Below are 69,587 nucleotides of genomic sequence, written 5' to 3' on the forward strand. Positions count from 1 at the left end.
AAGAGACAAGGATGCGGATGGCCTAATAACAAGGAACTCCTCTCTCGGCTAGGACTCCCGCCACATCATCATTATCCGCTATTTTTGTTCCAGACCACAATTCCTATAATATACGCCCTCTATCCAAGCCAGAACATTTAATTTACACTATTAATTATTTTACTTCTAAAATTGAAATACTAGACAATATACTCTTAAGCACTTAAACTTATGGGGCTTCCTATGTGTGTCTACCTATTTTTATTCATATAAGGGCATCCGCAATGGAGTCTTTCACCAAGTCCGACAGAAGTGGTCGGAGGCGAGACGTGTTACGGGGTGTACGAGAAGAAAAAGTGGCGGGCCCAGCCTAGGGCATGGCCGACCAATGACGAGGCAGCGATGATAGACCTTAGGGCTGTGATAGGTCAAGAAGCCATTTTGTGGGCCAGAGTAAGTGCAATGAGGCGCCAAGGATGAGGAGAGGAGGGTCGACGCCCACGCAGAGGAGGAGGCCCAAGCTGCTGCTATCATCACGGAGTGAGCAATGTGGGAAGAGGCTACGGCTAGGGCATGAGAGAAAGAACGTGGAACCATTAGATTTTTGTTGCTGCAACATAAATATTCCCATAGGTCTGGTGTTATTTAAATTTTGATATTCAAGCTATATTTCATCCCACTCAATTTATAAAACATCAATGAAGCTTTATCATAGACCAAATTTGTATGTTATGGCCGTGTACGTGAAACACTCAAGAATTGTTTAAGAGAGAGAATAACTAAACATTTGAAGTAAATTAACTACACTTATATATTTCTACCACAACACACTTGTCTACACGCGCCAGCTTCAAAATAGACTTGATATATGCCATGAAATTTACAGTTTGGATTGGGAAGATGGAGCTGGTTCCCTGGCCCTCCTCAATAACCCCTCTTGCGTCAACGAAACAACTAACTGATAATAACAATTAAATTTATCAGATATAACTACTTTTAAACTCAATACCTGTCTGTTATATAATGGTGTGGATAATGAGTTATACCTCTCCTGTTCGGGTAAACATTCGTCCGGTAACAAATCCACGACCGCTGTGAGCATTTGGACTATCGATCTGAGAACAAACAAAGCATCATCGGATGAGAGAATTAGAACTTGTTTAACTGCTGATAGGAATAGGAATGGCAGAAGTGAGCTTGCTACTTACCACATATAGCAGCCAATCGTCAGCTCTCAAAGGCTTGTGAAACCACATCCTGAGAGAATAATATACCGACAGATGTATTATGCGGTTAAATATACTGAGAACTCTCTTTGTGGAGAATCTGTAATTCGAAGAAAAAGGGAAAAAAGATGACGGTGTGAGAAATATGGACTCACGAATGGTCTAGGCTGACAGAAGATGACTTCAAACCCTTTTCGCGGTGTGGGTTTAAACTCACTTGGAGAAAAATCAGATCAGAAGCATAAGCCACCACGCATCTGCACAACAGTCGAGTGAACTTCCCACCATCAATCCAAGTCGAGAACAGTTCTTATTTGATTTCCCAAAAGTTCAACTTTCATAAGCGAATAAGTGAGCATAAAGGGCCTGCTAAAAGAGAGTAACCTGTGCAAAGCTTGATCATCGGAAAGTGTTCCTTTAGCTCTAAACCAGTACCTTAAACTGCAGAGTATAAAACAGAAATGAAAGTGAGAATGCCTTCACAAAGTATTACTCCTAGTACATCACAAATGAATTTGATGGACAAGAAAAGAATCCAGAGACCTTGGAGGAGATTTTGTGTAATTGGTGGAAGTATTAGGCTCACAGAACCTAATCTCGATGGGCCATGGCAAAAAATCAGTAGTGGCAACCTTGTTCCGGTATGTCCTGCAGCACACGTTAATAGCAAACCAAAGTAAATGACCTATAAGGTTTTAATAAATTTATGCGTTTGAGAGGACACATTTGATAAGAATGAGTAAGAAAGGGAACAAATCGATACATATTGAAGATAGAGAACAATCCACATGGAAGGGTGATATAATAGAATCTAGTGATGTGGGAATAGAATTGTGGGTGCGGCAAGCCAATACCATTGTCTTTCGTCAAATGAAGAGGAGAAAGTAGGGCATCTTCTGTACGTATTATTTAGCTCAACTCGAGAACTTATTGAATTATATATAGCTCTATTTGGTAAAATTTCTTTAACATTCCTTTATTTTTGGAATTGGGTCAATTGTGTTCATGGTACTGTTAAAAACACATAATGCTCAAGATAAGAAGTCAGACCTCGGAAGCCGAGGATCAACAAGACGTTGGTCACGTAACTCTTCCATGGATAAAAGCTGAAGCAAAGCAATAATTTGAAATTTTACAGAATATAAAAGACACTAATAAGAACTGATAAAAGTGTATTTCGAAACCTTTTCTGGATCTGACACGGAAGGCATCGTTGCCACCTGGTGAACAAACTGATGCTCCTCTTTCTGTATATTGTTCGCAATGTTTAGAAAAAGTTGCAATAACAGAACAAGGATAATCATTCCAAATGTAAGCTATCAATGACATATTTAGTTTCAGCACTCTCCAATTTTCGCAGGCAATCATCCTTTACTTTTTTTAAAAAACGGCCTAATCCCGCATTATCAATCCATACAAAAGAAACCCCAGACACCAAATAAAGGAAGAGCCCATAATGAATCTCTTCTAGCTTTAAGACGCCACGTACAATGAAATACAACCCATACCATAGCTTTATAGCCACGTTAAAAAAATCAACAATCTAAGGTCTACTCTAAGAAGGGGCTATAATTTTATTTTTGGCAATAAAGGAAAAATTTACTTCTCATCATATGTTATTTAGTTCTGATTCAGTTTCTCTTTGTCGTACTTTTGACAGCCTGATAGAGAGCGACGTGATACGACAGGATGGTGACCAAAAATAAATCACTGTGCCATCACCTGAACTTTTATAGGATTGCCGATTACCTACAATTGGCAGTGTGAGCATGTATGTATATATGGCAGATCAAAGAAGAGCATCACACTCATGATGGAATTACCTGAAAAGAAGCTATCAATGTAAACACGACATTCCCCCTTTGTATAGCATCCACCCTTCGGGTCGCAAAGCTTTTCCCATCACGTACCCGATGCACTTCATATATAATTGGTTCTGAAACCATTATGAAACATCAATTATAATGACATGTTACTTTTGGATCAGCTTTTATACTATATGGTGTAATTAGAAAAATGGTGAATGAGAACACCCATCAAATTTGAGCACAATGATTGTTTATTAGCCATCATAATCATCTCCAGTTCTTAATGAATGTAGACATACTTATTTGGCTAACTCCAAACTTTAAAACCCCCTGAACATTGTATATACTTGGTTTCAGATTCAAGAGCTCTGTGTGTCGATCATGTTTTCGTAGCATATATTGCATGTTGCACTTTTAACCTTATTACCAATTTAATACTCCTAAGAGGCCTAGAAAGGGTTCATCTTAGAATCAATGTTATCAATCTCGTATGGCAGCTTATGGCGGTTCGCCTAAAAACCGCCACAAGGATATGGCGGCGTATTAGTATGGACTATGGCGGATATGGCAGTCAATAATTAAACAAATAAAATAACACTTAAATATTTATATATAATTCAAAAATTAGAAAATAATAAAAATATAACATCTAAAACTCTTAAAACAATTAATAAAGCATAAAATACAACCCTAACCTCCATGTTTCTTGCACAATGCCCCATTCTTAAATGCAGTACGCGCGCAATGTTGTCAAATGGCGGATATGGCGGTGCTATGGCAGCGCCATGGTGCTATGGCGTTTCCACTGCCGAACGCCATGCCATAGCGCCATGGAGCCGCCATATCCGCTATTTGATAACATGTTAGAATAAAAACCTTCAAATGAAGTTAGAATCCTAAATCAAACTTTCAAATTTTGAAGAACCATAGCATAGCTACAGCCTGAGCACTAATACTTGCTGAATCTCATACTGATTGTTATGGGATGTAATCATTTACAGATCAGGATAAAAAAAAGGCATTTTTCAGTAACAAGTACTACTACAATTTCTGGGGGAATAACCAACTTCTTGTAAATTCCTAAGAATTGTGTACGTACAACTTCAGGGACAATAACTAACTCCTTGTCAAATCCCTTAATATTTATGTAAGTAACAATGTTTAATGGAGTACTAACAAATTTAGTAACATAATGATAACACTAATTCAATCCAAATGTTACATAAATTCCAATAATAAATCTCCACCTGAATATTCTCTTTACTCAACCACCAGAAGACATTACGCAATTAGTTTTGGAAAAGATCAAGACTAACTAGAGACGTATTTTGAAGGAAATCACTGAACAAACATAAGCATGGCAGAATTCAGAATTAGCGATAAAAGTAGAGATATTGAGGATATTGAGGATATTGAATAGACATGGATACGTACTATTAAAATCTCCAAGAAGAAGGAAGTATGCATGCAAACTGTGAATAATCTTTAAACAATCAACGGTTTTACATGCTGCAGCCAGTGCCTGCATTCATCGTCCAATGCAGACAATCAGTGGAAGAGATCCATCAATAGCAAATTAGCAACATTAAAGGAAAAAAAGAAAAGGAAAATATGTAAAAGGCCCATGGTAGGCCATATGGAGGCAAACGAGATTTAAATAGTAAGCTGGCAACAAATTTGAAATATATCCAATGGTACTTAACCAATCACATCAACAATTGTATTTGGCCTCTGAAATGAATTGGAAACCACGTGATTCTATATTTATTTTTGAAGGAAAGGCATACCTGTCCGAGAAATTGCCCGCCAAACACTTTTCCAAATTTTGGTGCATCAGGCAAAGTAATACCTTGGAAAATGTTAACCTGTGATGGAGAAGGACAGGTACTTTTTAGATTAAACTTTTTGATAACACAACACAGCCAAACAAATACTATAAAAATGAGGCTAACTCAGGGAAATCGAACGAAAGAAAAGCAATTCCAGAAGGAGAAGAATCCCTTTAGGACACTACTTTCAAACGAATACTATCAGTTGCCTACTTTCCCCTTGTCAAAACTTTAAAGCAAGTAAAGCACCACTTTCCAAAAAAAAAACTAACTCTTTTGCTATATACCTCTATAGGATCCAGTTGTAGAATTCTCTCAATGAGTGGACGCTTCTCCTGTGCGTCATCCTCACTCCAAATTGATTTCGATTTTAACATATGCATTTTATCATTAGGAAGGACTAGGCAAGTCAGCTGCATAAAGATAGACATGTAATATAAGCACTCCTGCACAATCAGTGGAATATACTTGATATATAAGATAGCAATGCAACCTTAGACAAGGCAAGCACATCCGCTGTCTGAGTAGATGATGACATCCCTGCAATTGAACTTCAGCCTTCAGTATATTCTCATACACTCTATATAGAGATGCATACAAATAATCCTCCTAGAGCCCTAACAAATCCCAAAGCATATGCAAGAGGCAATGGGTAATAAATTATGTTGGGGATATAGAGTAATAAGTATACAATTTTGTTTTAACAAAATGGATGCACAGAGGAAGTAAAAGGGAAGTTACACTTCAAGTCTAAGCACTGGTTCAAAGAACCCTTTGAGTATATGAATCAGATGTAGAACAGGAAATTGAATGCATATGATGAAAAATTAAGCATTGGCATCTAACCATGGCCAAAAAAGTCGTATTTCTTCAAATGATATTCAGCGTGATTTTGATCATCGGAATGAAAAGACCCACAGACCTCAGCCTGAGAAGATTTACAAGTACAGTTAAAGAGAGATCACACAATCATAGAGTATACCTCTATAGTCTACAACGAAAATCACTGTCACGGTGTTACCTCTCCTTCCCATATAAAATAAATGCCATCCGCCTCTTCTCCTTCACGAACTATATAATCACCTTGGTCTTCAATATTGTAGGCAAAAAAAGAGATTAGTTGATAGAAGTAAAAAACTGCGAATGTGCAAACAAGCAACACTCGAAGTCACTTTTAAAAATGGAGATTGATAATACAGAACCACAAATTAAACAAGTCTTGCAAAGCTAGTTATGCGCTCTTTCGAAGGCATGTGGTTCAGCTCAACGCTAAATGTCGAAGCCAATACCAAGCTTGCTAAAACTTTTCTACAGTAACTGCTTTTAGCTCAATTCACCAAACTCAGAAATGAACATATGAGAGACATTTAAAGATCGAGCTAGCATCTGAATTCCATTGGTGTTCGAGTTAATCAAATCTAGTTCCTAACAATCAATCACATCCAACAATCATCCCGATCAAATCCATCAAATGATCAAATTTGATAAAGCAATCACAAATTACCGTAGCGCTTAACAGAAACCACTTCGGCGATCTTCCTCAGAGACGAACTCGGCAGCGTCTGGAGCAGCGGCACACCCCCCAAAAACTCGATCACTGCCACTTTAAACAATTGATGTGAAAAATCCACAAAATTACTCGAAAATAAAACAAAATAAATAGTTGAGGTAACAGAAATAGGTCGTAGATCTGAGAGAAGCAAACCTAATTCGGGGTTCATGGCTACAAAATTTAGGCAGTTAGCGAGGATCACTCTATTGTGATGTTGATGAAGCGCCGCGGAAATTGAAAGTGAATTTATCAAGTGTGGAGAGTGTAATCTGGTGCGGGTGGAGATAAGGCAATAATTGTGCTCCGACACCCTCGTGAAGCGTGAGCCAATGGATCAGGTTTGAGTCAAACAGCACGTGTGTCTCGTTTTTAAATGCGGCCTCGGCCTCGCCGCAGTCCTGATAGTGTGGGTCAACTTCGAAGTTTAGTGGGAATACTGAATACAGTATATATTTTCACATTTCAGAGTGGAAAATGCAAACCCAAATGATGGAGTTTACAATTCGAAATTGTATATTACTCACACAGTCACCTTGTCATATTACAATGCTTAGCATTCTAATCTAAAATCAAAATCAAGATCAAATCTCTGTTTTTAGATTTTAAAATAAATGGATGAGATTAAGTCTTAGAATTTCAATAAATAGTAGACAAAATATCAACATAAGGATAATATCGTCATTATGTTATCATATGATAATTTTCGTGAATGTTTTTTATATCAACATAGTGTATTACAAATATCAACAATATGACATAAGAATATCAACACTAGTACAAGAAAATATAAACACATATTTATTGAGATTTTTACATGGTTTTATTGAGATTTTTTTGATGTATTTGTTGATAAAAATCTGGCTATCAACATTTACAAAAATTAAAATAAAAAATATCAAATTTCATCATCCGAACGTCGTCAGAACATATGCAATTGAGATCTCGTTGGAATTCTTATAAAATTATCTTTAATTTGATATATTTTTTGTGAAAAAATCATTTAAATCGAGAGAGTTACGTAAATTTAAAGTTTTAAGATGATTTTAATGATAGAGAATTGACATTAATACCCTCTAATGTTATTTATTAATTTTTTTAATTAAATATATAATCATGTGACATTATTTCAACCACCAGATCTTCTTAATCTAATGGCTAAGATTTAGTCTTAGTTTGGAATTGCTAATTAGTTAGCAATTGATCACTCCCCTTACTCTCACATATCATAGACGGAGCTGATATTTATTTTGAAAAAGATTTATTATCATGGTTTTCTAAACCAATTATTTGGAGTGTTATCATGCAAATCAAATCCACCACATTAATATTCCCTTCACTTTCCATTTGCCCATTATAAGTGTGATTAATTTCTCTTTTTAACAAAAAAATAAAATTTTAATCCTCTCTTATTTTATTCACTCTCTTTTTACATCTCTCTTTATCTCTTTTACTTTTTCTCTCTCGTACTTTATTTTCTCCACTTTTAACTCAATGTATATTTTTTTAATCTCATGTCCAAAAGAAATCCATCACTTAGAAATCCATCATCCTATGTCGCATTCTCTCGGCCGCCACAATAGGGCGCCGCGCCCATGGGTGAGCCACGACAGCGGCTCAGCCGCGGCGCCCTGTTGTGGCGGCCAAGAGCTGCAGCATCCGCCCAGGTTCAAATTTTTTTTTTCTTTTTCAGTTTTTGTGCTAATTTTGGAGAAGATGAAGTGCGGAGAGAAATATGGAGAAGATGAAGTGCAGAGAGAGAAATATGGAGAGAGAGTGTGTGTGAGTAATTAAAAAGGGGGCGTCGATTTTCAAAAAATTAAATTACCATTAATTTAGGAAACAAATCATCTCTAAAACTAAATCCCAATTAAGATTGGTCAACTTTTTAATTAAGGATTGTGATTTCAATTCACACCTTAATTATGAAAATAATTAAAAATTCAAATTTTCAATAAAGATATTTACTTGTAATTATCATTTTTTAAATTAATTTATGTTTTTTTCTAATTATTATAGTCCGATAATTTTTATTCTAGTTAAATAAAATATATAAAAAATAAAAAAATTAATTAATTTAGTGGCTTTGGCTTGTCCACTATTAGGATGGACAAGTATTTTTGTGGCCTAGCCAAATTTTTTTGGCTTAGGCAGGGCCACGAGCTGAATTATTGTTCATAGTGGCCGAGCTGAATTATTGCGAACACCCGAGTAATTCACTTGAATATAGAGAGTAGTTCATAGTGGGGTATTGTTCAAAAAAGAGAGAGAAAGTGAATAATACATGAATTACATTAAAATTTTAGTTTTTACCTAATTCTACTTTATATTATCCTAATTTACATCAACGTTTGCAATTCACATAAATTTTTGTTTAGAATTTAACATGAGCCTAGCTTGTCCGAAGTCCAATGTGACATCTAAAAGTACAAAGCTCTTGATAATACCCTATAATTATAATGGCTAGATTTTGGTTACAGGTAGGACAAGAAAATGATTTGAAGTTATAGTCATGAAACTCTCTTCTGTTTTTTCCATATGGAATTCTCTTACATTGTCTCACAATGGATTCCGAAGAACCAAGTGAACAACGAAATTTTAATATAAACATAAAAATAAAATTAACAGTTCATGTATTTATACATAAAGCAATTAATTAAAAGCAAAATTTTAGATATAATTCACATTTTTATAGACAAATTAACCCACAAACGAATCACGTAAATATATTTAAAAAAGTTAGTAAAGCACTAAAGCCGTCGTGATAATTTATTAATTTTACAAAACCATGTTAGTAAATCGATGGGCACTGAAAAACGAACAGAGAACAAATAACTTAGCATCAAAATCCATGCAATGACTGGTACACAATACTAAATCTCTTTCCCTGTTCTATCGAATCACTGATACCTATTTTTCATGTATCAGATAACACAGTAAACTGTCCACAAACTTCAACCAAACCTCATTTTTCAGCTTCCTGCAATAGTTCCATTCTCAACATTTGCCTCCAAATTCCATCCCCTGAGTATGACCGTGTAAGAAACTTGTGAGTGTGGGAAACAAAAGGGAAAACTGACTTATCGGAGATTAATTACCTCTTGGCAGCTTCGATTTTTACTGCTTCAGCATGGGCTTCAATTTCAGCACATGCACTTTCTATTTCAATGTTTTTTAGACAGAGCTCCTTCCATTGTGCAGATAAAGCAGTGAGCTCGTAGGCGGTGTTTTGCTGAATATTTACAGAACAATAATGACATTAGGCATATCATGTCCTGGTGATTTTTCCTTGCTAAGGGGAAAGGTAAAGAAAAATAAAACAAGCTCTTTTGAAGTACCTGATGATACTTCCTCTCTCGATTGACAGATTCAATATGTCCATTGAGCTCCAGAACTTGAGATTGCATTCTGAAGGAAGCAAAAACATTAGCGTTGCAAAAGTAGAGCTACAGAAGTGTCTGAAATTAAGAGAGAGTTTCGAAGCAGGGATTAAAAAGGATAAGCACAAATGAAGCATGTAAAGTAACATCAGAGCTCTGATTATGAGATTATAATTATAGGCTGCTGAGGCAGAGAACTTTGAAAGGCCTTAAAAGAAACCGAAGATAGATGTATTACATGTGATGGATTTGCATGGACATTAGCAAATTTTTAGTTAGCAAGCTTCATAGACCTAGTAACCAAATTGGTAGATCAACTCACATCTCTGGAAAAGGATTTCAAGGTTCACAAATGATAGGATACAGGTAAAGAATGGAAAGCTACCTGAACCAGTAAAATGCCCAGTCAAGCAGTAAAGCCTGGTTTTCAACAGCTAAAGCTAAAGGTTTTATAACATTAACTTGTAACACATTCGTTCAGTTAATTAAAAAATAAGAATAGCGGAGCACGGAAAAACTGAAAAATGAATGACAAGCGGGACGTTTAAAGACTTTCCTATTTCACATTAAGCAGAGAGATATGCACCTTGACAGAAATGCCTCCAACTGTTGATTATACAACTTCCAAACATCAGGACCATGCTTCAGCATCAAATCCAGATTTTCAAGCCTACAGAAAAAAAAATATGACATATGTTCAATAGTTCAAGATAATGGTTGGTACTTGGTAGTATTGTGCATATGAAGGAAACCTTCACTCAAGATGAAATTACGTTTGGTATTAAGATCATATTAGTTTCATTGCAATAACCACATTACCTGATCACTTGATGCTGCAACAGGCGCTGGGCTTTCTGAACTGCTTGCCTCCATGCAGTCTCATCGTTTCGCTTATTCACCGGTGGCACATCAAGTCCATATCTGGATGTATCCATTTGGACCGGGGGTCTCCCAGCTCTAACTCTCTCATATTCCTTTGCAAGCATAGGATGATCCTGAAACAAAGACATGAATAAGAGGCACGAAAGCATCACAGCGTCTCTCTCTCTCTCTCAAACACACATACAGTAGAGAGATGTAGTCTGCTAATGGTAAAAGTATTAAAGGGGAGCAAATATGATAATCTTCAGAAAAGAAGGAAGATCCTCAAAATAAGATTATGCTTTAGAGCCAAAAGTCTGCTAACAAATGTTTAAGTTTAACACAGACAAGAAACAGAGGGGAAAGGGGTATGTCATTAGCATCTAACTAGGAGAGGAGAGGGTGGAGTTAATAACAGAAACACTTCTCTCAGAATTCTAGCAATATGCATAAAAAGTTCTCAGAAGAAAAAAATTACCCAATTTCCAATTATATATTCCCCAAATATCAACAGTATTGAGATAATCAATAATCAGATAGACATACATTAAACAACTGTCAAGCTAATACCATGCTTAAATTAAAGAGGATGGGAGGTCAATCTTAAAACATCTAATTGTCGATTTCCTCTAAAGCTATCTAACACACAGTATTAATGCAAAACTAAAACAAAAATCAAAATAACTATTAACTAGATTAAAATCCCAAATTGAAGCCCTATGTGTACCTGAAAGTTGAATGTGGGGAGAGGGGGGAGCTCTTTGAGGAAATCGGAAGGCTTCTTAGAGCTTAACCGCATCTCCTCTTCCACCAATCGGTCGACCTCTTCTTTAACCTTCGGATTGCTATAGTCGTCATCAATGTACGGCAAAGCATCAATTATTGGAGCTGCCGGCGCTGGAGCCGGCTCCGGCTGCGGTGGCGCCTCTAGCATCAGTATGTCGCCATTATCAGTCGCCATTACGTACAAAAACCCCTGCCGTTAACAATTTGTCAGCTGAGAATTCGCCTCACAATGGACGCATACGATAAATCGGAAGCGTAGGTTACGCAATAAATAATCAATTACAACGATTTTCTCACCTTCGAATAAAAATTAAGGGTTGTGACTTGTGCGCTGCGCTCACCGAGATGGAGGAAGGGCGCGGCGGTTAACGTAGGCCAGCGGTGGATTACAGTTGCCGGGATTTGCTGTGGCAGTCTGAATTTAGGTTTCCCTTTCGTTTTTGAATGTAAACTAATGAATCGTCTATTTAAAAAATTACTTATGCTACATTAGAAAGCGCATTAGTTTGGCTTTTATAATTTCATTGGATTGGATGTGTGGGGATATAAAAGGTAAGTCTAATTTTGATAATAACTTTTTTTGGTAATGTTTTTTTTTGGTAATAAATTTTGATAATAATTTTTATACTACTCTTTTTCTCTTCGTCTCTTGTTAATGATGCACTTTTCATGATTTAATAAAATGACATTTAATTAGTTACATATCTAATAAAATAAGAAAATTAACGGAATTAAAAGGTAGTAATTAGTATTGATTTTTGTGAAATTTTATTTATTTTAATTTTAATTGCGCGCTTTATTTGTGATTCTTAATTTTTAAAAAATAGGACAAATAGTAGTAAGTCATGAACTTTCACAATAGTTTGATTTTTCCCATGAATTTTAACTGTTGCATGAAAAGTCATGAACTTTACCCGACTGTATAAATTTCCCTTCTGGCGCCAAGTCACGCCTCCGGTGCTCCACGTAGGATAAGTTTGTGTCGGAAATCTATCGGGTCGGATGAGAAATTTACACAGTCCGGTAAAATTCATGACTTTTCATGCAACATTTAAAGTTCACGGGAAAAACCAAACTATTCTGAAAGTTCAGACTTTACAGACAATTTGCCCCCCAAAAAAATACTAAAATAACTTTAGCCCAGGCAAAATAATTAAAAGGCTGAGATATTGCAGTAAATCAAAGTGCATTTTTTTTATTAAACTGTAAATAATTATCAATTTTGTCTTCTTAAAACTTAAACACACGTTTCAATTTAGTGTCGTTACAAAATAGGCATCACCTAAAAACCATAAAATTTGATAATAGACTAAGAGCACTCCCAATGGTTAGGCGATACACTCGGCGATTTTTTGCTGAAAATCGCCGATTTTTCGCCGGGCGTTGGGATGGTTTCGGCAATAATTCGGCGTTAATTCGGTAGAATTAACGTCAACTCCTGATTTATCGCCGAATCATCGGCGCCCACTGTAGGCGCGATTCGGCGATTTTTTTTTTTTGAGTTAGGGAAAAATAAGGGAGAAATAAGAGAGAAACCATTGGAGCAGTTGGCTAAAAATTGGCTAAAAACTGGGGATAAATTTTGGTGCTGATGTGGCGCTGATGTAGCAAGAGTTAGGGAGAAATAAGGGAGTTGTTAGGGAGAGCATTGGGAATGCTCTAAAGCTCTTCATCAATTTTTAATACAGTAATATTTTTTTTATGCTTTGATAATATCTACTCCATTCCTTTATGCTCTCTCTTTTTTTTAGTTACAATATACAATTTCAATAAAATGGTCGAGCCGTATAAGTCTGCTTGGATAAATATCCAACTGAAATCGAAAAAATAGTATTTTCTATTCAGAAAAAAAAATGAGCTACCAAAAATTACAGAATTTTTTCAATCTTTTGTCTTTCTTGTGCAAATAAAGCAAAACTGATAGTCTAAAAAAGTTGAGATTTATTTATCTGATCTAGTAATTTGGCTCTGATCGGAAAATCGTAAACAAATCGAATATTTTTTTAAAAATAATTTCTTCATGCTATTAACTAAATTTTTTAAATTATAAATACAATAATTAGGATAGCACACAACGTAAATCAATTACTCAAATCATGCTACACAGCTACAGTGATAATACTAGTACAACAGAGTTTGGTGACTATTGGAATCCCAGCCTACAAAAATTAGGCAACGTGAGTTCTCCTATTATCCAAAACGCTATAAAACCAACAGAGCGTGGACTCAGTGATACAAATTAATAAGAATAGCCCCTCCAATTTAACTACTTTGAGCACTCCCAATGGTCCGGCTAAAAACTCCCTTATTTCTCCCTAACTCCTGTCAAATCAGCGCTACATCAGCACCAACATTTATCCCTAGTTTTTAGCCAATTTTTAGCCAACTGCTCCAATTCTCTAACTCAACATTTCATTTTTACATCATCATTTTTAATATTGTTTAATTTTCCCTACACATGTGTTTAATAAATAGATTTATAATGAACAATTCATCGTTGTATTAATCATTGGAAAATATAATACAACGAGAGAAAAAAACTACAAATAAAAAACCATAAAAAACAAAGATTTAAAAAACTAAGAGGGAGGGGCGTCCAGCGGGAGGAGAACCCATCGACAACAACGAGTTCATCCACTGCTGATTTGCTTCATCAGTGGGAAATTGCATACTCGGCTCTTTGCCTTTACCTTTTCGGGAATTTTTCCTACTTGAACTCATAATTTTGAAGATTGAAGATTGAGATAATGAGATTGAAAAATTGAGAGAATGAAGATTGTGTGTGATGAATGGAGGAGGAGGAATTATATATAGTGTAGGAATTATAGCCGTTTATAGCCGTTGGTTGCAAAAAAAAAAAAAAATCGCCGAATCGCGCCTACAGTGGGCGCCGATGATTCGGCGATAAATTGGCGATGAATCGGGAGTTGGCGATGAATCGGTAGAATTAACGCCGAATTATCGCCGAAATCACCCCAACGCCCGGCGAAAATCCGGCGATTTTCGGCGATTTTTCGCCGACGGTAACGCCTAACCATTGGGAGTGCTCTTATGTTAATCAAGGAGAACAAAACATAAAAACTGAACGAAGTTGCTAGTTCTCAAAATGTTCCTCATCACGACTTGACAAATAGGGCAATTGTGAATCGAAAAACAAAAGAACGTAAATAGACACATAATTTACGTGGTTCACCAACGTTGTGTTGGCTATGTCCACGGGCAAGAACGGAGAACAAATTGTATTATAACTGCGGTTTTTCAGATACAATTATTTCGTACCCTACTTCTATTTAAATAGGTACAAACGACGAACTGGGCCTAATACAACAATTAAGGCCCAAACAGAAAACATATTATACCGTCGGGCCGGGGGCCACTCCGCGAGACCCCCGTTTGGCTAGCGGCAAACAGTAATGATTCAAGGCATTCTAACACGACTATTTACCCCCCTGGGTAGAGATAGGTGCCGACGGTTACGGTTTGGAACCGCCAATTCCGGTTTTGAAAATTGTTGAACTGGAACCGAACCGCGAGGGTGTTTCGCGATTACGGTTCCGGTTCCAAAACCGCCGGTTTCGGTTTCGGTTCCGAACCGGCGGTTTTTCAGCGTTTTTTTTTACGGTTTTTCACGGTTCCAAACCGACGGTTTTTTGCGATTCCGGCTTGATTTCACGGTTTTCCGGCGGTTTTTCACGGTTCTGGTTTGAAACTGCGCGGAACCGGCGGTTCTGATATGGTTTCGGTTCGAAAATTTTTGAACCTGAACGGAACCACGGTTCAAAAATCAACGATTTTGGTTCGGGTAAATTCTCACGGTTCCGGTTTTAACCGCCGGTTCGATAAACCTTGGGCAGGTCTACCCCTGGGTCAAGCAACGGAAGAACTGAAAATCACTGATTCTCTAAATGCTCATTGTGTCTTTTTCTTCCTCTAAGTTGGCCAAAGGTAGAAAGCACAGATACACTTGCATTTCCTGTAAGACAATGAATTTGTAAAAGAGAGGCTTCCAGAAAATGCAAAAAACCTCATGCACCTTAGATTTTGATAGAGATGCACCAGGATAACAGGGTTATGTGAGGCACAAGGGTTTCGGCTATTTTTTGTTATTATTCCTTAGACAGGAGTAGGTTATTATTAAGCATCTAAGCTAGATTAGGTTGTGTTTTCTGTATAAACTTTTGCAGTGTGGCTGTGGTATGATATCTCGCTTTATAGCCATCATTTGGGGTGTTTTCTTTCCATAATTCAAATACATCCGCTTTCTCCTTTTCTAGTGTCTTTCTATGCTTGCCTCTTATCAGATTTTCTCTTTTATATCCATGACCTTTGAATTTCCTGGTTAGCTGAGTCTAGCTACATTAGGAACTAGCGTTTTTTACCTTAATTATATCAAACACCCATATTATGATAGTGTTATATTGATAACTCATAACTTAATTGTTAACTGCAACTAAATAATAACTATTAGATATTCAAATTAAGGGCTTAGATCATTAATCCCTAAATGTCAATACGATCAAAGAAAAACGTCAATAAAATCATAAAATTAATTCCAAAAAAATATCAATAGTGGTATTAATGTCAATTATCTACATGTTTAGTTATAACTAACTCTTAAAAGAAATCCCAAAACTTTAAATTCATATAACATATATCAAATTAAAGATAATTTCATAAGGATTCCAACGATATCCTACATACATATATTCCGACGTCAAAATTTTTGAAATTTTTGAAATTTTTTAATTTTTTCGTGGTAAAGCATAAATGTCAACATACTATATAAAATATGTCAATATAATACATGTAGAATGTCAATTTAAGCAATGAGTTAACATTCTTAAAGAGATTGTGTTGACATTTTCAAAGCATTGTGTTGATATTTTCGAAACACTATATTGGCATTTTCATCCAAAACCCTAATTTGGACTTTTTTTTAATCTTTTTTTGATTTTATTAACAAAAACGAAAATTACACGTGGCAAATTGTAGACCACACGTTTTCTAAAATCCTATGGCCTTAAATTAGTTGTAGTTAGCAATTAAATGATGAGTTAGCAATTGATCACTCCCCAATTATATGTATCATATCAATTGGATAAAAAAAAAGGTTGCCGTATACAAAAATTCCAACTGTTTTGACATCTGAATATATGCAAAATGCAGTAGAGTTTTACGTTCCATGCATAGGAAACTAACCTGTGTTATTAAATACTGAGTATGAGCCATGGAGTTTGATACCGTCGATGAAAATTTTCGAGCTGTTAAGAAGACGAGCAATGAGTAAACAGATAGTCCAACAGAATTAGTGAAACAAATTAAAGGAAGCCTCATTTAGATTTGTTGGTAATAATAGATGAAACATTTTATTCTTGCTGAAAATTTGTATCACTTCATATTTTGATCAAAATCCAAAAAATTGAAAGAGAAAAGATTACATCATAAGAGAAGTATGGCACCAGTGTGCGGCTTAATAAAAGCCGCACATACTACTAGGTCTCATTTGATCATATAAAGTTAAACATTCAGTCAATGATGAATCTCATATTTGATCAGTAAACCTTTATATCCTGCCGGAGCCGGACACAATATCACTCAAGATTATAAGTTTATTGATCTTAAGCAAACTGCAATCCTGAACTACCTTTTCCCTACCTAAACTGGATGTGGTCAAAACTCAAAACAATAGTGTTCAATGAAGCATCTTGCATAGAGAGCTAAACAAAGAAATATAAGAGCTAGCACTAAATAGACATACTATAAGATCATTGCCTCGAATCTCCGGAAACTGAATAGAAGTCTCCAATGGCAGAAGGCGTTGCCGCCGCATGTACCGATGAATTATGAGGTCCGGTGCTCAACAGGGCAGACAACGATGTTGGTCTACTGCACATGAAACGCAGGACGAAAATATTTTTCGTTGTGACTACCCATTTTTATATGCTTACACGGAAATAAGATGGCATAAAAATGTACTCCTACTTTAATTTATTAATAATGCAAACATGGGCATTTTTAGTGTGATCATTTTGGAATTGAGTCAAATAATGGTTTTTCTTTCTTTTTTTTTTTCTAACCTTCCACACATTTTTCAATATATATTGTGTAATTGAATAAACAATATTTTTAACTCCTAGGTGAACAAACTATTATCTGGCTCAATTATTTTGGTTTTAAGAACTACTAACAGTTAGCAATATTAACTTTTGAATTCTAGATATCCTTTCTCCAACATATCTTCTTCATAGAGTTCTCACAAAAATAAATTTATTTTTTGGCAGAGCTGCTTTTCCAATATTGGCACTTTTACAATCACATAATCTCTATTTCATACAATAAGAGTTAATGTATGAGGGAAAAATGGAATCGTCATTCAAGCGAGTTGGAAAAGGTTGACGATGATGAGCACTAATCAAGTCTGACGCCACGCATCTTACACACAAGGTTAGCAGTGGGAAGATCTAGCTGATTTCCAGAATCCGATTTGACAATATCCTTGAGCTGATCCCTTGGCGCTGAGAAGCATGTCTGAAATGTGGCAAGAACTGGGGGAGTTGGCATTGACAGAGCCGACAGCACGTTACTCAAGTACTCAATATCCACTGATAGCTGCTGTGCTCCGCGATCTGTGATCTTCTGGATCCCGCGCAGCTGCTCTATATAAAGAGCAGCAGCTCCCTCACCAACCTACAGATTCATACCCTGATGAGACACTTGGGTTTAACATTTGAGTACAAAGTAAATAAGCGAGTATAGTTACCTTGAACATCCATTCAGTTGCGAAAAATTGTGCATCCTCAGCATTGGTGTCACTGTTGGAAATACCCTCGGCAAGGGGCTCCAGTTGCTGGGGTAGGGTAAGAAGGTATTCACCGACATTGTTCACGTAAGACTGAGGGTAGGCGCTAAAGCTTGGAACACGGTGAGCACTAGCTTCTTCAACAGAAGACCATATTGGTAGATTAGACAAATCATTGAAGTGTTGTCTCACTTTTAGTATCAGTACGTCATAGACTAGCTCGTTGACTGCCTCAGCGAAGGCTGCTACTCTTTGCGAAGCCAGTGGAAGTGCGTGGAATCTGGGATCTTTGGACTACAAGAACCAAGGGAAACTCGTTAAGCAAGAAGCACTTATTCTATGTTGCATGTGATCAATATAACTCGTTTCTTTAGGTTGGTAGGTTTTAGCCCTTTTTTGAAGTATATCAGAAAGTAAATCAATGATTATGATTAGTTTCTGTCAGACAATATAAGGTGGCATCAAAAAGTTGTTTCCTCAAATCTTAAGATTAAGGGAATGATGGCAAGTACCTGTTCTAAGAGGCTAAATAGTTTCCGAGCCTTCTCAGGGACATCAATCAACCGGAGAGCTGCAACATCCAAGGAAGCTTTTCCTGCTGTTGAAGAACCCCCAGTTCCATCATTGTCATCCAAATGTGATTGGCTCTGGTCAAGATTTGAACCGATCACGGAAAATGACAGATTAGTGCTCAGTCGAGTAAGTGTGGACTTCAAGGAAGCTTCAAAGACTGAAATTCGGCTTGTCAGGCAATCTGAAACGGTGAGAATCTGTAAAGCACCCTGAACAAAAGACCATTCCTCCTCATTGGAACCAAAATCAACTTTATGAGCATGTCTGTCTGACCCAGTTTCCTTCTTTCCTACAACGTTATCCACATTTACATCCACTCCGCACACTGTTCTTAATGCTTTCAGATTTTCCTGAAGGATGGTTATGTATTGTATTGTTACATCATCGAGGGCAGGAATTAGTTCATCTAACTCAGAACCACCAGTAAAATTGATGCATCTTTCCATGGCAGCTTCAAGAAGTAGAATAACTAGTGGGATGGTTTCTTCCATTCTTCTCACTGTTTCGCTGAGTTCAACTCCCTGGACACCAATAATGCGAGTACTAACTCCCCTAAGATCAAGACCAGCGATCCCCCCAGACAGAACACCACGCTCCATTTGCCCATATCTACATGAGGAATTTTGCATATAAAGGTATTTATAATAATAAAATTAAATATTCATTGGTCATTGTATAAAACTAGAATCATCTTCCATAACAATGTTCCCCTCAGTAAATTTAATAAAAATATAAATCTAGTTTCCGGCATATAATTTCCATCCTCGTATATGAAGTTGTCATCTTAACCCAAACATCTACCTAGTTAAACCAAGGAACTGGAGGCGTGGAGAAACAGTTACTTCATAATACTAGCCTATCAGAAATGTGTGCGGAATGGACTACCTTTGTTTGAAAGTTTCATATGGCAAGTAGACCGCTTTCAGTGTATCCAATAACACATGCTGATTTGAATCTGCAAACACATGTTGAATATTTCTGGCAAAACTCCCAGTTAAATTGTGTAATTCTATCAGAGCCTCTAAATGTTTTGTATGAATTTTGACACCTTTGGGTAAATCACCAGATAAGATGTCTAATACACCTGAAAGAGAGGGGCAAGAAGAAATCAATATGGGATTACACTTATTTACTAAAATATTGAGCTCAAATCAAAGGTCAGATGATTGACTTGGAATTTATCAGACATAGATTCACAAATTCACATGTATCATTAGTCTTAAAGCCATCTTTATGATTCTACACCATCCTTAGAAGAGGAAAGATACCAATTTAATCTGTACACCAGTTAAATGAACAGTAACTTCATCGACACCAGCTTATGATCCTACCAATACCTTTTTAAGTCATACTAAGGCTTTGTTTACTTCAATGGGATGAAAGTAAAAGAAAAAGAGTGTATTACTAACTAAAGGAAAATATCACAGCTACTTCCTCCCCTTCAAATTCAAGAGGAAAGAAAGAGTAGCTTTTTTTCCAAGTTTTATGAATTTACCATTTTCTTAAATTTGTGCAGGCTTACAAACAATTATTTTGTAAATATAACTCCAAGAATTGCCACTAGTCAGCCAAATAGCCAATCATTTTTAACTTAGGATTCAAAAGAGAATGAGCAATCAAACAATGCCAACATTGCAAAGCTAGAAGTAAACTGCCTAAGACCATCAACATCCATTTCCATTTCCTTAGTTTGTAGATTGTACTGATTTGTTCTTTACTAAGCTACAGCTTGAGATCCAAATTTATAAAGGTAAAAAATGGTTAATTTACAATTAAAGAACTGCATAAATATATGTCAGTGGGATCCAGTGTTTCATCAGACTTGACTGGGAAAGGGTAATGTCACAAGCGATAAGATCTTTGTCTACTTTAGACTTTAGTGCATCAAGGAGTTGGCCCATTTTTTTCAAACAAAGTTAAGATGCAAATCAACATTCTGAGCTTAAGATAACTGTAACATAATAATTCCAGAGAAAGAAACTGAATACAACAAATAAGATCGAGAATAACCTTTAGCCAATGCTTTAGACTCAGGGACAACATTTCCAGTAGCCAGATTAACACGGGTTACAAAACTTGTACAGATGGATGCCATCGTCTCAGTCAACAATTTTGGAACAAGAGTTTTGTAATCTTCGGGGAAAGCAAGAATGCACCTGAAGAGGAATGAGCATTTCATAAAACATATCTCCTACTTGAGTCAAACACAACGCCAGACTAAATAATGCAATAAGAATCAATACGCGAATGTAAACAAGTAATACCACTTCCACTCTTGCTCAAGATAAAGTAGCAACTCGTCATAGAAACTTGGAAGCCATTGTGCGAAAGATAGTGTTGGCACATTGGATTTTGAATCCACACTACGTGAGAACTGTTCCATTTCATTCTTCTCATTTGCAAGTTTATTGGATTGTTGCTTTAAGTCAAAATCTTCCCATAGCTTCTTTATGGGTCTGAGGTGGACTTTTGTGTAGTAATTCTCTAGAGACTTAAATCTCCCAATTCTAATAAGGATTCCCCGCATTTCTTGAGCGACATTAGCCTACAAGAGAAAGAGAAAGTCAGAAAGGGAATCAAGTTCCATGTCAAGTAAAAATTGACACGGATAAACACTATCCAAGAAAAAATAACTATTCACCTGTAGAAGTAAAATACAATTATGTAGGCTACCTTTTTATTGTTTAATGCATCTGTGAGACGAGGCTGAACCATTGAGTCCAGTCTATCTTCCAAAACTTCAAGCTGCTTCCTTATATTAGCAAATTCAGCAACCTAATCATCCCAAATTCTTGATCAATACTCTTTCGCAGATTCTCAGCAACAAACAAAACAATTGCACGGGTTAGGAAAAGAATACCTCCCCAACAGCAGCAAGACAATGTCTCATGTTAGCCAACGTTTCTGCAGCTCGTGGGAGATCGCCACTGGCAAATACATCCTCCACAGTTGAGCTTAGTTGTGTTAATCCAGCAGCATCCTGTTCAACAACAGAAAAAACTTCCACTGACCAACAAGAAACAAATAGCCAACAGCTGAGAGAGTCCTAAATAAGAAATTTAAATCATAACTAGACCTGCAATGTCTCATATGCAGCTTCCATCCTCCTCTTGACTGTATCAATTTTAGCAAGGGCGGTGATTGACTCTGCAGAGGATCCTTCAGCCTACAGAACGAAATAAAATTGACACAAAAATGTTACACTAGGTAACTACTCCTGATCATATCAGCAAACAATTCTAGGATTAAGTACTAGGATTGCTACGCATGCACCAGATTCATGTTAAAACGTTCTAAATCAGTAAACAAACTATTTTCGTTTGCGAATTCACACTCAATTAGCAACTTCAAATTACTCTGCTTCTCTGATTTTCACCAATTTCGTTGGTAACTATTCCAAATCAGTAAACACAAATCCGCATTCATCCGAATACATTCATCTCTAATTCGGATTTTCAAGCTAAACTGAATTGAAATATTATATTCCAGCGACATTATTGTGACGATAGACACGTGCGACAGAAATGAGAGTACCTTCTTGAGCGAGATCAGTATGCTGGCGACGGATGAGCGGAGCGAGAGCGCGTCATCACGGAGGCGAAGGACGTCGCGGGAGGCACGGGGGACGCGGAGGAGCGCAGCGGAGCTCTGCTCCTCGAGAGAGGCGGCGATCTCCTCGGACACCATCTGCAGCTTCATCTCCAGATCGACGAGATGCTTTTCGACGGGATCCTGAGGGTGCCGCTGCTGTACGGCGTTGTTGATCCATTTCTTAGGATCGAATTTCTCTTCCGAGAAGGAGCTGAGATCCACCATCATCTTGCCGGGTTTGCTGTTTTTCTCATACGGATCAAATCGTGAGGGATTGTGCAGCTCCACCGGCTGGAACCAAGATTTGTTGCTCAAATCGCGTTTTCACATCAACGCTTTTTATTTAAATTAATTAATCAAGGGATATTCACATCTAATATAACGAAACTTTCAAAAAATTGGGTTTTTCACACGAACTTTAAAATTGACAAATAATATCACGAACTTTATCACGTGTTTGTTTTTTTCCCACAAATGAAAAAATTCCCACAAATAATACTATGATACCGATTTTTTTTCGTAATTTCTCGACAACAATTTCAAAAGTTTCAATTTTTTCAATATTTGAAGATAGTTTTTCTTGAAGCACACCCTTAAAAATTGTTCTTCAATCTATTAAAATAACATGAATTTTTTCATTCGTGGGAAAAAACAAACTCAAGATAAAGTTCGTGATATTATTTGTCAATTTTAAAGTTCGTGGGAAAAACTCAACTTTTTGAAAGTTTCGTGATATTAGATGTCAATATCCCATCAATTAAATGCAATACCACTAAGTTTGGTTTAATTTTGATTTTACCATTGTCTTTTAAAACTTAAATGAAAAATTATAAAGTTTTGAAATTTCTCAATTGTTTCATAGTAATTATTTTCTTTATAAAGTAAAATGATGTTAAATTAGTGTACTGTGTACACATGTAAAATTTTGATGATCCCAAGATAAAAACGTAAAAGTGTACTATTGCTACGATATGGAAGATTGAATTTAATAGTTTTGACCTAAAAAACAAAAAAATATAATAAATTTGGTCAAATAAGGCAATAGAAAATTTTTAAAACTTTGCGATCATCATTCAAATTTTAGGTCTGGGACAAACCGAAAATTACCTATTCTTCGAAATTTAATAAGCAATTAACGCTTAAATTTTTTTTGTTATTTTTATCCTAATTCTAATTTGACGTTTTACCAAAATATCACTTTATATCCATGGTTTCACCGTATCGAATATTCAAGTATCAATGAAATCGCATTACGTTGGTCTCGGGGCCAAAATTGTATGGGTTTGGCCAAAAGCCTAATCCTTTCTACAACTACAAATAGCAATCTTCATATCTATACATATATAAAAGGCGAGTTTTGGCCTTAATTTGAATATTTATGAAATCTGGGTATAAATTTGAACATTTATAAATTTTGAGTATAAATTTGAATATTTATAAATTTTAAGCATAATTTAAACATAATTAGTCAATACAGTTACACTCTATATAAAAAGAATAGGTTATTACCGTTACTAGCTTAAATTGATATGAGAATATTTTACTAAAAATTATCAAATTTGGTAGATGACGTTTTATGTTATAATTCCATAAGTAATCAAATATTGAATTTTAATTTAAACATTTTATGATTGTGCCAATGGACGGTTTTCAATTGAATAATACTAAATGATTTACAACCGTTACAAACTTAAATTTATAGGTGAATATTTATATTTATGATAATAATTTCATAGGGTTTGTAACATCCAAAATAGTAGGACTCTTCAATATTGTTCTATAAATATGTAGCATGGGCAAGATTATAATTCACTTCTTTCTTGCCTTTCCTCATTGCATCAAAATATACTGCAAAAAAAAGAATTTGATGCGGTACGGTGCAATACTTTGTCAGTCATTCGATGCGGTGCGTGTGTGTTTATGAATTCATTCAACGTGGAGACAAACTCCAATGTAATCTCATTGGAATGTATTTTCCACGACCGTGTGGTATGTGTTTCGTTTCTTATCTTATTACATTTTTTTAGCTATTTATCTAAAACCATTAATTGTTTATTTTTTCCATGTAGGGCACTAGGATTCAAGCCATGTTTAAATCAATTGATCTAATCAAGCAGATCATGAATTCACAATTACTATGTGCTCTAGAACACGAATATCTGAAGTCAACGACTCCAAGTTTTCAAGATTTATGTATACATTTAAAACAAATGATCTAATCAAGCAGATAAAAAAACTGATGAAAAGCCACTCTTTAGTACTCCCTATTTTAGTACTACTGTTGCAATTGTATTAATATTTATTATTGTTATTATTATTTGTGTAATAACATTGTCTTAAAGGATGCACTGTTTGACACTTTTTAAATATCTCTAAATTATAATATCATTATTTATTTTTTAACATTGTTGTTGCTTTTATTTTTTATATGTATTATTCGAGCAATTGTTGACTCTGGAAAGATTATTACACATGACAATTCTCAACTTATATAGATTAAAATTGTTGATTCATAGTAAGTGTTAATTCATTGGTTTTTTTTCTTTTGTTTTCCAACATTTTGTTTTTGTTGATTTATCTAAATTCGTGTTAATAAAATTTATGTATATTGTTTTGCATAGTACTGACGATGCCATGCATAAGTTCTTTGTTTTTATGGAATGTTTTTTTGGCATAAAGAACCATTGGGGAAATCATCTTAAAACCAAAAGACCAAAATTTTATGTTGTTATAAGGGTAGAATAATAAGATTCTTCAAGATGTATGTTGCTTATGTTGTCTTTCAAGGTTTAATATTCTCTAAAGACTTCAAATGTGTTCATTATTTGAAAAATATTCTTTTATATTGTTGAGTTCACCTTTATGGGAGGTTGGATTGATAATAGATTGAACACGGGTCAGTTACTGTCTGTGTTTCGATTACATGATCAATAAAGTCTTTAACATTGTTAATAATATTATTTATTTAATTTTTATGTTTGTCTCTATTTATTTTTTAGTTTATAAATATTATTTACTTTTATAAAATTTATATAATTTTATTTGTAATTTATAAATCTTGTATAATTTTATCTTTATTATTTTATTTATTTAATTGGCCTTTTAATTTTATGTGAATAAAATTCAATGGGTCGTGCAACGCACGGGGGTTGATACTAGTTAGTTCTAATGAACTAGATATATAATGCAATTGCATATTTGATTCTTTAACACTGTTTTTGAACATTTCTACTAGGAGTGTATCAATGTTAAGTAGTAGCTAAAAGAAGTGAGTGATACAATCCTCGTTAGGCAAAGAGGAACGTACCCCAATGATATTCTCCACGATACATAAGAAGCATAAGAAACCTGATTTATGAGTTTGAAAGCTCAAATATACAAGCTAGTCTTTGATTTGCGATCATTTGTCGGGTGTAACAAATTATTGGGGTGGAACCTTTTGCGCTTGCAGAGGGAACGTCAAACACACAACTCAACATCCTTGAGCTTTGGAAGACAACAACTCACAGTGGAACAAGACGAACAACGACGTCAATGAGCAATGAAACAATTGATGCCACAAATGAATCCAAAATTCATTTAATAGGTCGATAAACTTATTACGAACTAAACACTTTGGTAAAAGAATAGTAACAAAGAGAAATCCATGAAAATGTAGACGTGAGTTAATGTTTTTTTTTTTTTTGCTTCTGGCAAGACAGTGGACTACGTCACTCCCTTAGCGGGTTACTATGTACTCTGATTGAACATCCATCAAATAATATCGAGCGGGATGTGAGGGGCTATTGGCTGTGGAGTTTCAACCTTTTCTTTGCGAGAAGGTAGCTAATGTAAATGTACAATTATCTACATGTACATGTGAGTTAATGTAAATGTACAAATATCCACCAAATGCTGATAAGGTGTACGTGAAGACATTTAAAATCTATCAACTTATATGGTGGCCACAATTTTTGTCCGTATATAAAATTAATTTTTGTCCAACTGAAAACTTACATTAGTCCAATTTTTGCATGGGATAATTCATTTGCACAGTGAGATAATATAATTATCCGACATGAAGATTACATTATCCATCGATGATATTCAAATTTCCACCACAAAAAATTGCGTACGGCAAAAGTGGTAGATGATACATATACATCTTCAACAAAACAAATAATTTGATTTGATATATAACTAAATAAAAGTGGATAGAACAAATTTCACCCAAAAATTAGACCCGTAATCACCCTTCTACATAGTTAGTACTCCCTTCATTCCATGTTAATATAGTCATTTTTTCTATTTTGAAAAGTTTCAAGTTAATTAAGTCATTTCTATTTTTAACAAAAAGTAATTTTTTACTCCCTCCGTCCCAATAAATATGAAACGTTTGCTTTTCGGCACAAGATTTTATGTAGTGTTGTTATGTGAGTTAAAGAAGATAGAGTAAAGTAAGAGAGAGGAAAAAGTAGAAATAAAGTTATTTCTATTTTAAGAAACGTTTCATTTTTAATGGGACAATCCAAAAAGGAAAACGTTTCATTTTTAGTGGGACAGAGGGAGTATTATACTTTATTATGTCTTTATCTCTATTACTTAATTCTCTCTTATTTTTTTTACTAACCAATTAACACACTATTCTTAAACTTCATGCCAAAAAGAAATATGATAAAGAACGAGGGAGTACCTCACAATAAAAAAAATGGTTTCATTATGTAGAGCAGTAGAGGGCCAAAGAATCCATGTGATAAATCAGGATTTATCTTGTAAAAAAAAATTAAGAAGTAATGATAAATATACATAGTATATAGATATAAAAATTTTGTAGGTATTTCATATTTCATAATTAATTTAAATAATTGATAGTAGTAAAACTAATTCGTAATACTATAAATAAAATTAGACGGATTTATTTATTTTATTAAAAAAGGAAACCATGTGATGGATAGCAAGCAAGTGTACGGCTAAACCTGAATCTCATGAAATTATTACATAGATGAGCTTTAATGAGCCGCCTCATCTGTACGGCCGAAAATACGGAGTAGTCACCGCCTCAGCCGGTGATGCCTATTTTGTCTGCCACGCGCTTCCGTTCACTCCCACTCCCACCGCACTTGATTGCACCCCACGGTCGGTGATTAGTATTACTTGTTTATGAATTAATATATGATTTGCTATTTTTATTAAAACTTCTTTTTCGATCTTCCAATTATAATTGCGTCATATGACAATTTCCAACACATTTAATCTTCTTTATTTTACTTTTTATTTTATTTTCTCTCACTTTATTTTCCTAATTTAATAAATATTTATTCTTAATATTCATACCTATCAGGAAAGATTCAACTTTATTTTCTTAACTAAACGTGTAACATGAGGGAAACTTTTGATGTGGCCAAACCTTTGGCTTTTCATCCAGCGTAACTTCCAATTGGTTTATGGTATCTCTTAATGCTAAGATTTTGGAGGTGGCCTCTCCTATCCTGTAAATAGGTAGAGTTCGGGAGAGGAGAACATACCAACAAAATCACTATCTCTTCTCTCTATCTCTCTACATCATAGTGTGCACTAGCCATTATAGGAGCATTGTCTAGCTTGATTCTCAGAACTCCATCAAGTTCGCCGGTGCCTAGCGGGTTTGAGGTGCTTCTGCATGCTAGAAGGAAGTTATTTTATCTTTGGGGGCAATACGCCATTCCGTGAGCACTAGCCGGAGCGTAATTTGTCTTGCGGAAGGAGGGCTTTCCTCGACTCGATTTATAGTTCAGTTTGTTCATTATTTATGTTGTAATTTTCATTCCATTTATTGTTGTTATTTTTCTTCGATTGTACTAATAGTTAGAGTAGCGCTTGTACACGGCTTGAAAATTTTATCCCATTAATTCTAACATTAACTTATTAAATATTTATTCTTAATTTTCATTTTCTGTCATAAAAGACTCAACGCTGATAGGACGAAAAAGATAATTTTATATTTGACATGATTTTTATTGCAAAATTGTTAACAAAGTTCTTATTGTTAAAAATAAATAAATAAATATCGAAGTTAATAAATTTGTCTATATCGAACGCATTTAATTTGTTGACGCCGACACATTAACTTTTCAACTACTAACTGTTTTTGGAATATTAATTTTACAATAAATTTCAATTTTGTTACATTATTCAAACGAATCAAGAACAGTCAAATTTTGTACTCTTTTTATTCTTCTAATTATATACAGTATATTTATTATTTTAATCGATATATATATCTAAAATATGGAAATTGTACTGTTAAGAGAGATTTGCATAAACTTTTGTAATTTGAAGTAGATAGCTCTTAATGTAATTGAAAAAACTATCACTTAATTTATTTTATATGATTATTAACATAGATTATTCACTTGAATTGATGTCCGATTGCCGCTGAAGCAAACTTCAACTTAAGACATTAAAAAATAACCACCATGCATATAAACACATAAAAGTATAAAACTATATATAGTTTAAGAGGATCACAGTATAAAGATTCAACATGAGAAAGTGGCCTATTGATTATTGAAAACATGCAGTCACTCAATGCCAAACAAACTACAAAGACTACTGATAAATTATTTGGAAAAAAATAAATTTGATTTAAAGAATTACCAAGTTTGTACGTTGTTAGCGTTAGGCCATTCCAAAACATACATAAGTTATTATTTTCCCATCTATGTATAATATACCATTTCAAGAAAAATTATTACAGATATAATTTTTTAATGCGAAATTAGTATAAAAGAGATAAATAATTGAAATAGTATTAGTGGATATCATGATTCACTTTACTAGAGGAAGTGTATTCATTAGCTATCAACTTAAAAATAATTGTTATTTTCATGTTCAAAATCAACGATCTAATCTTTATCACATAATATTAATTTCAAATTCATTAATCCTAAGACAACACTAGAATAATACTAGGATCCATAAACATAGTTTAACAGGATTACAATACAAAAGTTCAAGTTGCGTGCCATCCAATATGGATTATTTTTAGTGAACAGAAGAAGTGTACGTAAACAGTACATGTGCATAATGCCCTTATTATTTAGATTTAATTGAATTATATTAAAAATTCATAATATCATGTGTTATATTATTATGTAGCAATAAGAAAGAAATGATATGAAAATTTTATGGTAAATTTTATGGGATTTCGAGCTTGATTCGCATTAATTAAGAAATATTTAGTAAAAAAAATCTTTTTTTAAATATGAAAATACTTAAGTTAAATTACATTTTATAAATATTATTGCAAAATCATTAGTATGTAATTTATTTTAAATCAATTATATTTATAAATCATTTTTCAATAGAAAATATGAAAAAAAATTGGATTATGGAGTAGTATTACTACAATTCTTATACATTCATCTCTACCTATTTTAACAAATTTTTATTACATTATTAAATCAAAGAGTCAAAATCGCAGTAGCATTTTACAGAAGCGCGTTGGGCGCACGCTGACTTCCGCGACGAGTGGAAGGCGGCTGTAGTGAAAAGTCAAAACCGGTTTTAACGGTCGCAACGTGGCGCTCCCGTCGTGACAGAGTAGAAAATGCGATAGTGCCAAACAGTCCCTTACCAATTTTCTCCTTTTTCCTCTCATTTCTTTGTACATATCTCAACTCTCATGCTTTTTGTCTCCCACTACTTCGCATCTCAACAATAATATCACCAGAAAATTGGATTTCAAGTAAGCCCCCATTTGACCCAATTGATCTCTCTCACCTCAGATATTTTCCCCCTTTCCCCAATTCATGGACCTCAGGACCATACTTCTCTACTCACATTTTGCTCTCTTCCTCTCCTCTTCCCTCGTCTTTGCTGGCGACATAGTTCACCAAGATGATATTGCTCCCAAGAAGCCTGGCTGTGACAACAATTTCGTACTGGTAATTCTCTCTCTCTTCTTACTTTTTTGGCAGTTTAAAGCTTTTGCCTTTTTGCATTTCCTTCACTAAAGTAATTCAACTTTTCTTATAAAAAATTGGACAAGGTAACGGATTTTATTTATAATTGATGTTTTTTTCTTGGTGGTTGGTTGCAAGTTTTGATTTTTGAGGTACTTATGGCTGATGGGAGTATTGTTGAAGGTTGTTTCTGGGGAGGGCTTTACTTTCTACAGTTGGTTGTGTTTTTATATGATATAATTAAAGGTCTGATTCAGTATAGATTTTGTTTTGCTATTTAATTATTACTATGTCTTTTATATTAGTATTCCTATTGCCTATAATTATGATGTTTTTGAATCTTGTGTGTTGGTCTGTTAGTCATTATATGGAGAAGGAAAGGTGGGTATTAGGAATAGTGTGAAAAGATTTTGTTTTAAATAGTTTAGGCTGAAGTTGATATAACTTTCTTTATGAATTGTTGGTATTAGTGGGATCATAGATCTTTATGAATTGTTAAAGGGAATGAAATTTGAAGAAATCCAAGCCGAATTCCTCCACTAGTTTATGTGAATATGATCAGCTGAAGTTGCAGTTCATTGCTGTTCAATAGGTTAAAGTCCCTATTTGGCTAGATGGTGTTGAGGTAACACAATTCGTTGGTATCGGTGCTCGATTTGGTCCGACATTGGAGTCACAGGAGAAGCGTGCCGACCAGATTATAGTTTCTCTTGCAGACCCTCCTGATTGTTGTAGTACACCAAGGAACAAGGTATTCTTCTCGTTTACATTTGCAACTGTTGTGACTATTTGTTTATCTTTTCCTGTGGCGTTCTTCTAAAAGCTGCCATTTATACCTGGCTTATTAATCCGTTTTGCATTTCCATAGCTGACTGGTGAGGCTATCTTGGTGCACCGGGGGAACTGCAGTTTTGTTACAAAAGCAAAAGTTGCAGAAGCCGCTGGTGCTTCAGCTCTAATCATCATAAACAATCAGACAGGTATATTCTCAGTCAGCATACCACATTTTTTTTGTATTAGGACCATGATAAAGTTATAGCTTTCCGGTTAGCTGAACACCTTTCACAATTCTAACTAAATGAATTAATTTCCGTAGCAGATATTCTTTAGAAATGCACATGATTCTTAAGTAGTAATCTCTGGTTTCATTTCTAAATATTGTGATATTCTCGTTACTCCTCTCATACGCCGTTCCAGTGTCCACTAAAAGTTATATAGGGACTCATCTATGGATCATTACTATAATGTTGACAACTAAACTTAATTAGATGTTGATATTGCGCTGCTGATACTTCATGGTTCCCTCCTGATGGTGCTGTCATCCAGATCTCTTCAAGATGGTGTGTGAGAAAAATGAGACTGTTGTAGATGTTGGCATACCAGTAGTCATGCTTCCGCAAGATGCTGGTGGGAGCTTGAAAGTTAGCATGAAAAACAGTTCGCATGGTAAGCTTTGGCCTCCAAAGTTTTGATCATTAGAATAGCACCTGATATATTTACTCACGGATTTGTTTATGCCACCAAGATGCTTGTGTTACAAGGTTTATGTAGTTGTATGTTCTCTGTCCGCATCAGTTCGTCTATTGCATCCATTCACGATCTAGGTGTTATTTTCAGTTTCCATCCAGATTTACTCGCCAAAACGCCCATTGGTTGATGTTGCTGAAGTGTTTTTATGGCTGATGGCTGTCGGCACTGTCTTGTGTGCATCTTATTGGTCTGCATGGAGTGCTAGAGAAGCAGCTATTGAGCACGACAAGCTATTAAAGGTAGTGCAGGGCGTTGTACAGTATAAGCTTACGTTGTTAATAATAGAAGAAAGATAAGGGTCCTCGTGCAGTTCTGATGTTTAATGTTAACCTATCAGGATGGTTTTGATGAACACCTAACCAGCGATACTCACCATTCAAGTGGTCTAATCGAGATCAACACAGCCTCGGCAATTTTCTTTGTCGTGTTTGCCTCTTGTTTCTTGGTTATGCTCTACAAGTTGATGTCTTACTGGTTCATTGAAATTCTCGTGGTTGTGTTTTGCATAGGTGGTGTAGAGGTATGATATCATTTCTGACATTCTAAGTTCTTTGTGGGGTTTTCATGCCAGTGAATAGATTTTCGGTTATGCATGATTATTGCTCAAACTATGCATTAGATTCTCTGAAGTGACCCACGAAAACTTTTTGACATTTTTGTGTCTTCATGTGAATTTCACTGTACTCCAATATTTCATTTGACAATTTTTTTTTATTGGGGTATATTATGTTGCACCTAGCTTGCTTTCGTTGATTAATTCATGAGAATATTGGCTGCTACGTCTGACTTTAACTGAACACTGATTTCATTTGTTTTTGTATCACAGGGGTTGCAAACTTGTCTAGTGGCCATTTTAGCCTGGTATGTTATATTTGTTCTTTAACTTATGCTTAATTAATATATTTGTGTGGTGTATGCATGGATTGATGTGTGTGTCTAATGATTGAGTTTGGGTGTGCATTTGCTTGTGGAGCAGAGGAGCTGCACTGTTGTTTGCTCGATACGTTTGCAATCCTATGTTCTCATAGCATTGACTTACATTACTGAAATATAGTTTCAGATGGTTTGAACATGCTGCAGAGTCGTTTGTCAAAATACCTGTTCTCGGATCTGTATCATATCTGACACTCGCTGTTTCTCCAATTTGCGTAGCATTTTCTGTTTTATGGGCAGTGTACCGCAGTGCCTCTATCGCTTGGATTGGCCAAGATATACTTGTAAGAATGATATTTCTGTCTGTCAGTATTGTTTGCTTTATTAAAATGAGATCCAAATAGCACTAAAAGTTTCATTAGATTACGTAAAATTCTATGCTTAGTAATCGTGTTAAACTCAAATGCTAACAAAAGTAAAATATGATAGTTGATTAGGAGGAGCAAAATTGTTTGCGTTCATTGATTCATGCGAGTTTGCTCATAAATGCTACATTTAGAAAATAAGACAGCTCCAAAATATGCTTGTCGTAAATTTGCTCATAAGCTGCCTTTTTCTCTTCTGCTTTGAGAAGTCAATCTGCAGTAGAACTTCATGCTATAGGAATCAAACTAGTTTCACTTGCCATTCCATTCCAGTTCATGGCTTAACTTGTTTCTCAAGAAGATGAAAATTTATATACTATGTTGTTTCTGACGTAGATTATGAATGCTATTTACTAAATTGTTTGGCTGATCTTGAAATTTATCACTGTAACAGGGAATTGCGCTTATCATAACTGTTCTCCAAATAGTACGCATTCCAAATCTCAAGGTGGTTATCGAGACTCATGTTATACACTTATACTAGATAGTGTCTTTTTCTTTGATGCAATCACCAAGCTATTGTTGGAAGCATTTTAATCTACCTGCTTTCTATCTACTAGTATTATTTTTCTTGTAACGGGATATTTATTTCTTGATTTTGTGTCAACTGTCTAGGGAAAACACCATTCCTGAACAAGCCTGACCCACCACCCTTCTGAAACATAAAAATAGTATATACTACTATAAAAAAAAAGGAATACCTGTAAATTTATCTCTGAAATTTTTGAGTATTATTATACATTACACGAAGTATCAACATTTTGCTCTCTGGATATTTAAACAACGGAGGGTGTTTTACGCCATAAAATCAAACAAAACATGCTCGGGCTGAAAATAATCTATCCGGATACATGTGTTTCTTGAATTTATTTGATCTGATCACAGTCCATCCTTGGATTCCTCAGGTTGGAACAGTTTTACTGAGCTGTTCGTTCTTGTACGACATCTTTTGGGTTTTCTTGTCAAAACGGTGGTTCCATAAGAGCGTGATGATAGTGGTGAGCAATTGTTCAAATCTTGAAATGAAGCAGGATATAAAGTTTTGTCAGTTTCGATAGCTGCCTTATAACTGTGTTCTTGGTTCTTTCTTGTAGGTAGCTCGTGGTGACGGAAGTGGAGAAGATGGTATTCCCATGCTACTCAAAATCCCTCGAATGTTCGATCCTTGGGGTGGATTTAGTATCATCGGATTTGGTGATATTATCATACCTGGACTGCTAGTAACCTTTTCCCTAAGGTTTGAACCACCATGTTTAACTCTCGTTCCTGTCTCTTATCCTGTTACGCCCCAGGCCTACTGGGATAAGGGCCCGTGACCCTATTGCAAGCAACTACTTGACATCCATCCCCATATGACACATTTTCTTGAAGAGTTTGCCAAAATGGTTAACCCCGAGTTTCTTGAAGAGTTCATAATCTAGTTTTCTTTTGAGACCTCACATTTTCTCCTCAATAACATGGCTTAGTAGTAACTTCACCTAATGTTTGGGTTTTTCACTTCAAGAAACATCGCAAACCTATGACAACTCATGCTCATATTGCACACACCTCACAAGCTTTCACCAAATATAGTATTTTGGAAGTCTATGATTGGCTGAGATTTAATGGTCTGCTGCAAAATATATGCATGAAGGCGAAAACTTCACCTTTTAACCGCGTGGCATGGGTTCTTGCAGGTATGATTGGCTGTCTAATAAAAGCCTAAAAGCTGGATATTTCCTGTGGGCAATGCTGGCTTATGGTTTAGGTAAGCGATCATTCTTCGTTGGAGATAGAAAGAGAGAGAGAGATGTTTACTGATATTATTGCATTTTTTAAATTACTGGCAACAGGTCTGCTAATTACTTATGTGGCTCTGAATCTGATGGATGGACATGGCCAGCCTGCCTTACTATACATTGTCCCTTTCACTCTAGGTTAAACTCAAACCCCGTGTCCTAATTCAAATTCATCAGCATGTCTCACATAATCAACACACGATAATTTTGTGTTTTCAGGGACTCTGATAGTGCTGGCGAACAAGAGAGGTGATCTAAAGCATCTTTGGACAGTCGGGGAGCCTTACAGACCATGTCCGCACGTTCGGCTCCAACAGGACGAACAATGACAGTTTCGACTCCATTAACACGATTCTTGGCGACGCGAGCGACCCCCTTACATCATGCTCTCTATGAGATTTAGGTGTTCTCTTGTGTAGAGGCTTTAGTGTACCACTACGGATAGGTGTAAAATGCTTCTTGTTTTCTGACTTTCTGATATGTACCTCTAAACTTAAATCAAATAAACTCATAATATTTCATTTTACACCTTCGCCAAGTTTGATCTAAAGTATGAGTTATACAATTGTTTAAATACCAAACAATTTGGTACAATTAGGAATATTTATTTATTTGTAGCTTTTAAATAAAGGGTGAGAAAAACTAAGTGTTGCTTTGAGGTATTTCTCATAATATAAAATGAAAAATAATTATTAAACTCTATCAAACAGATAGCCACAAATTTGATTTCGTTTTCAATAAAATTTCTGTGTATGAACATTATCTACGATAGACACCCCAGCTACCAACTGAATTAGATTAAAGTAGGTGCAATATTAATGTTTTTGAAACTATGATAAGCCTCTACATAATTAATGCTCTCACAATCTTGCTTGGTGAATTATAGGATACTAGTCATAACTCAACCTATAATTCACCAGTACAAAGTGTCGGTTTGTATACTTAAAAAGTATGATTTGAGCAAATTTGCACCTAGTTGAATTTAATTTAATTATATATTAAATTTATTTAATACTACAAACAACGTTAAAAAATTAGAAATGAAGATTGTAATTTGTCTTGGCTAATTCGATTAACTATCATGTCACTTTATCAGTAAATATGATTAGCAAAACACTACTAAGCCTAAAACTTGAGCTGATCATCTTGTAGGTTGAGTGTGGTAAGAAAAAGAAAATGTGAATTTGACTTAATAAATTTCTTTGCATAATGTGCTTTTTATGTATAGAAAAATTAGATCTCTTATGCTTGTAGACAATGGATTTCTAGTTGACTTTTATGATTTATGACTTTTATGGCTTAACCAAATGATATTAGAATCTATATATATATAAAAGACGAGTTTTGGCCATAGTTTAGAATATTTATGAATTTTTAGGTATAAAATTGAAATGTTCACAAGTTTTGGACTAATTTAAGTATTTGCTTAGTACGGCGGTTAGTTACCTCATGAATTAAGCAATAAACTAATTCATATTACCGTTCACTACACCAATATGATACATAGATGACGATATGGAACTATGGAAATTTTCAAAATAATAAATGATTTTAATACGGCAGTTACCTTTCATTGCATGAGTATTTTACGATTAGAATTCCATCATAGCAATTTGATATAATAACTTTAATGCAATTGCAATCACTAATAATAATGGTCAGTCAAACTTTGCGCATTAAACTTGCGGTTACAAAAAGTCAATGAATTTCTAGCCCTTTCTACTTCCCACATATTCATCTCATTAATTTTCTATATTGCTTGCAACATTTTCTTCTCTATAAGTATCGTTCAATCATCATACATTCTCAAACCATTCTGCTCTTATAAATTAAATATCGATAGAAAAACAATACGACTTTCTCAACTAAGTGATCGTTGTGTTAGCGTACTCCATCAAACTCGAGCCTCGCAGCGCATATCATAGTGGCGATGAAAATTTTGGCGAAGATTTAATTTATGATTTAAGGCTACTTTGCTTGAATCGGTGAGATTTAAAAGGACGGTCGTTGGTACCCTAAAAGACCATCCAATTCTTATCTTGTGTCGGCGTGCCATTGTGGAATGCCAGTGGAAGCGTCATTCCATGATTTAGGTTGGGAGGTGGTGTTGCAATGGGGATATAGGGAAACCCTTAATGTTTCAACTTTGTTAAATATTTGTAATTGATTAGTAAAAGATTTGTGATTGATTAATTTTCATGCTAATGAAATTCTTCTAAATTCTGTTCTTATTTGATTTGATTTTCCAGAATAATCGCTTGGCCACATGTTATGTTCTATATACTGACTACTGAGGCTATTTATATTTAGCAACAATTGAATTTATGAATTAATTATTCTCCATTAGTAAATTCTGTTTGTTTACAATTTAAAAAGGTAGTTGTATTTTATTTTCTGAAAAAGTTTGTTTTTAAAACTCTACTTTAATTGTTAATTTTATTAAATTAATTTTGAGCCTATTTTGAACTTATTTAGTTGTTTTTAAAATAACAAAAAAAATTAGGGTGGATAATATATTATTCTGAAATCATTATGTAGTAATATAAGTTATTTTTTATCGCTATATTTGTGTTATGTTTTTATTTAAATAATGAAAGGCTATCGGTGGTTTCTTGATTTGTTCATTTATTTGTATTTGTAAATTGCTATGTTTTCACGCATGTAAGTATTAAAGTTAACAAATACGTTTGTACTTTTTTTTTATTAAAATGTGAAAAGTACTAAAAATCAACCTATGTTGAAATTATATTTTACGTTTTAAGCGCCAACTTTTATATAATAATGTTCACTTTTTTGTAACAAAAAATTTTAATATTTTAAAACTCATAATATAGTGAACCGTATTTTATTTATTAAACATTAAAGTTGATCATTATATATGGTTTTGTCGTTGATCATTATTTGGTAGAGATCGAAAAGTTTTCTCAATGATGTGTGTTTTGTGTACAGTTTTAGTTTCACAACATATATGATTATATACGTTTTTATTTGTATAATAATTACTCTATTGTTATCAATTATACATTTCTGAGTTTATAAATTGATACAATGATACTCCATATTTATTATTCTCATTTCATAAATGTGAGCTCAAAACTCAAATTAGTCGAACAGAAAGTTAACATGTCGTGCATCGCACGGGTGTGATACTAGTTGTATATAATGTACTACTATCAGAGTGCCTAATATTATAATTAATGTATAAAATCATTATATTTACAGTAAAAACTAACTGCATTTTGAGGAAGCGGAATTCTCATTTGGCAAGCACAATGCATTAATTTCTTGTGGATCTTCCAGATCAATTGAATAAATGATTCTTAATTTACATACTGTAATAAATATATATATCACTATATTTCAATTCCATTACTTATATTTTATGAAAGAAATTGAACGTCGTATTTTAGGGGAGGTGGAGGGTGGAGGGGAACACCCATTAAATGTACTAGACTACTAGTTGTATAATTAAATTTGGCCACCAAACATTGCAGCGTTTTCTATAAGTAATGAAGAAAGAAAGCTTTCGTCCAACAACTTATCATGTAGGACTATTTTAAGCATACGAAAAAAACTTTTGAAAATTATTTATTCTTTTTCAAATACTGTCAAAGAAGAAATAGTATATCTTTAAATTGTGTGTTCTATACATCAAGAAAACAAAATTCCAGGCAGAATTTAGGTAGTAAAGCGGCAACTACTCTTGGATTAAATTGACGATTATTTAGTAACGTGCATCAACAATACATGCCCATATTAAACAACAACAACAACAATAATAATAATAATAAAAATTGTATGGCAATGAGATTTTACGTGAAATGAAATGAGTTAGTGGAATATAAAATTTATTTATTATTTATAGTAAAAAAAATGAAATTTCTATTAACAAAAGAAATAAAATAGCAAAAATGAGACTTCTTTTATCAAATGGAGGGAATATGTATGGATGGTGTGTAATCACAATGTATCTCATATATTAAGTGGCAAAACTGAAATTTATATCCAGTGTTATGAAATTTATATTTCTCATATACTAGTAAATAGAGAAGTTACTTGTATAATATACTTCTGAATTCAAATCCACCAGGATGAGATGGAGTAGTGCTCTCACCATCTTATACTTTTTTTCTCGAGTAATTGGTTAAAGAAAAAATATCTTACCAATTTCTTCTTCTTCTTGCTATCTTAGAATATTTATTACTCTATCCGTTTCAAGGAAGATGACCCTTTTTTTAAGCGGTAACTTTATTTTGTGTGTTGAGTGGAGAGAGTAAAGTAGAGACAAAAGAGATTTCTATATTTAGTAATGGGTCATCTTAAGTGAACAAAAATTTAGACGAAGTATTTAAACTTTAAAAAAAAGAGTAATATTTAGGTACTGTAACTAAAAAAAAAAAAACCACCGAAAAGAGGGCATATCTGTCAATTGACATCTCCATCCTCATTTAAAACTCTAATAACTCCCTCCCCAACAAATCACACCTACACTCATTAATACACACAATTCATGCATACATAAACCTCTCCACAAACCCTCACACACCCAAACACCCGAAACTTCGAGAGAGACGAAAATGGCTGAAACCGCCGCCGCCGCGGCGCGCTTCCCCTCAATCGAGAAATGCGACCTCTCCAGCTCGAATCGCCACTCAATCGCGGCGGATCTCGACGGAACGCTCCTGATCTCCCGCTCCTCCTTCCCTTACTTCATGCTCGTGGCGATCGAGGCCGGCAGCCTCCTCCGCGGCCTCATCCTCCTCCTCTCCTTCCCGCTCATCGCCGTCGCCTACGTCTTCGTCTCCGAAGCCCTCGCCATCCAGATGCTGATCTACATCTCCTTCTCCGGGATCAAGGTGCGCGACATCGAGCTGGCCGCGCGCGCCGTGCTGCCGCGGTTCTACGCCACCGACGTGCGGCCGGAGAGCTACGCCGTGTTCGAGAAATGCCAGAGGAAAGTGATAATCACGGCGAATCCGACGATCATGGTGGAGCCGTTCGTGAAGGACTATTTGGGCGGAGATAAGGTGATCGGGACGGAGATCGAGGTAGATCCGAAGACGAAGAAGGCGACGGGATTCGTGAAGAAACCAGGGGTTTTGGTCGGGGATTTGAAGAAATTGGGGGTGCTGCGCGAGTTCGGAGAGGAGAAGCCGGATATCGGAATCGGAGATCGGGAATCTGACCACGATTTCATGTCAATTTGCAAGGTTAGTTATCTTCTTCTCCTTCTACATTTTAGCTCCAATTTTGAGTAATCGATTCAAATTGAAGGTGTTTCTCATGCTTTTCTATGTGATTAACTGAGATTTTACTGTTGTCGGTTGATTTTCTATGTGATTATCCTAATTAATTATTGATTTGAACTTGGAATTTATTTTCAATCGGAGCATCAAAAATCGCCAATACTTTCATAATGCACAGCGCTAATATTGAATTTCATAGCTTAGAATATCATCAACTTAATTTGGAATTGTTTATGTATTCTTGTGAGTTGTGACAGTAGGTTGACTAGCCATATAATTCGAATTAATGTTGGTGAACGACCTGATCCGTTGAAATTTGATTAAATTATGTCGATTTCGGTAAATTAGGAGAAAAATATTGTTTATAGTAGTACTCCTATTATGTAGAAGGATGGTGACTTGACATAGATCAATGGTTTTCGAAAATGCTTGTTTAATATTTCTTGATTTATGTAGGATTCTATATCTGTCAATGTGTACATATTCATGATGACTTGCTTTCTTGCATGTTTTTGGTTTTCAACGAGCATTAAATTTCATCACATGTTTTTTGTATAATATGCCAATGAAAATAAATGAGCAGGTGAATGAATCCCTCCGTTAACTGTATATTGACATTTATTTCTATCTCTAACCAATAAGTTGAAAAGTTGGGGATTCGGTTACTACTTCTCATTCTAAAACATTATCTATTAGAAAAGGGGAAAAGCTATATGGACATAGATACACATAATGAGAATATATTCCTAATTTAATAAGTAACTAAAACAATAGAGTGATGCCAAATGCTAAATATAGTACTACTATTATCTTTGAAATTTTAAAAAATTAAATGTTTATGGCCAATCATACTTAATATGGTCAAATAGTAATAGTACTAATCTATATGTCTAGACAAGGACATAAACGTTATTGAAAACGAAATCTAAAATAATTAAATACGACTACTAATTATATTGGAGTCATCTAATAAATGTAGCAGTTGCTGGTGTTGTAAAATGTAGTTGGGCTTTGAGACCTAAAAGGGAGGCAACATTAATAACCCAACTTTTAACAATGCATGTGTCCAAATTTATTTCGAAACTTTATCACATCAAGCTGGCTAATTTAATGTGAGTAAATATCACAGTATTTTCTCAACTGCAACCAGAGATGGACAGTCATGTGACATATATATTCTCTCCTGCACCTCCAATTAAATTTGGATAAAGTCAATTTACTCCTTCCTTCCATTTAAAGTTATTGATTTTTTTGACAAGAGTAATTGATTTATTTATCTTGTGACAATTCGAAAAGGAATATAGCTCATTTATTTTTACCGTGGTTGATCTGTGTAACAAGTAATGGTTATGTTGAACAGGAAGGGTACATGGTGCACCCGAGCAAAACAGCGAAGCCGTTGCCGGTCGACCGGCTAAAAAGCCGGCTGATCTTCCACGACGGCCGCCTAGTCCAGCGACCGACGCCACTGAACGCACTAGTGACCTACATTTGGCTGCCATTCGGGTTCGTCCTCTCGTTGGTCCGCGTCTACTTCAACCTACCTCTCCCGGAGCGCATCGTCCGCTACACCTACCCAATGCTGGGGATCAACCTGGTGATCAAGGGCAATCCGCCCCCGCCGAGCTCCCCGGGCAACCTCTACGTGTGCAACCACCGCACGGCCCTGGACCCCATCGTGATCGCGATCGCGCTGGGGCGCAAGGTGTCGTGCGTGACGTACAGCGTGAGCAAGCTGTCGAGGCTGCTGTCGCCTATCCCGGCGGTGGCGCTGACGCGGGACAGGGAGGCGGACGCGGCGATGATCAAGGCGCTGCTGCAGAAGGGGGACCTGGTGGTGTGCCCGGAGGGGACGACGTGCAGGGAGCCGTACCTGCTGCGGTTCAGCGCGCTGTTCGCGGAGCTGAGCGACCGGGTGGTGCCGGTGGCAGTGAACCTGAAGCAGAGCATGTTCCACGGGACGACGGTGAGGGGGGTCAAGTTCTGGGACGCCTACTTCTACTTCATGAACCCGAGGCCGACGTACGAGGTGACGTTCCTGGAGAGGCTGCCGGAGGAGATGACGGTGAAGGCCGGGGGGAAGTCGTCGATCGAGGTGGCGAACCATGTGCAGAGGATCTTGGCGGATGCGCTGGGTTTTGAGTGCACTCAGCTGACTAGGAAGGATAAGTATATGCTGCTTGGTGGGAATGATGGCAAGGTGGAGTCCATGTATTCCAAGAAATCGTGATCATCACCATGATGCATCAGTATCATTCATGTTTTAGTAGTATATTTGTTTGTCTGTGTAGCAATATGTGTTGGATGCTGTAAAACTCGTGCTTCACATTTTCGAATAATATTTCATTGCTATAAGGATATAACTATACTATTGTTTCTTTGTATCATTCAAAATCCTCATTATTTTCTTTCTGTTGGTTTGAAGTTTGAACTTCATAGATGAAATCTTGTGTCTCATAAAATTAATGCAGGAGGGTTTATATTCAACGAGTATTATGTAGTTCTAATTAGAGAATGTATACTGATTTTGTTTGGCCTCTTAGTTTATGATAGTAAAGTTATCCAATGACAATCAAACAGCAACCGACCTTAGCTCAGTTGGTAGAGCGGAGGACTGTAGTATGTGATGAAATCCTTAGGTCGTTGGTTCGAATCCGGCAGGTCGGATTTTTTATTCTTTTAATTAATGATTGAGCTATAAATAACATTTCATATTTGCACAGCCATACACCTTAAAAGCTTTCATTATTTGTTCTTTTTACAACTTCAATTATTTAGAGTAAGATGAATTTAAATATATAATCTAGTATTTTGTTTCCTCAGTTCCAATGGCAGTATGGTAGACAGGCAAAGTGACTTGAATCTTAAAAACAAAAAAAAAAAACCAATATTGGCTTCGCCCGGGTTCGAACCGGAGACCTTCAGTGTGTTAGACTGACGTGATAACCAACTACACCACGAAACCATCTTGTATTCCCTTCGTTGTTTATATAACTCATTGTGTCTGTGATCCATGTATATTCCCTTCGTTGTTTCCTCGATTATTGTAATGTTCTATTCTCCATGATTTTCTAACTTTTTCTTTACAGGTGATTCCAGCTCTAAAATAATCATACACAATTTAATACTAGTAAACAAGAAACCACATGTCCACGTTCACATAAAACAAACAATAAATGTATCCACCTTTACCAGTTTTTCTAATAAAAGTTCCAGATTATTAGCTTCATATCGCTCTTTTCAATTGAATAAAGAACAGCTAATTATTGTCCACAAAACAACAAACCACAGCTCTTCCTTCATACCTTACAACAATCAATTACTGTCCACATTAAGGAAGTTGCTCAATCACATATATTCTTTCACCATTGCCACATTCCCCACCACCAAAGATCTCATCATACACCATTTTCTCCATTCTTTATTCCTTCTTCCACCACCACTCCACCACCACCAGTCCACCACCAGCTTTGATAATATCAGAGAAATGACAGCTTATGGTGCTGTGAAATCTCTTAGGAACACAATCGACAATATTCTCCGTTGTTCTCGTGTCAGCCTCGTTGGCCGGTCTCAACAAATCAACAAGGCGTCTACAAGAAGTTGAAGCCATTGACAAAAACTCTGGAAAGATTGGACAACACTAGTCCGAGCAGGAGCAGGAAGAAGGTGAATGCCTTGGATGGAAGAATCAAAGAGGCAATATGGAATTTTGAAGACTCATTGGAATCCCTTCTCACTCAACAGATTCCTTCCCGATCCGAAACTCTTCCTCAGATAGTCTCCATTGATCTACAGAGTCTGCAACATGATGTCCATTCCTTGAACCAGACTCTCAAGGACATGGAGAAGGACTACATTTACGAATTAGAGTCAAGACGAACCTATTTCCTCAGTCATTGGTTTTCCCGGAACCAACTCAAAGATGATTGGATTATCAGACCAATTCCAACAATTCAAAAGCCAACTCATCGAGATGCATGGATCTCCCAGCTGGAAGTACGCGTTTGCACTTTATGGAACGACAGGCGTTGGAAAAACTGCTCTTGCCATGCAAATTTACGAAGATCCACAAATTCAGAGCAAATACGAGTGTCGCGCATGGGTCACCCTGGAAAGAGTTCCTGAACCGACCAATCAAATTTCAAGAGGCATTCTCGCTCAACTATGTGGAATCACACGAGGAGATGGGGAAATAGATTATTGCTTGGAAGAAAGATTGGATGGAAAGAATTGCCTCGTTGTGTTGGATGATGTCTGGGAAACACATGTATGGAATTTCTTGGAAGATTCCTTAAGAGACATCCAAAGTGGATGTATTCATGTCTTGCTTACTGGTCGACATCGAAAAGTGATGAATGCTTATGTGTATAACGATTCTTTATATGAGGTGCGGTTTTTGAACGACGAAGAGAGTATGGATCTACTATGTGAGAAGGTGTTCGGTGATGAGATTTGCCCTCCTCAACTCCACAAAGCTGCCACCAAAATCTCCAAGCTTTGTGAAGGTCTCCCTCTCTTGATACTCACTGTTGCCGGCATCCTATTGAAATCTGAGCAGAATAGAGACCCAGCCTACTAGAATAAAGTAGCAGAAAAGAGAAATTCAGTTTTCACGGATGCATATAATGAAATATCAAAGGTACTTTTCCCAAGCTACAACTACTTACTTCAATCTCTTAAAATGCCTTTTTCTCTTTATGGGAGTTTTCCCTCAAGATTATGACAATCCCACTTACAAGATCATGACTATGCTCACTGCGGAAGGGTTATGGTATGATCGGGAATGTTTGAGAGAGCTAGCCTTCCACTACAGTCTTGTTTTACACAACTTGAAGAGCGTGAATAGAACTTCACAAGAGATTTATGTTAGCATTTATAAAACTTGCTGGCTTCATTCTTCGTGGCGGCACGTGTGTAGAGGAGAAGCTAGTAAGACCAAGTTTTATCATGTCATAAATAAGTTGATTGATGCCTTGGGAGAATGTTTGAAAGGTCAGCGTGGCTTGTGTCTTGAAAATAACATTTTATTTAGCATGAATGAGTTTTGTGACTCAGTGAGATTAAACTGTGCATACTCTGCACGTTCTCTCCTCTTCTATGGTCCTTACCACCGGTATCCAATCTCTATGGATGTCGGTTTCCGCTTGCTAGGGAAGATAGATGCCCTTACACAACGTTTCTATACTTTCCCAATAGAAATTCTTTGACTAGTCCAACTAAAGTACCTTGCTCTAACGTGCAATGGAGAACTCGTCACATATCCAAACTTTTCAACCTTCGAGTCTTAATTGTCCATCCACACATGATCATTAGACGTTGTGGAGCTCCATCATATGTACCAATTCAAATATGGGACATGCAAGAGTTGGAGCATATTGAGATTTTGGGAAAGAGCCTTGTAGGTCCATCTCATGTTGCTTCATTGAAAAAGCTCTCAACGCTCGTGGGTGTGAATGCTTGCATTTGTACTATCTTGAGACTCTACCGAAGAATTCCTAACATAAAGAAATTAGGAATACAGATTGAGCTGACACCTTATGATGACCATAACGACCTTTTGAGTTGCTTTGGTTGCATTTCAACAGTCAGATGTTTGGAGACACTCAAATTCAGTATCACAAATCCTGTGGTCAAGCGTGTTCATGATTTCCCGATGACCCCAGGGACATTGAAGTTGCCACGTAATTTGAAAAGGTTACATTTGAGTGGCATGGGCTTTCCATGGAAATACATGGATGCCATTGGCTCTTTGTCAAATCTTGAAGTGCTCAAATTGCGATCCTATGCCTTCTGGGGTTCATGTTGGAAAACAAAAAGCTATAGTTTTTCGAGTCTTGAGTTTCTTCTAATTGAAGAGAGTGATTTGGTGCAATGGAAACCGGGATACAAAAGCCTCCCTAGGCTTAAATACCTAAGCGTGAAACATTGCTACAAACTAAGAAAGATCGACGAGCCTGGTTTTCTGGATCAATATGCATGTACCATAGAGATTGAATTAGTAGACTGCAATCCTTTAGCTTTGACTTGTGTCAGCCGATTACAACATTATTGCCTCTTCTTCTTTTTACGAGAAACCAACTGCTTTCAGATGTGTAAGATTAGTCCTCCGACTGCAAACCAAAATTACTTCTTTGTCTTAATACATATCTCAAGATAATTCTGAGAGAACAAATTCTGACTAGGCTCACAATAGACATAATTTCAATCAATTTTCAGGTACGGAGGGTATTTCGACTTATCTGAGCTGGACAGGTGAGACACCGCGTTTTCTATCCGCATGTTCAAAAATCAAAACCAATGTTAGCATTATTGAGTTATTTTGAATTTAAGAGTTGTGACTTTTTTGGGATTATGTTTGCTATTATAAGTTGAGTGAATCATATGGAATCATAGCTGTTATTGGTTTAGTATTAACATTGCACAATGCTCCTCTTTCAAATTCATTACGGCAGATCCACCACTGATGATGATGATGATGAATATATGACTAATGTTGAGGATGCAGACGAAGGTGATGATTCTGAAGGTATTTTACATGTGAACGTTGACAGTGGTAGCTTTGTTCATGATCATCTTTTAAAAGTCTTACTTAAAATTGGCACTAATGTTGGGGATACAGGCGAGAGTGATGATGAAGAAGAGAATGATGGTGAATATACATCCGATCATGAGGATACTGAGGAAGAGGATTATTACGAAGAAATTGCCAATCGAAGAAGGAATTATCAAGGTACTATAGCAATTAAGAGAGTAGTAGCTAGCATTCCACAAGGATTACCTTTCATTTTTTTATTGAAAATTGGCACTGATGTTGAGGATATAGACAAGGGCACTGATGAGGACACAAATGAGGAGAGAAGAGAATGATGACGATACGGAAGAAGAGGATTATGATGAAGGTATTATATGTGAATGACAAGGAGCAATGAAGATTGTAGCAGCTTTGTATAATGATCATCTATAACTTTTTACAGAAAAATTGGCACTAATATTGAGTTTATAGGCGAGGGCGCCGACGAGGATACAAATGATGAGGAATTTACGTATGATCATGAGGAAACAGAGGCAAGTATTCAGCTAATAAGATGATTTTTAAATTGAAAGTAGACCTTGAATCAACTTTTGATTTGCAGGAGAGCTCTGAGTATTTGAATCTGCTGAAAACAAAGTGCTACTCATGTAAATCAAAGTAAGAAACCTCTGGATTGAGTGAACTCTTGGTATTTTGGTTAGATTTCCAATAAATGAATCAACAGTGTAGTGTTATAGTAGTCACCATTTGAGGATTTTATGTTGATTGAACATTTAAATAAATTTTTGAAGGTGGATTATAAGCAAAGGGAGAAAATGCTTAGTTGATAAGTGAGAATGTGCATTCAATTCATGAAACAACTAAGCAAAAACCAGCAGATTAAAAAAAAAACTGCAGCAGCACAATTTAGAAGTAAAAACAACTTGAAATCAACATTTCATCAATTTTAACTGACAAAGAACTTCAGAATTTCGCAAACAAAATCAGTCCTGAAATAATAGAAACAACATTATTTTCCCAAATTTCTCATGAAACAGCAAAATTGACACCATTATTCCGAAATTTTAAATAGAAATATCGATTACCGTCAGTCAAGGAAATAAAGAGGAGAACAATTTATAACTGGCAAAAACTACTCACTCTTTCACTGTCTTTGATATGGCTTTTCAGCATGTGCTCGAAGCTGCAAAAAATGGTGAAATCAGTTCGGACAAACTAATGTCACTGAGAAATTATTCGATGGGCCTTATACGAATGATAGAATGGTAATGGAATGTATAAGAGAGGATAGAATGATTTTCTTATTTTCATTTCATTTTTTTACCTTGGTATGATGAAATAAAAATACTCATATGGAAGAGGGGATAACAAAATATAAGGAGAAATTATCATTTCATTTAGATATTCATTTTTTTCTAACTTGAGTCTCATAATTTTATTATTTTATGAGTACATGTAAGTTCAGGTAAATAACAGCTGTTGCTATATGGTTTACAAAAAAAAAGGTAATTAGCTCGGTGCCTAGTGGACCACACCAAATTATGATATTTTAAAAGTTATCAATTGTTCTACGATGATTTATATCTAGGCAAATGTGATAAATTAGTGTATACGTGTAAAATTTTTGTTGATATCGATGAATAATAATGTAGTCATTTGATGGATTAAAAGTGGAGAGCCTCGATAAGGATAATCACTTACTTAACTTGGAACCATGTTTCTTGTATATGCAAGTTTAATCTGATTTGATTTCATGATTTTTTTCGATAATTTGTGAAATTGAAATTCACCCAGTGGACCATTCTCATACTGTACAAGTAATATTTTTCACTTGAAATTTAAAAGTGAGATTTAAAAAATTGAGGTTTAAAAATTAAAATGAACAAAGAGTATAACGGCCAGAGGATAAAGTTTTTGAAAAAAAAAATGAAACCAGTAACATAGAGTACAAAAGAGTATTACTTATATTGCCACAATAATTGAGTAAATATATGTAGACCATACTCAGTGGATTACTGGTATGAGTGATAGCTTGTGCTCTAATCTCAGTCAACAAAGATAACTGTCTTTTTTTTGCTCTCATTGCTGCAAGAAATCTGATGTAAAAAAAATGGCATACAATCTTCAATCTCTCATCACCATCCTACAACAAATCCTACATCCTCAACAAACCCACTGGACTTTTGATCACAACAAACCCCAACTCCAATCCCTCCTCCACAAAGCTCAATCTCTGATCCAGATTCTTGAAAATTCTCCACACACCAAAGCAGCAAGTCTGGAAAGCCAAATCAGAGATGTAGTGTATAAAACAGAAGACATCATTGAATCACAGATGCTTCATCAAATGCTCTCCAACCCAGAAAGCCAGATCTTGACCTTCTCCACACCAGATCTGCAACAACTAACTCAACAGCTTGATTCTGCGCTGGCTTTCTTGCATGATCTGACACCAGATTTGCTGGTGGAATGTGAGGAAAAGAGTGCTTCTTCTTCTTCTTCCCTGAGGTTTAAGGGAGATTTAGTGGGAGTTGACGAAGATCTGTTGCAATTGAAGGATCGTCTCACGAATGTGGAGAGGAAGCTGGAGATCGTCCCCATCGTTGGTATGGGAGGTATCGGTAAGTCCACCCTTGCTCGGAATATTTATGAAGATCCGTGTATTGTGTCTCACTTTGATTATCGGGGATGGGCTGCGATTTCGCAAGTTCCCAACATGCGGGAAATTCTGTTTAGTCTTCTTCGTGGCCCGAGTGAAAAGGTCAGCGATGAACTGGCTGGATGCGGAGATTATGAGTTGAGAGATATATTGTATAAGCGGTTGTTTGAGCGAAGATACCTGATCGTGTTGGATGATATATGGAGCACAAAAGTCTGGGATGTGATAAGGATGGGAGTCGAATTGTGATCACCACTAGAGAGTCTGATGTGGCGGAACATGTTGCAGGCTCGAAGAGTCTACATCATGTGCGGTTGCTAGATGAGTTTGCGAGTCGGGATTTACTTTGCCAGATTGTGTTTGGGGAAGAGGATTGCCCTGGCGAATTGCAACTGGTGGCGGCTACGATTGGGAGCGATTGCAGTGGGCTTCCTCTTGCCATTCATGTGATCGGAGGGCTCTTGTCAAAGGTCGAAAGATCAAGAGATGTTTGGTATAGTTTTTCAACAGATGTAAAAGCTTCAATTGTTGAATCGGACGAGCATTTCTCCAGTATACTTTCCTTGAGTTATAACCACTTACCGATTCGCTTGAAACCATGTTTCTTGTATATGGGAGCTTTTCCAGAAGATTACGAGATTAAGGGATCTAGACTTAAGAGTATGTGGATAGGCGAAGGATTTGTGAAATATAATGGAGATAAGAGTTTGGAGGACGAGGCCGAGGATTACTTAAAAGCTCTGGTGGAGAGGAATCTACTTTTCGTTAAACGAAAAAAGAAGAATGGGAAACCAATGAGTTACTCAATCCATGATCTTTTGAGGGATCTATGCATAAGAAAGGCTAACGAGGAGAAGTTTTTAAACGTCAAGAATTCCTTGCGCCGTGTTAGTATTCTCTCACCATTTGGAATAGAAGATGTGTGTGCTTCACCCCGATTGATATCAAGTGTTCGATCTTTTATATGCGCGGAAAATTGGTTTTTATCTCCTATCTTTTCCGCATTAAGATTGATTCGGGTGCTAGATGTAATGAGCAAGGTATACAAAGAGTTCCCAAAAGAAATACTACAACTTGTCAACTTACGTTACTTAGCTTTCTCGTGCACTTCAGGTTTTCCAATTGGAATATCAAGATTGCGGAATATGCAAACCTTGATTTGTCAACAACCGACAACGCTTGGTTTGCCATCTGAGATATGGGAGATGTCTGAGTTAAGACATCTTAAGTTGTACACACCAATTGAAATTGGGAATGGATACAACACAAGATGTGCTTGTAAGAAACTGCAGACGATTTACTTTGTGAGGATAACTCCTTCTCTGATTAGGAGTGGTTTCTTTGAGATCATCCCAAATGTCATAAAGTTAGGAATCTATTACATCGACTCACCCGACACTGAAGTTGATCTTAGCCATCTCCACAAACTCGAAAAGTTAAGATGCGAATCTGAGTTGAATAAAGACGGTAGCCGTTTTCTGCACCAACTCAGATTTCCATGTAATATTAGAAAGTTGATTCTAGTTGGTTGTGTGGTGTTCCGGAGTTTCTTGACAACTCTATGTGCGCTACAGAATCTGGAAGTGCTCGTAATAAGCGGTTGTGTGTTTGAAAGAGACGGGGAGGCAGAGGAAGAAGCGTGGGAGGTGACAGAAGGAGATGAGTTTCGTTCGCTGCTATGTCTGCGCCTCATTTTCTTAAATATAGTGCACTGGAGAGCTGATGAGACCAACTTCCCTATTCTCCGGGAGTTGTATGTAACCGGATGCAATGATTTAGAGGAAATCCCATGCGACGTTGGAGATATCCCGACCCTCCAAGTAATTGGCATAAGTAGATGTCGCGCTTCTGTCGTGGCCTCAGCACAACAAATTCAGAAGACGCAACAAGAGGAGTACGAAAACTGCGACCTCAAAGTGGTTATAGAATATTAGAAGCAAAAAGGTACAAATGCTAAACTCCAAGCAATCAAAAGTATGCTACATTTGTTCATATACAACACAGTCTAGTCCTTAATATTCATTTTAAACTTACATGTATCGTTGGTATACTTACTTGATCAAGACTTGTGTGTGACTTTTGTATGGTGTAACTGTTGAGACATCTGAAGATCTTTGTTTTTCTGTGGAAATTCATTTGGATGACTGTTTGTTACAAAGAAGGATGCAAACTAACTAGTCAGTTGGTTTTGTGATTTTGCATCCTTTGTTTTTAATTTGGCATCTCTGTATATTTTTATTTTCCAACCATTGCTCTGTGATTCAGATCTCCAATTTTTTTATTAGAATTGAGAGTATGTTGAGATTACTCATATGGAAGGGATAAATAGAAATGCAGAGAAATTATCATTTCATTTATATGTTCATTTTTTCTAACTTGAGTACATTCCATTGTCATAATTTTATTATCGAGTACCACACCAAATTATGATATTTTAAAAAAGTATCAATTGTTCCACGATGATTTATTTCTGGGAAAATGTCTCGACAAATTGGTGTATATATGTAAAACTTTTAATGATTTCGATGAATAATGATGTAGTCATGTATTAATATGACGACGTAGACAAATAAACGATGTCATCTTAAGACTAAGAAACTAAAAAATGGAGTACAATAAAACAACATTGGTTAAATGGACAATTGAAAATTTTGAAACTTTGTGATTCATTATTAAAATTTTGAAAAATTTAGGACAAACCAAAAATGACATACTTTGCGATTTTATAAGCAATTAACCAATTCCAAAATCATATATATACACGTAGAAACCGACCTAGATGAGAGGTGTAATTATTCATTCAACTTAATACTTATTTACTTTATATACATAGAAACCGACCTAGATGAGAGGCGTAATTAGAGTTGATTGCATAAGCACAATCACAATCAGCTAATGAACTTGATATGCGTCATTTTATTATGACTACTATATATCGAGTTTGGTAAGCTTTGAAATATTATATTATGTAGTTGCACGCTAGTTTAAATGTGCGATTAAATTGAGGATTGTGCTAGAATGTTGCTCATAATAATTTAAATTGTAACATATTTCATCAAATAATCAATAGACAGAAAACTTGAATTACAAAAAAAAAAGAACTAAAAAAATGAATCAACTACAACGTCTCAACATCGCATCTTCCGTTGGGCCTGATCCCAAAAATTTTCTTGATAGGTTCTGATGGAAAATTCAAGAATCGACTCATCCCAAGCACCAAATTCGAGATAATTACTTTGAAGATAAGATTTAGGTTTTAGCAACACAAAACCCGGGTTGCTTCGCCTTCGCTTGGTTTGGGTTGAGAGAGTAAGCAGGATGACGACGACGATGGTGATGATGAGAGACAAAATATTCATACACTTTGATGCCATGCCTGTTTATTTTATACTTATGATTGATTAGTGTGTATGGAATTTCAGTATTGTGATGTGGCTGTATCAATTTATAGAGCCTAAGCCTAATCCTACACGAATTAATTACGTTCATATTTTGTTATATTTTTATCAGTTATAAATTTTGTATATCCTTTATCTATTAGGATTATAATATAATTTGATTTTTATATTTAAAAAACAAATCAAATCTGTTATGTGCATCAAAGATTCAAATCATTATAGAAGATTAAAAAATGTGAGTCTAAAATCATTTATTATATTCTTCCGCTTTGATGGGCCACTCTATACTCCCTTAGTATTTTCTAATAAAGTTGTTTTGCAAATCAGATCTGTTTCATGGCTGTCCCTTGTTTCCAAAAAAATGAAGTCTGAAATTAGACTAAGAAATGCATTTATAGATCTTCTTTAATAAGTGATCATATAACTTGTGGTTACATTAAAAAGAAATATAATATGATCAAATTAAAGATATTAATTTTATAGTATTTTCTTATGGTAACATACTATTTGTACTGCTTAGTTTTCATTTCTCAACTTCAAATATGCAGAGTATTGCAAGAATATGAAAATTGTAAATTAATATCAAAACAAAGTGAAAATCATGCACAATGTGGAGAGGTTATACATAATCCTTCAATCAGGGGAGATGCATGCAATGCTATCATGTAACAAACTATTCTACACATAACAATGAAATCTAAGAAAAACACATCAAGTCTTGATTGATATTCCTAGAATATAACAGCTTCTGTTCCCGACATCCCTGATCGTTCACCTGCAGAAAACGGTGTGCCTGATGTTAGATTTTACGAGGATAGGGGACTAATCTGTCTCATTGAAGCGTACTTGATACTTGGAGTTAAGATCAACCAACCGATATATGGTAAGGTGCAACCCATAATCAAGCAATTCATATGCGAATATCTCAACATTAAATCTAATAGATTCGCATTTATGTTCTATGGTCTATTTGACTTCAAGAGAAATTGCGTGTCTTTTTATTTGATGAGTATACTACCTATGACCATCAAAACATGTTTCAATTTTTCAAAATGAAATTGAATGACGTTCTGTAATCTATATTGAACAACTTATATAACACTCAAACTCTCAGAGTGATCCATTTGCTTGTTTGATGCATAATTTTATGCAGTAGTGTGTTTAGTGATGCGAGAATAAAGTAGAGAGAGTATATATTGGATTGCATACCTTAGCAAATCAGTTGAGGCATGTCCATAAATCCCTTCAATGGAAACATCGAGGTGATCGGGCGGAGTAGGTGATCAACCAAGTCAATGAGTTTAGTAGTCCATTTTCCTACACCTTGATGATCGTTACATTATCACTCTCCAAACTGCTTCTTGAACTTATAGTAAATGGGTGCCATTGCAGCTTCGAAATGCTCGGCACATTCATGAGCATGATGCTAGTTGGACTATAGTTTAAACCTGACAAAAAACCATCAACCTAAACAACAACACAAATATAAATAGTGTTACAAATGAAAAGAGATTAAATATGCAAAAACTCATGTACACTCATGTACATACAGTGTATCCATCTCAACTAGAAATTTTCAATTCCAGTTAGAAATTTAGTTATAATGGATGCACCCATGTACTCTATAGGGTAGCCTGAACAAATGAAACCAAACAAATATCACACATCGATCTAAGAGAGGACTGTAATCACTATACGAATGTCAAGAGTTACTTTATATTATAGGGCAGGCTGTGTTGGCAAATGAAAACAAACAAACAATTGAATTTAAGTTGGCCAGTAAGTGAAGAAGGTATTATCTCAAGGTTCAACTGGTCAAATTGGTTTGACCACTTGTTATTTCACCGACACACCGGTGTTTGAGGCAACGCATTACTCCCTAGTATATCTATGCTGAAAAAGTGCAACACCTCTGTTAGATAGAATACCTTTGTTCTAGGAGAAGTTGAGCTCAACGGTGTGGCATGGAAGAGCCCTAGCAGAGTTGAGGCGAACGTGCTGCCTCGACTGGAGGAATCTGAGGTCTTGGTCTATCATGAAGAGGAGAAGCCGGGGAGCATGATGGAGGCGTAGTTGATGCCAACATGCTTCACCAGTAGTCCCTGCACGAACATGCCCCGGCCCTAAAATGGTGGAAGCGTGTAGCATCCCTAACAATAATCTCTCTCCCAACCAACTTTGATATATACTTGATAGCAGAGTGGCAGTCGTTGCACACCCTAAGGTTCTTCATGATAGTCAGAGTACTCTTCTCCGGCGTATTCATCACTCCAAACACGATAGCGAGCTTCTCACTGTGATGCTTGAGAAGCTGCTCCTTCAACTCCTCATCAAGATCGTGCAAGACTGAATCAGTGTCCGGAACATATCCCATCTTCTTGATCTCTTCCCAAATCTTTGTCAATCTAATATCAATTGCATCTCGTTGTGGATGTAGAGCGTCGTCTGCACCAAAGATATGGACTTCACCTTTGATCTGCAGCCAGCTAATCCCTTGCTCTTTCTTCACCTTCCTATCTTTCATCGACTTTCTTATTATTGCTGCTTCTTCCCATTTCCCACAAGCAGAGTATACATTTGCTAAAGCTGAATAGGCTCCACTGTTGTCTGGATCAATTGAAATCATCCTCTCAGCGGCCATTGCAGCAACCTCCAAATTCTTGTGAGCTTTGCACGACGCTAGAAGCGAACCCCAAGCTATGATATCCGGCTCAATTGTCATGTTAAGTATAAAATCTTGAGCCTCATTCAAAAGTCCAGCTCTACCATAGAGATCAATCATACAAGCACAATGGCTAGAGGTTGGCACGATTCCATGGATATCTATCATCTTTGTGAAGTAGCTACGCCCTTTCTCGACCAATCCCATGTGCGTGCAAGCTGATAGCACCCCAACATAGGTTATATGGTCCGGTTTAATCTCCAACAACAGCATATCCTCAAAGAGCTGCAATGCCTCCTCACCATGCCCGTGTTGGGCTAAACCGGTGATCATTGAAGTCCACGAGACTGGATCTCTTATTTGTTGTATCAATCTGAATGCCTTTCTTGCAGATGTGATGTTGCCAGCCCTTGCATACATGCTGATCAACGCATTCCCCACAGAAACAGATGACATTTCCCCCAATTTCTTTGCAACCGCGTGGATTTGCCCCCCGTGGTTTAAAGAAGCAAGATTTGAACTCACACTCAACATAGCTGCAAGGGTGTAGCTATTAGGCACAATCCCTTCTTCAAACATTGATTTAAAGAGCTTAGTCGCCTCATTGTTGCTCCCGTTTTGAGCATACCCCACGATCATTGCTGTCCACGCCACCACATCACGTTCTTGCAAGGAATCAAAGACCTCCCTAGCCGGATTCATGTCTCCAGCCTTGATGTATCCGTCCAATAAAGCTGTAAACGCGATGACATTGAGAGTACATGTCCCACACGCCTCAAGCATCTTCCTAGCTAACCCAACACTGCCACATTTTGAGTACATGCACACCAACGCGTTCCCAACAGGTCCAGATGTGTCAAACTCAGCTCTAATAATATAAGCATGAATTTGCTTCCCACATGCTAACGCTTGAAGATTTCCACAAGCCGAAAGCACACTCACCAGTGTGTACTTATCGGGTTTCAGCCTAGACTCGTTGAGCATTCCCCTAAACATTCCCAGAGCTTTGGCATCAAAGCCTCGCTGATTGTAGCCTGCAATCATTGAATTCCAAGAGATCGCATCACGTTCCTCCATTTGCTCGAATTGAGCCAACGCCTCTTCCACCTGACCTCTCTGCATATACAATGTGATGACAGCATTCCAACTCGAAACATTTCTCAGCTCAATTCTCTCAAACACAGCCACTGCTGTTGCTGCATCACCTGACTTTGCATACATATTAAGCAAAGAATTGGCAACAGAAACCGCACGGAACAAGCCTAGTTTAACCACAAAAGAATGCAGCTTTCTTCCCACATCCAACGCTTCAACAACTGCACACGACGCGAGAATATTAGTGAATGTATACTCCGTGGGTACCGAGCCACGGTTGATCATCTCCATAAACATTGCGAGAGCAGCACCGAAACGCCCCTTTTGATTGTACCCAACGATCAGAGCGGTCCAGGAAACAGAATCTGGTTGCGGCAATTCGTCGAATATCTCGAGCGCTTGGCGGGTCTTCCCCTGTTTTGCATAAGCTGACAAGAGGGTGTTGTGCGTAGACACATTCTTGACGGGAATTTCATCGAACACTTTGCGGGCTTCGAAGAGAAATCCAGTTTTCGCGTATGCGTTTATGACACGGTTCATCAAGATGACTCCGAAGTTGAGGCCGGACTTGATTATGCCGGCGTGTGCTAGTTTTACAGCGAAAGGACGTCTGGTTTGGATGCTTGTTTGCAGAATTGAAGTATACTTTTCCCGATTCGACATGGTAAAGAGATGAAACGTAAATATTAGCTCTCTTCGTCCCAAACTGCGGCAATGCTGTTTGCTTCATACCTCATTATTTCAAGGCGGCGATGCTGAAAACAAAGTGTCCAATAATAAATCGAATGAAAAGAGCTAGATTGGAATTATTTATTAGCCGGATTTGGAATCGATTCGTACAGCAACACATGCTAAATGTTTACCTAGTGTATTATGCGAAAATGGAAGAAAAAATGACAAAGATTTGTGGCAGTCTGGGAGGCAGGAGCTGAAAATCGATGTTATAAATCGGTAACCAGAAACAGAGATATGCTATATGGGATAATTAGTTGGGCTAATAGTTTATTTGGGCTTCTAAACTAGTCTCATAGGAATTACTCCTAGGTTGTGTTTGGGAACATGGAATTGGAGGTGTGGAATTGGAATTGGAGCCTTCAATTCTAAATCTAATATTTGGCACCACAAAAATGTTTGGATTTGAAATTGAATTGCAATTCCAAATCTTCCAATTCCACAATTTGAATTCCATATCAAAGATAGAAAATTTGAATTCCAAATAGTCATAAAATAAGATAAATTCACTATATAGCCACAACACACACTTCACATACTACACATATTTCACACACTACACACGCTACGCACATTTTACACACTACACATATTTCACATACTACACACATTTCACACACTACACACATTTTACACACTTCACACACTACACATATTTCTCACACTACACACACTACACACACTACTCACATTTCACACACTACACACACTACACACATTTCACACACTACACACACTACACATATTTCACACACTACACACATTACACACATTTCACACACTTCACACACTACACACATTTCACATATTTCACACACTACACACATTTCACACTCTACACACTACACACTACACACATTTCACATATTTCACACAATACACACACTATACACATTTCACATATTTCACACACTATACACATTTCACATATTTCACACACTACACACTACACACATTTCACACACTTCACACACTACACACACTACACACACTTCACACACTACACATATTTCACACACTACACACATTTCACACTCTACACACTACACACTACACACATTTCACATATTTCACACACTACACACATTTCACATATTTCACACACTACACACACTATACACATTTCACATATTTCACACACTACACACTACACACATTTCACGTATTTCACACATTATACAGTTTCTAAATCTTTTGTTATGATTAATTTACAATTAATTTAATATTTTATTGAATAAATACATTTTTATTAATTTTTTTTATTTTTTAAATTTTTTTAATTTTTTTTTCAATAAAAACTTGCCAGAGTAATAATGAACTATAATTGAAAAAAAATTTCAATAAATTTTTTTTAAAGAAAAACTAATAAATTTTTTTAAAAGATTTTAAAAAATTTAAAAAAATAATTTTTTTAAATAAAAAAACTAAAAGAAATTTAAAAAAAAAAATTAAAATTAAAAAAATATAATTTTTTTTTAAAAAAAAAATTACTTTTTTTATAAAAATTTTATTAAAAAATTAAAAAAAAACTAAAATAAAAATTGAAAAGTGTGTAGTGTGTGAAATATGTGTAGTGATATGTGTAGTGTGTGAAGTGTGTGAAGTGTGTGTAGTGTGTAGTATGTGTAGTGTGTGAAATATGTGTAGTGTGTATATGAATATCAGACATGTCAATTCAATTTCATATCAATTCTCATTTTTACCAAACATAGGATTTGGAATTGAATTATAATTCAATTCCTTCCAATTCAATTCCGATTCAACTCCAATTCCAATTCAACTCCAATTCCGTGTCCCAAATTAGGGTTTTGTTGGGTGGCGGCGTATGAATGGACAGTTCTATTCATATGGTGTATGTCTTAATTATTCCTAATGTATTTTAATTATCAGATTTAATAATTGTAATCTTAAGTTAATCAGATTTGGTTGAATTAAGTTAATCAGGGAATAAAAAAAAAATTAAGTTAATCTTAAATTTATTTTGTTTTGGGCCATTTTAATGGAGGAAAAAATTTATTAGGCCTGTTGTAATATTTATATATATAATTTGGGCCAGATTTATAGTTTCCGTGCGGCCCATTATTGTTATATCTGAAAAATCACAATGTCATTTTTTTAATATAATATATATAAATATTTATTTTTATTTTTATTAAAAGGGAAAAATCCAATTTTTTTAAAGTTTCAAGATATTAGGGCGAATATCCTAAATTTAATTTTTTGTAATTTACTTCTATCCTATTAACAATAATAATTTCTATTTGTGTAACTTATGAACTATTTATTAATTGGAAGTTGAGTGAGTAATGTGTTTCTTTGCACAAATTACAAATATATTAAATTTTGTTTAAAATTGGAAAAGAAATTTAGATTATGACCAGACGTTCATTTTTCTTTATTTAGATTATTGACTAGACATTCATTTTTTATTCCTTTTCGTTGTAGTTGTCGTTGGTTGATCGAGAATTCCATAATCTATCTATACTACTAAATGAGAGAGTTGGATGAAAAGTCAATATTGTCCTTTTCGGAGGGAAAATATAAAGCTATTTTGTTTACTTTTTTGGTCATTTTGAAAAATGACAATCATTGGATAGAAAATTGGTTCAATTAAATGATAGCTTCTCAATCAAGATTTTGAACAATTATAATAGTATGTACGTATTATAAAAATTAAATTTTTCAATAACTGATTTATTGAATATTTTTATAATCCTTTAGATATTAAAATTATCATATGCAATATAAAACTAAATTCATTATTTTATATTTAATATTAAAGCTATATAGTATATAAATATATTTACATTTAAATTTAGTGTACATAATTACGGAATAAGATGAAATTATATATATTTAAAATTAAATCTAACTTATAAAGTTTGTATAACTTCTTAATATAAATAGTAGTGTAAATTGTCACCATTATTCAAAACAACCAAGATGCATAAATTGTTATAGTTATTTTAAGTGATAATTTACTTTTTATACGTATATGTGGAGGGCAGTAAGAAATTTATTCTTTCTAATATTAAAAATTCATTTAGTCTTTGGCCATGTATATCAAGTTATGCTATGGTCTGAAGTTAAACAAAAGAAATAAATAATCAACTAAAGTGTGATTATTGGATAATACAAATTTTTTAACTTGACTTCTCAAAGAAGTTTTAAATTTTTTTGATTTAAATTATTCATATATTTAATGTGGATATGTTTAATATTCCAGAAATTTTTCAATTAATTTTTTTAATGAAGCTATTAAATTTTAATTTACCTTTTATTTGGATTAATGACTACCATAGCACTATCAATAAATATTTTTACTCACACATATTTTCTTTATTTGTATATCTTATTATAATTAAGTCATATTCTTTGAACATAGTTACGCATCTTCTTTTTGTCATTAATTTTTATTGTTTTTACTCCATTTAAATTATAAATTAAAATTGTATAGATATTTCATTCATTAGGGACTAGTAAATTCTTCATTTAGAGTTAGACAAGATAAATACATTTCTGCTTTTTTAAATCTTCACATTGATTAGAATTTATATTTTCTATACATTTATTATATTTTGTATTCATTATTTGAAACTCTTATGTGCTGTGCATAGTACAGGTGTTAATACTAGTAGTATATAATTTGTATGATGTGATAATTAAGAAGAGAGAAAGTGCGGTTTAAATAATTGTTTCCTAAGAGCATCCACAATAGGGGCAGACATCCCGACGGACAAGCCCAAGGACATTCCAAAAACACCTCCGATCACGTCATAAGGACATCTCACTGCACTATCACGTTATTAGGACATCCAACTGCACAATAGCTGACAAGTACGCAATTACAGAATTAAAATTTCAACACGAATACAGGGAAAATGCAACCATTTTATTTATAAAAAAAACATACATATTTAAATTAAAAAAAAAAATACATGGTTCACTAAAAAAAACCATCCCAAACCAAAAAACGATTCAAACAAAGTACATGTTATTCCTTGAATCTGTATAGTTTGGCGCTAGCCGAATGGGGTTTCCGGGGGTCGGAGTGCTCCCGGCCCGACGGTATGATATGTTTTTGTTTTAGGCCTTCCTTTCGACGATCATGTTATGCATGATAATAAATGCGTTAGCCGGTCGCTCGTCCGTGGTGCAAATGAAACGAAGTTCAACGAGCCGCATAAATAGAGTTTTGAAAAAAAAAATTGAAAATTACTGATGTCCGTCGGGACGTCCGTCAAGTCACCACAATAGCGGACGACTCGACGGATGTCCGCGCATGACCGCGGACGACCTCTCACCGTCCATGACGTCCGTCGCCCGCTCGTCTGTCGCAATAGTGGACGTCACCGACGGACGAGCCGCTTGTTGGTCGGATGAAATTTCTTCTTGTTCTTAAACAATTGTTCAAGCTGAATGTTCAGCATCCATGTTTGGTAGTCATCTTTATCAAATTTGGATTTGATTCGATAAATGCAATGTATGATTATATTTCCTAAGAAACATCAGTTGTGGGAAAATCCCAGATAAAATCAAGTTCATGACTTTTACTGCCAAGGTTTTAAACTCTATAGGAAAAATGTAGAAATTGGAGAAGTGGAATGGATGAAGAAACCTCCATAGAAGAGGTTGAAGAAATGCTCGACTAAAGAGATGGAGAGAAAAGGAAAATTTGATTTAATGGACTATATTTTGACAAAGGATTAACTACAATTTACAATAAAATGCCTTTATATAGGCTGGAAAAATGCTAAACTACCTAATTAAAAGCTAACCAAATTACAATTTTATTTTCTATTTCAACAAAAAATTCAGAATTCGATTATATTTTGGATATTATCAACCATCAGCTTAATAAATATTTGGGATAATTGAAACTATTAAAATTTACTTTTATGTATTAAATCGAAAAAACTAAGATTGTTCACCGACACGCCCAACCAACAATTTAATGCTAGAAGAGAGTGGTTGTACAGGTATTTCCAACTAACTACTTTTCCATGTGACTGTAAGAGCATCAACAATAGGTTGGACACTTGACACTTTGGCTGGACACTTTTACGTCTTTTGTCCATAGCCACTTTTTATTTGTCTACGGCCACAAAAAAAAATTTCGCAGCAATAGTGGACACTTTTTTTAGCCACATTTCACTTTATTTTATTTGTTGTATATTTTATAATAAAAACAATTAAAAATTCGAAATTTAAAAAAAAAAAAAAATTGGAAATCGGCGACCGCGGTTTCGCCGTGCAACAGATATCCGCGGCGGCCGCCGCTTTTCTCTCTCCTCCGGCTTGTCCTCGGCGCTTTCGGGGCGAAAGCCCTTTCGCCCCACAAAAGCCGTCCGCCTCCGAGGCGGCCGCTTCCACCACAATAGACAGCCACGGCTTAGCCGCGATCGGGGCGGCCGCTGCGCCGCCCCTATCATGGATGCTCTAAATGTTGAACTTTTAAATGTTACTCCCTCCGTCCTAGATAATTTGGGACACTTTGATCCGACACGGGTTTTAAGAAATCTAATGGAAAGTAAGTTGAAAAAGTTGGTGGGATCTGAGTCCTACTTTTAAAGTATTAGTTTTATAATAAAATGTGAGTAGGAATGAGTTAGTGGAATATGTGGTCCACTACCAAAAATGATAAAAGTGAAGTGAGACAAATAATGTGGGATGGCCCGAAATGGAATATTGGGTCGAATTATCTGGGACGGAGGGAGTAATACAATATAGTTATTAGACTTCAAAATTATTTCGAAATTTAGAGATGTTTGCAATAAATAAATTTGTAGCTAAAAGTTTTTAAAATAATAAAAAGTATACACGTGATCATATATCAAAAAGTACGTATGTTAACGTTGATTGTATTATTTGAGTCAAGAAAAAGCAGACATATGGAGTAATTGATTGTACCAAAAAGTGGTTGGATATAATTATCAAGTTTATAGATACTATACTATTTTTCTCAAGATAAACTTGCAAGCATTTCCTTCTCTAGATCTCTCTCACCATCTGCGACTGAATCTTGCAACAAGTAAGTTATTTTTTTTTTCATTTTTTGTTAATGGGATTTTTATGTCAAATCAACTTGTAAAGTTTCATCTTGCTGCGAGTATCATGGATTGTCCTATCTTTGTGTTGTGTGTATTTTCTTAGATTTATATATTGATATCATAATTTTGTGACTGAGATTTATTTGTGGGAGTAGTAAATTGGTTCTTTATTTTTTAAAATTCATAAAGAATTGAAAGAAGGAGCTTGTTGTTTTTGTGGATATGAAAAATAGTAGTACTCATAAAAAGTGAATATTAGATATATTATATGCCTTTTCAAGAGATAGAGAGATGAAGTGTTGGAATTATGGTAACGTATGTTGGTGGTACTTATTAGTGCTACAAGTTCAATAATATGATGGATGAGTACATTTTTTTTTGATAGTGCATGAGTATTTGAATAATCACTCATAGGTTTATAATTAAGAGCTTATTTAAAAAGTTCTCTCATTTTAGATCTCTCTGTGTGAAACCATGGATGGAGGTGCTGCTGCCATTGAAGTTCTTGTTCAGAACCTGATCAACGCTTTGAAGGAAGAGTACTCTTTGATTCGAGGTCTCGATGGAGCTGCCCAACAGCTGCAGAGGACTTTGGACATGATTCAAGCCTACTTGAATGATGCTGAGAAGAAATCCATCTCTGACAAGGCTGTCAAAGTATGGTTAAAGCCAGCTTGAAGTTGTGGCTTTCGATGCTGATAATGTGTTGGACGAACTCAGCTATCAACTTCTCCGGAACCCTAGACACCCAATCCCAGTCCCAAGGCCAAGGATAGGGTACTATCATGCTTCTCATTCTGCAAACGCATTTCGCGTCGGCATAATATGGCTCAAACTATCAAAAATATCAATGCGGAGTTTGAGTGTATGAACAAAAAGGCAATAGATCTTCGCCTTCAAAGCATACTTCTGAATGCACCTGCTGCTGCGGCTGAAACTTCCATTGAGACAGATTCATTTAGTCGTGATCCAATCTTTGTTGGAAGGGATGATGATGTGCCCATACTAGTTGACATGGTCACCCATATCCCCGAAGAGCAGACCTTCTCCATTGCTGCTCTTGTCGGAATGGGGGGCATGGGGAAGACTACGTTGACCAAGAAAGTCTTCAATCATGAAAGCATAATGTCTCGATTCGAATCACTTATTTGGGTTCATGTTTCTCAAACTTTTGATCCAATCAGTCTTTTCAACAAAATCTATTCAACGTTGACTTCAAATACTGGTGATAGAGTTGAGATCAAGGAAGTTATCCTGAAAAATCTTCGAGAAGCTCTCAAGGCTAAAAATTATCTTCTTGTTCTTGATGATGTGTGGAACGAAGATGCTTTGAAATGGAAAGACTTTATGAATTCCATGGAGGGGGTTACCTCTACAAAGGGCAATTGCATTATCATCACTACCAGGAAGGAAAAGGTTGCTTCAATTACTGGGCCATTTCATGTTCATCCTTTAAAAGGCTTATCAAATAATGATTGTTGGTCTATTATCAAAGCAAATGCTAGTGATGGAAATGGAGAAGTTCCATCAAGATTTGAGAATATTGGAAGAGAGATTGCAACAAGATGTCAGGGTTTGCCCTTAGCTGCAAATGTTGTTGGGGGTGTGCTTCGCCGCTGCAAGTCCGAACAAGAGTGGCGTTCTATCAAAGAAAACTGGCTCTCGGATGATGAAGGAGGTGATAATATCTCAAATATATTGAAGTTGAGTTATAATCATTTGCCTTCACCGTCACTCAAAAAGTGTTTTGCGTATTGTTTGATTTTTCCCAAAGGTCGGAAAATCGAGAAGGATGAGTTGATTGAACTGTGGATGGCAGAAGGGTTTCTTCAACCAAGCCGAAAAGATGATATGGAGTCTGTGGGGAACATGTTTTTTAATGTGCTGCTACAGAACACTTTGTTGCAAGTTGCGAAGAGAGATAATTATGAAAATGTGGAAAGTTGGGTGATGCACGATCTCGTGCATGATCTCGCTTCTTCTGTTTTATCTAATAACTAGTATTAACCCACGCGCTATGCGCGACTTAAAATATTTTCGTACTATCATTTTGATATTATGAATAAATAAAATAAGTGACAATATCATTACATATTACATAAGACTAAAAAATTTAGAAATATATACCAAGGTAGAGTATATAAATCTAATAAAATATTTTATATACAAATGAAATATTAGGAGATAATAATATCATTATAAAATGATAAAATGATGAACTATAAAACAAATAAAAAGCACACATGTATAAATATGAATAAAATCTAATAGTAAATAAAACAATAATTCGTAAGTGTACTTATATTTGTAAACAATCTTGAAAGTAGAATAATTCGTAATTCATGTAATTATGGTAGAATTAATTTTTAAATCGTAATTGAATCCACGAATACAATTTTATATTATGTAATCAAAGTGTAAAGAATGGAATGTTGTTTGAAAATTCAAAACCTAACACTAATTTAATTCCATAATTTTAGGGATAGATGCATAATTATAGGGATAGATTGTAACTAATTTAGATTTATGTAATGCATGTAAATGTAATTCAAAATTTAGTGTTACATATATATATTATACTAAACAATTATACTCCATATGGAAAATATCTCTACCATTTTCAATAGTAGTACGATTTTGCATACAAATTTTTCATTTCCTAAACCCTCCCTCTTCTGTTTATGCAATCCTTCCTTTTCTCTTTATCTTCTTATACTGCTGCCAGCAAAATATTCACCACCAAATCCTCTTGAAGTGCTCGTGTCGTTCTTCTATATCGGTTTCTCTTTCTTCCTTTCCTCTTGCCTTCCCTTCTTTTTCTATATTGTTTCCTGAAATAAATTATAAACACTTTCTATATATTTTCAAAATAAAACAAAATATTGACATTTCGAATACAATTTTAGAAAAAAATGTGTTCGTAAACAGTGTAACTCCAGATATGGAGTTTCATTGTTCAAAAACCCATCGTCTTATGCTGGCGTTTTTCCATTGTTGAACTTGAGTAAGAGAATTATTTTGTGAATGAGGTATTTATAGAGATTTGCTTTGTTTCAATTGACTCTTCTTATTCATGTATTAATTAGCATTTGTTGTAGAATATAGAGAAATTTAATGTGTTAATTAGGATTGACCGTAAAACCAAAACCGTTTAATTTCTATCGTTAATTCTTTTTTATTTTATTTTATCATAATACTCATAAATGCATTTTTTGTAATATTTTCTAAAATTATCCTTTTATATGTATAAATAGATATATTATAATGTATTAATGGGATGTATAAAATTTCGGATATTCTCATGATACTAAATCTCCTTCATATTCACAGTCATTGGGAATAATAATTATAATTAATTGCAAGAATAATGACCCAAAATTTATTCATAATTGGCAGTTACAAAATGCACATATTTCTTGCATAACTGCACGAAATTTAACACCAAAATTTATTCATGATTGTTAGTTACACCAAAATTTATATATAATTAAAATTCATACCCAAAACTTATAAATATTTCAAAAGAAGGTCAAAACTCGGCTTTTATATATGTATAGATGCTAATGGCAACATCCCAATTCGATACATGTTTTATAAAGAAGAATCAAGTCATATTCAGGAACAAGTGGCCAAGCATTTGCGAACATTACTCTTGGAAGGTGAAACTTGTGGTACCTTGTTCTCAAATTTCAAATGTTTGCACAGTCTAACTCTCACCAGTGAATGCTATACAAAGTTTCCTGATTCAATTAGGGAATTGATACATTTGAGATATCTTAATATATCCAGTACAAGAATTGAAAATCTGCCAGAGTGGATTGGTGAACTCCATCACTTGCAAACACTAAGAACAAACAGGTTTATTGTATCAGATAGACTGCCAAGTTCCATTAAGTACTTGATTAACTTAAGGCATCTTTATCTACGGTCGGGTAAAGAGATTGGAAAATTAACAAGTCTGCAAACATTACAGAAGTTTGAAGTGGGCACAGAGAAGGGCTACAAAATTGAAGAGCTTGAAAGTTTGAATAATCTCAAAGGAACACTAAAGATTAAGCATCTTGAAAGGGTGTGTGACAAGGAAGAAGCTATGAAAGCAAATGTGTTGTTGAAGTCAAACATATCAAATTTAGCGTTGAAATGGGATGAGGATAGTGACAATGAGAGAAATGATAAGAGTGTGTTGGAAGGCCTCCAACCTCATGCAAATCTGAAGATATTGAAGATTAAAGGATTCAAAGGCAAAACATTTCCAACATGGTGCAAGAAGATGGCAGTATGGGATGGGTCTCAATGCTCTTGGGTACCACTTGATAACTTGATTGAGATAACACTTATGGGGTGCTTAGAATGTGAGGAAATCCCAATGCTGGAGCACTTGCCTAATCTCAAAACTCTTTTTTTGGTGGATTTGAAGAAGCTGAACTTCATAAATTCGCCTTCATTCAAAAATTTAAAAACTCTGATAATATACAATTTAGAGGGATTACAATGTCTGCCAGAATTGTTATTCTATAACAATCAAAGTCTCTCAAATTTATGGATTGTAAAGTGCCATGTGTTGAGTGAATTGCCATATGGGCTGGACACCCTCGATTCTCTAAAAGAGTTGATCCTCGAGGACTGTCCAAATCTGAAGGCGATTGGGAATCTAAGTCACGGAGCAAAAAAATATCAAGGAATCCTCCGTGAGCTAAAAATTGTAGGGTGCAGAGAGCTGGTGCAATTTCCATGTCAAATTCTGGAGTCGTCTGCACCCACAATTGAGGTACTCATATTGAAAGGATTAAGGAGCCTAAAGAATCTACCAATGCTAATTGACTGCTTCGTTAAATCATATCCTTGTCTCAAAGATTTGACAATCAAAGGTGTTCCTAATATCATGACTATCAAGTGTTCTAGTTCTCGATGGTTGAAGGAACTGGAAATAGATGCGAGTGTGAAGTGGTGTAGGGAGACTAGTCTCAGCATTATAGAGACTGTGGATCGCATATTGCAAGGATGTTGCAATTCATTTACTCACTTATACTTGAAAGGGGTTGAAAATTGGGATTGGCTGCCTCAATCAATTCAACATCTCACTACTCTTGATACATTGGAGTTAGAAAATATAGGGGTCGAAGAATTGCCCCAGTGGCTGGGGAACCAGTCTTCTCTAAGGAAATTATGCCTACTTGGTTGTTACAGGTTGAGGTGTCTGCCCTCTGTGGCTGCATTTAAGCGTCTCACTGAATTAGACTTGTTACAAATTACTGATTGCCCGGAACTACACATTGATTCGGAGTGGCACACCCTACCCAATCTGAAAATCAGTGATGGATCAATGACGTAGCAAGTAAGTATAATTTTGTTTAAGATTGTTTTATCAACCTAGTTGGAGTTTATACTTGTTTTAGAGGTTCGATATTTGATCTTGTAGCATAACATTTTATAGTGGAGCTTTTGAGTGGACTCTCAAGTCTCGTGGTTTTTCTCTTTTGCTTCGAAAAGGTTTTCCACGTAAAAATTATTGTCTCACTTTATTTCTCATATTTCTGCCGTTTGTTTGTCGTTGATATATATTGTGCCACATTGTGTTAGAAATGATTATTGACTTGTGTTATTGGGAGAGAAAGAACACTGTTTGTGCTTTCGCATTGTTTGGTTTCTTCCCAACAGTTTGGATTGCTTGTATCGAGTAGTGCTATTTTATGATAAGGTATACTCCCTCCGTCCCGGATTAGGAGTCACTTATTGTTATGGCTCGGATTTTAAGAAGAGTTGAAGTGTGTATTAAATGAAGTGAGATGGTGGAGTGTGTAATAAATGAAGTGGGATGGTTAAAGATGGGTCCCTTTTTGCCTTTTTAGTTTTTTATTTTTGTTTTGGTTTATTTTAATGTAGATAATGACATTTTGATGTAATTTAGATGAACAATTGGGTAAAATTGTATGACCAAATATGAAAAATTCTAAATGTGACTCTTAAACTGAGACGGACTTTTATGGCAAAAAGTGACTCTTAATCTGGGACGGAGGGAGTATTTATTTGCCTCTTTATAACAATGCTGGAGCACTTGAATCAGAAATATCTTTGTTTGTTGGATTTGAAGAATGTGAGGCTCATAAATGATAATCCCTGATTAAAAAATTTAAAATCTCTCATACTATATAAATGAGTAAATGTTAATCTTTGTCCTAAACATATGACCAAAATATGAATGTGGTTCAAAACATTCACTTTTTGAAAAATAGGTCCATAACAAATAAAATCCAAGTCCCAGTGGTCCTTTTTTGACGGTTCCGTCAAAAAATTAATGGTC

The 69,587-nt window shown here is 35.5% G+C and overlaps 9 protein-coding genes and 2 non-coding genes across 16 annotated transcripts; 6 read left to right on the plus strand and 5 right to left on the minus strand.

Annotated features, from left to right (window-relative positions):
- Positions 1–663: 663 nt before the first annotated feature.
- On the minus strand, positions 664–6,714 carry LOC125201606 (acyl-CoA hydrolase 2). Of its 3 annotated transcripts, none has more exons than XM_048099780.1 (18): positions 6,548–6,714; positions 6,347–6,445; positions 5,864–5,931; positions 5,689–5,770; positions 5,336–5,382; positions 5,130–5,255; positions 4,801–4,878; positions 4,448–4,535; positions 3,029–3,141; positions 2,928–2,954; positions 2,390–2,452; positions 2,256–2,311; positions 1,749–1,853; positions 1,590–1,646; positions 1,361–1,462; positions 1,188–1,236; positions 1,026–1,094; positions 664–937 (listed from the first exon to the last, which is right to left on the minus strand). In XM_048099780.1, exons 1-18 carry the CDS (start codon positions 6,561–6,563, stop codon positions 860–862), a joined length of 1,323 nt encoding a protein of 440 aa, XP_047955737.1. In that variant the 5' UTR covers positions 6,564–6,714; the 3' UTR covers positions 664–859. The 3 variants fall into 3 exon arrangements, with proteins under 3 accessions (XP_047955737.1, XP_047955738.1, XP_047955740.1); XM_048099781.1 differs by having other exon boundaries at positions 6,347–6,439; positions 6,548–6,713; XM_048099783.1 differs by lacking the exon at positions 2,928–2,954 and having other exon boundaries at positions 6,548–6,710.
- Positions 6,715–9,091: 2,377 nt separating this feature from the next.
- LOC125210452 (pre-mRNA-splicing factor SPF27 homolog) lies at positions 9,092–11,891 on the minus strand. Its single transcript, XM_048110009.1, has 7 exons — positions 11,716–11,891; positions 11,360–11,608; positions 10,591–10,766; positions 10,358–10,441; positions 9,730–9,799; positions 9,490–9,623; positions 9,092–9,415 (listed from the first exon to the last, which is right to left on the minus strand). Exons 2-7 carry the CDS (start codon positions 11,591–11,593, stop codon positions 9,364–9,366), a joined length of 750 nt encoding a protein of 249 aa, XP_047965966.1. The 5' UTR covers positions 11,594–11,608; positions 11,716–11,891; the 3' UTR covers positions 9,092–9,363.
- A 5,777-nt stretch (positions 11,892–17,668) lies between these two features.
- LOC125201109 (conserved oligomeric Golgi complex subunit 7) lies at positions 17,669–22,677 on the minus strand. Its single transcript, XM_048099034.1, has 10 exons — positions 22,325–22,677; positions 21,867–21,956; positions 21,651–21,770; positions 21,464–21,565; positions 21,055–21,335; positions 20,801–20,946; positions 19,676–19,874; positions 18,730–19,399; positions 18,179–18,511; positions 17,669–18,105 (listed from the first exon to the last, which is right to left on the minus strand). The coding sequence occupies exons 1-10, from the start codon at positions 22,607–22,609 to the stop codon at positions 17,827–17,829; spliced, it is 2,505 nt and encodes an 834-aa protein (XP_047954991.1). The 5' UTR covers positions 22,610–22,677; the 3' UTR covers positions 17,669–17,826.
- Positions 22,678–30,001: 7,324 nt separating this feature from the next.
- LOC125201743 (signal peptide peptidase-like 4) lies at positions 30,002–35,435 on the plus strand. Of its 2 annotated transcripts, XM_048099981.1 has the most exons (14): positions 30,002–30,285; positions 30,896–31,054; positions 31,172–31,283; positions 31,630–31,749; positions 31,921–32,072; positions 32,171–32,353; positions 32,660–32,694; positions 32,888–33,050; positions 33,526–33,579; positions 34,037–34,129; positions 34,226–34,368; positions 34,808–34,878; positions 34,964–35,047; positions 35,129–35,435. In XM_048099981.1, the coding sequence occupies exons 1-14, from the start codon at positions 30,151–30,153 to the stop codon at positions 35,236–35,238; spliced, it is 1,614 nt and encodes a 537-aa protein (XP_047955938.1). In that variant the 5' UTR covers positions 30,002–30,150; the 3' UTR covers positions 35,239–35,435. The 2 variants fall into 2 exon arrangements, with proteins under 2 accessions (XP_047955938.1, XP_047955939.1); XM_048099982.1 differs by lacking the exons at positions 30,002–30,285; positions 30,896–31,054 and having other exon boundaries at positions 31,572–31,749.
- Positions 35,436–39,415: 3,980 nt separating this feature from the next.
- Positions 39,416–42,542, plus strand: LOC125201744 (probable glycerol-3-phosphate acyltransferase 8). Its single transcript, XM_048099984.1, has 2 exons — positions 39,416–40,119; positions 41,516–42,542. Exons 1-2 carry the CDS (start codon positions 39,487–39,489, stop codon positions 42,383–42,385), a joined length of 1,503 nt encoding a protein of 500 aa, XP_047955941.1. The 5' UTR covers positions 39,416–39,486; the 3' UTR covers positions 42,386–42,542.
- Positions 42,543–42,738: 196 nt separating this feature from the next.
- On the plus strand, positions 42,739–42,822 carry TRNAY-GUA. Its single transcript is given in 2 exon segments — positions 42,739–42,775; positions 42,787–42,822. It is a non-coding gene; the product is annotated as a tRNA-Tyr (tRNA).
- A 224-nt stretch (positions 42,823–43,046) lies between these two features.
- TRNAV-AAC lies at positions 43,047–43,120 on the minus strand. The gene has a single exon. It is a non-coding gene; the product is annotated as a tRNA-Val (tRNA).
- A 5,594-nt stretch (positions 43,121–48,714) lies between these two features.
- LOC125209068 (putative disease resistance RPP13-like protein 3) lies at positions 48,715–51,706 on the plus strand. Its single transcript, XM_048108667.1, has 2 exons — positions 48,715–50,389; positions 50,463–51,706. The coding sequence occupies exons 1-2, from the start codon at positions 49,550–49,552 to the stop codon at positions 50,505–50,507; spliced, it is 885 nt and encodes a 294-aa protein (XP_047964624.1). The 5' UTR covers positions 48,715–49,549; the 3' UTR covers positions 50,508–51,706.
- A 1,601-nt stretch (positions 51,707–53,307) lies between these two features.
- On the minus strand, positions 53,308–57,470 carry LOC125213118 (pentatricopeptide repeat-containing protein At2g22070). 2 transcript variants are annotated; one of them, XM_048113495.1, is made up of 4 exons: positions 57,368–57,470; positions 54,676–57,259; positions 53,957–54,195; positions 53,308–53,522 (listed from the first exon to the last, which is right to left on the minus strand). In XM_048113495.1, exon 2 carries the CDS (start codon positions 57,165–57,167, stop codon positions 54,837–54,839), a length of 2,331 nt encoding a protein of 776 aa, XP_047969452.1. In that variant the 5' UTR covers positions 57,168–57,259; positions 57,368–57,470; the 3' UTR covers positions 53,308–53,522; positions 53,957–54,195; positions 54,676–54,836. The 2 variants fall into 2 exon arrangements, with proteins under 2 accessions (XP_047969452.1, XP_047969445.1); XM_048113488.1 differs by having other exon boundaries at positions 53,957–54,214.
- Positions 57,471–63,180: 5,710 nt separating this feature from the next.
- On the plus strand, positions 63,181–65,331 carry LOC125218829 (putative disease resistance protein RGA1). 2 transcript variants are annotated; one of them, XM_048120617.1, is made up of 3 exons: positions 63,181–63,267; positions 63,743–64,964; positions 65,061–65,331. In XM_048120617.1, exons 2-3 carry the CDS (start codon positions 64,112–64,114, stop codon positions 65,285–65,287), a joined length of 1,080 nt encoding a protein of 359 aa, XP_047976574.1. In that variant the 5' UTR covers positions 63,181–63,267; positions 63,743–64,111; the 3' UTR covers positions 65,288–65,331. The 2 variants fall into 2 exon arrangements, with proteins under 2 accessions (XP_047976574.1, XP_047976567.1); XM_048120610.1 differs by having other exon boundaries at positions 63,743–65,331.
- A 1,541-nt stretch (positions 65,332–66,872) lies between these two features.
- Positions 66,873–68,618, plus strand: LOC125199247 (putative disease resistance protein RGA3). Its single transcript, XM_048097325.1, has one exon. It carries the CDS (start codon positions 66,873–66,875, stop codon positions 68,616–68,618), a length of 1,746 nt encoding a protein of 581 aa, XP_047953282.1.
- Positions 68,619–69,587: the final 969 nt, after the last annotated feature.

This window comes from Salvia hispanica, chromosome 1 (assembly GCF_023119035.1).
Source record: "Salvia hispanica cultivar TCC Black 2014 chromosome 1, UniMelb_Shisp_WGS_1.0, whole genome shotgun sequence".
Taxonomy (NCBI): Eukaryota; Viridiplantae; Streptophyta; class Magnoliopsida; order Lamiales; family Lamiaceae; genus Salvia; species Salvia hispanica.

Excerpts from the sequence above, each read along its gene's own strand:
- LOC125201606 (XM_048099780.1), bottom strand. Across the intron at positions 3,142-4,447 it reads TCTTCTTGGAGATTTTAATA|AACCAATTATATATGAAGTG; the intron begins GTACGTATCCAT and ends TAATGGTTTCAG. Across the intron at positions 2,453-2,927 it reads GCAATCCTATAAAAGTTCAG|AAAGAGGAGCATCAGTTTGT; the intron begins GTGATGGCACAG and ends AACAATATACAG.
- LOC125210452 (XM_048110009.1), bottom strand. The coding sequence starts at position 11,593 with ATGGCGACTGATAATGGCGACATACTGATGCTAGAGGCGCCACCGCAG. Across the intron at positions 10,767-11,359 it reads TCCCCACATTCAACTTTCAG|GATCATCCTATGCTTGCAAA; the intron begins GTACACATAGGG and ends TCTTTGTTTCAG. Across the intron at positions 10,442-10,590 it reads TTGCAGCATCAAGTGATCAG|GCTTGAAAATCTGGATTTGA; the intron begins GTAATGTGGTTA and ends TTTTTTCTGTAG.
- LOC125201109 (XM_048099034.1), bottom strand. The coding sequence starts at position 22,609 with ATGATGGTGGATCTCAGCTCCTTCTCGGAAGAGAAATTCGATCCTAAG. Across the intron at positions 20,947-21,054 it reads CTTGAGCAAGAGTGGAAGTG|GTGCATTCTTGCTTTCCCCG; the intron begins GTATTACTTGTT and ends ATTCCTCTTCAG. Across the intron at positions 19,400-19,675 it reads TATGAAACTTTCAAACAAAG|ATATGGGCAAATGGAGCGTG; the intron begins GTAGTCCATTCC and ends TTCCTCATGTAG.
- LOC125201743 (XM_048099981.1), top strand. The coding sequence starts at position 30,151 with ATGGACCTCAGGACCATACTTCTCTACTCACATTTTGCTCTCTTCCTC. Across the intron at positions 31,284-31,629 it reads CATCATAAACAATCAGACAG|ATCTCTTCAAGATGGTGTGT; the intron begins GTATATTCTCAG and ends GCTGTCATCCAG. Across the intron at positions 32,695-32,887 it reads CTAGTGGCCATTTTAGCCTG|TTTCAGATGGTTTGAACATG; the intron begins GTATGTTATATT and ends ACTGAAATATAG.
- LOC125201744 (XM_048099984.1), top strand. The coding sequence starts at position 39,487 with ATGGCTGAAACCGCCGCCGCCGCGGCGCGCTTCCCCTCAATCGAGAAA. Across the intron at positions 40,120-41,515 it reads ATTTCATGTCAATTTGCAAG|GAAGGGTACATGGTGCACCC; the intron begins GTTAGTTATCTT and ends TATGTTGAACAG.
- LOC125209068 (XM_048108667.1), top strand. The coding sequence starts at position 49,550 with ATGGAGCACAAAAGTCTGGGATGTGATAAGGATGGGAGTCGAATTGTG. Across the intron at positions 50,390-50,462 it reads TGCTAGATGTAATGAGCAAG|GTTTTCCAATTGGAATATCA; the intron begins GTATACAAAGAG and ends CGTGCACTTCAG.
- LOC125213118 (XM_048113495.1), bottom strand. The coding sequence starts at position 57,167 with ATGTCGAATCGGGAAAAGTATACTTCAATTCTGCAAACAAGCATCCAA.
- LOC125218829 (XM_048120610.1), top strand. The coding sequence starts at position 64,112 with ATGGCTCAAACTATCAAAAATATCAATGCGGAGTTTGAGTGTATGAAC.
- LOC125199247 (XM_048097325.1), top strand. The coding sequence starts at position 66,873 with ATGTTTTATAAAGAAGAATCAAGTCATATTCAGGAACAAGTGGCCAAG.